Source organism: Saccostrea echinata, unplaced genomic scaffold (assembly GCF_033153115.1).
Source record: "Saccostrea echinata isolate AGI-Se365-2 ecotype Australia unplaced genomic scaffold, CSIRO_AGI_Sech_v1 ptg000009l, whole genome shotgun sequence".
Lineage (NCBI taxonomy): Eukaryota > Metazoa > Mollusca > Bivalvia > Ostreida > Ostreidae > Saccostrea > Saccostrea echinata.
In genome coordinates, this window is record NW_026889758.1 from 11,733,856 (window position 1) to 11,805,000 (window position 71,145).

At 33.4% G+C, this 71,145-nt stretch overlaps 3 protein-coding genes across 4 annotated transcripts in view; 1 reads left to right on the forward strand and 2 right to left on the reverse strand.

Moving 5' to 3' along the window:
* Positions 1–7,704: 7,704 nt before the first annotated feature.
* Positions 7,705–36,022, reverse strand: LOC133183310 (regulator of G-protein signaling 9-binding protein-like). Its single transcript, XM_061318270.1, has 8 exons — positions 35,574–36,022; positions 19,972–20,598; positions 19,624–19,790; positions 15,812–15,942; positions 13,945–14,062; positions 12,470–12,573; positions 8,399–8,457; positions 7,705–8,238 (listed from the first exon to the last, which is right to left on the reverse strand). The coding sequence occupies exons 2-8, from the start codon at positions 20,098–20,100 to the stop codon at positions 8,128–8,130; spliced, it is 819 nt and encodes a 272-aa protein (XP_061174254.1). The 5' UTR covers positions 20,101–20,598; positions 35,574–36,022; the 3' UTR covers positions 7,705–8,127.
* Positions 36,023–55,887: 19,865 nt separating this feature from the next.
* Positions 55,888–57,326, forward strand: LOC133183311 (BTB/POZ domain-containing protein KCTD7-like). The gene is made up of 2 exons (XM_061318271.1): positions 55,888–55,936; positions 56,297–57,326. The coding sequence occupies exons 1-2, from the start codon at positions 55,913–55,915 to the stop codon at positions 57,032–57,034; spliced, it is 762 nt and encodes a 253-aa protein (XP_061174255.1). The 5' UTR covers positions 55,888–55,912; the 3' UTR covers positions 57,035–57,326.
* A 1,579-nt stretch (positions 57,327–58,905) lies between these two features.
* The window catches only part of LOC133183312 (MFS-type transporter SLC18B1-like), a 13,191-nt gene continuing 951 nt past the window's right edge, over positions 58,906–71,145 (reverse strand). The window contains exons 2-15 of one of the 2 annotated variants that reach the window (XM_061318273.1): positions 70,586–70,911; positions 69,789–69,884; positions 67,489–67,562; positions 67,123–67,270; positions 66,843–66,911; positions 66,096–66,186; positions 64,215–64,351; positions 63,449–63,547; positions 63,254–63,348; positions 62,974–63,069; positions 62,721–62,795; positions 62,511–62,604; positions 59,509–59,600; positions 58,906–59,151 (exon numbers count right to left, since the gene is read on the reverse strand). In XM_061318273.1, the coding sequence (XP_061174257.1) occupies positions 59,073–59,151; positions 59,509–59,600; positions 62,511–62,604; positions 62,721–62,795; positions 62,974–63,069; positions 63,254–63,348; positions 63,449–63,547; positions 64,215–64,351; positions 66,096–66,186; positions 66,843–66,911; positions 67,123–67,270; positions 67,489–67,562; positions 69,789–69,884; positions 70,586–70,906 (1,566 nt within the window). In that variant the 5' untranslated portion in view covers positions 70,907–70,911 and the 3' untranslated portion in view covers positions 58,906–59,072. Of the gene's footprint in view, positions 59,152–59,508; positions 59,601–62,510; positions 62,605–62,720; positions 62,796–62,973; positions 63,070–63,253; positions 63,349–63,448; positions 63,548–64,214; positions 64,352–66,095; positions 66,187–66,842; positions 66,912–67,122; positions 67,271–67,488; positions 67,563–69,788; positions 69,885–70,585; positions 70,970–71,145 lie in introns of both variants that reach the window. The other variant, XM_061318272.1, reaches the window with a different exon arrangement.

The window sequence follows — 71,145 nt, forward strand, 5'->3', positions numbered from 1 at the left end:
TGAAAAATACAACACTGTTGCTATGGTTACCAAGAAGTGAAAATGTTCGATTTTGTTAATTTTATATCAATATTAAACCCTATGTGCCAGCTTTTTGCATCCAGTTAGAGATTGGGTGGTAGTCAAAATTGAAAGTCAGGTTAGTTATTCATAAATATCAATCATAAAAGTTTTGGGAATCTACATACAAGGGTACGTATCCAAGGAAACATAATATTTTTCACATTTTTAAGCATATTTTTTCGGCTAATTTCCATAGCAACGCTCTATTTAAAGAATTAAATTTGAAATTTTTGAAATGTGAAAATTAGGGTCACACCAACGCCTTTAGAAATTGATCATCAGTTATATAGAAATATGTTTTTTAAAAAGATAGGATAAGATTGAAATACTAAGAGAACAAATTCAAAATCCCTTCGTGGTATTAAAACCATGGCAACCATTGCCAACCCATAAGAAATATCATATTTCGTCCTTGGCATATGTTTCAAGGATCTTTTGTCTATTATTTGCTTGCTTTTCAACCTATAATTGTTTTTATTATTATGTGTATGACTTTTTAAAATTAAATGAACAAAATTATTACTTCTGAATACTTTGTTTCCATAGTAACGTATATAATAGCTGGTTTACCAAACTTGTTTATCAAATATTTAAGACACCAGACCTTCAACTTTCAGAAACAATCGTAACCACTTGTTTGCTTTGCCGCAAACGTTAATTGTGGGACTCTGAACATGTTGAAAAATGCCTTTTTTTTTTAAACTTTAGAACGTGTTGCTATGGAAACCATGACACGTAGCAACCAATTTTTGCCTGATTTGAGTTTAAGGTATCAAAGACTTTTATCATAGAGAGTTTGAAGAAATTCTGAGACTATGCGTGCCACAGCTCCTATATAAAAGTTCAAGTCATTACAGAGAATGGCTCTTAACATTTAATCGTCTTTTAACCTTTAAATGGTATATCAGTAATTGTTTAGACTTTGAAAATCTTTTTTTTTCACTTGTCATACGGATTTTTAAAATCGATATTTTTTGGCAAGCTTACATTTTTTTTCTTTTGCACTCCTGACATTGTACAACATTTTTTTTATTCAGCATCAGACATGAGCATAACATGGTCAAACAAAAGTTAATGCAGTTTAAAGTTAAAGCTCAATACATTGGATTTTATCAGAAAAGTCTTTATTTCAAACATAAACTATTATTATTTCACAGATCTTCAAAAAAAATTTAATTTTCAAAATTCTCGAAAAGGTGTTGCACTCCACAATTTTAACAACTTTTTGTGACTCAATGTGTCAATGAGATATTTGGTAGGTATTTAGCCAATATCAAAAGACAAATGTTGAGTTTTCCACACTTTATACAACCATTCATCACTTTTTAATATCATAGACGACTGCTTCTGCAATCAAAGTTCTGAAAGTATTGATGGGAGTTGATTTTAATGACGGTTTCAAAATGGAAGCCGGAAATTTTCCTATCTTGTGATTGATCATCAACAAAATTACTGTTAAAATAACTCTGATTCTACACACAAGTACTCAGAAATTGATATTATAAGGGTGTTGGAGTTCCTCATTTACAACATATATGTAGTCTTCGGAGACCAGGTCTTCCAACAAGCTATTGGAGTTTTGACGGGCACTAACTGTGCTACTTTATTAGCTGACCTGTTTTTATGTTCCTATGAAGCAGAATTAATTCAAAGACTTCTACATTAGGAGAAGAAAACACTTGTTTTGGCCTTCAACTCGACATTTAGATATATCGATGATGTATTATCAATTTACAATAATTATTTTCATTCATATGTCGATTCGATATATCCCAGTGAACTTGAAATAAAAGACACAACAGAGCCACGTGTTTCATAATTCATTGGATGTTTCACTGACTATAGACGATGAGGGCAAACTAAAAACTAAATTATGTAACTTTAACTTTTCCATCGTCAACTTTCCTTATTTCTGTAGTAATATCCCGCTATAACCTGCATATGGTGTTTACATCCCCCAACTTATTCGATACTCAAGAACATGATCCGAGTACGATCAATTTTAAACCGAGGCAAGCTACTGAACAGATAAGTTGATGTCACAGGGATTTCAACAACCTCGTTTAAAGTCTGCATTTCGTAAATTCTATGGTCGTTATAATGACCTTGTTAGCAAATGTAACCTATCATTGGGTCGTATGTTACCTGACTTGTTTCATACCAATTGTTAGGCCTTTGTTTTTGTACTGAATTTGAATACGGAATATTCCGTCTATTTGATCAATACATAGGGCTATGAGCAGCGTGGCCGGTCAACAGGGGATGCTTACTCGTCCTAGGCAGCTGATCCCACATCTGGAATTTCCAAGGGTCCGTGTTTTATGCCCTCTTCACAGATTTGTATTTTAATCGATTTTTTGAGATCGATCAGTGTCCGTTATCTTCATCTTTTTTATTGAGTCATAGAAATTTATTCATACCGCCTGTATTTTTAGTGCAGCTTGATAAATATTTGATCGGTCATTTTTTTTTAATAATTTATTCTAATGAAAAATGTTTAAGCAGCAAAAACTGGATATGACATGCTGAGAATATTCTGCTAAGAGTGAAAATGTAGGCATGAATCATTGTCTATTTCTTTTATCTTTTAAATCATTTTCCAAATACTTGATACAAATTCTCGCAACATTTTTTAATCAATGAATTAGTGTGTAAATGAATAACCACATTTGTTTAGAACATTTGTATTTCACTGCATGATTTAAACATTTCTGCATAATAAAAAAATATATACTATAGTTATTAGTCCCCTACCGGTGAAACCGGAGGGGACTATAGGTTTCCTCTGAGTCTGTCCGTCCGTCTGTCTGTCTGTCTGTCCCTCTGTCTGGTTGTCAGTCTGTCCCACTTGGTTTTCCGCACTTTTCCCCTAAACGCCTGCAGATATTGAGCTGATTTTTGGTAGGTGAGTGTATCTTGATGAGTTACAGATCAAGTTTGCATTTCGTTCCGCTTCATTGATTTTTGACGGAATTACGGCCTTTTCAATTTTTAGGGGTTTTCCGCAATTTTCTTCTAAATACTTGTAGATATTGAGCTGATTTTTGGTATGTGGCTTTACCTTGATTAGTTATAGATCAAGTTTGCATTTCGTCCCGCTTCATTCATTTTTGACAGAATTATAGCATTTTCAATTCTTAACAGGAACCAGATTACACTTGCCGGTAGGGGACTAGTATTGCTAATGCAATACTCTCAGAATGCTTGTTATGGTAGTAAAACAGAATGTTTAAACCGTCAAGTACCCGTGGGGTAAGATTGATACGAACTTTTTGTAAGACTTCTGCCTTTAAAAATAGAAAAACAATCGAATTTGAAATTAATATAACATACATTTGTTACCTGTTAGATAGCCAAATTAAACACGATTTCTTATACTATATTCCAAATACGAATATAAACATTTTTTTTTGCTCGTAAATATTTTAAAGAACCGTTAAGCATATACATGTATTAAGGTAGTAAACTAAACAGTGATTGAAATATACCACAGATTAAAATGTGAGAAAACGAGGAAAATGAAACCAGCGGTTTTAGATATTATCGTGTTTCAAAAAAAAATCAATGCAAAAAGGTAAAAGAATCAGTAGATGACGTCATAATATTTGACCTTTGACCTCTAAATATGACCTAGACCTTTATTGTACATAAAGAATGGAGAATTATTATACAGTGCACATGTCCAAATATATACATAATTAACTGTCTCTACAGTTAATTAATCAAAAGTTACTTGCATTTTATGATAGACGGTCAAATCGCATGTAAATGACACAATCACAATCTAATGTTTAGGCTACCGAATGACCACGATTTAGGATGTCTATTTTTTTAAACATAGGGCAAAAACATAACAGTTGAATTCGAGACAACGTACATGTAGAATATACTGGAGTTAACAAAGCAGAATTACAAGACTATCTTATGTTAGACTGTTCAAGAACATATATTTCATTGTTATCTGGGAACATACTAGAGGGCCTACATGTATCATATTTTGTGTTCTCAAAATGTGATAGAATCAATAAATAATAGGGATGTCAATTTTGTCAATAATTCATATTCGAATATTCAATGAAAGTATTCGAATATATTCGAATATTCGATAAAATAAATAAAATCTGTTTTATTTTAAATATGCGTGCATCATCCTACTCTCATGAAAGGTTTAGCGTAGGTATACTTATATTGGAAGTAAAATTGTATGAAGACTTTTGTAGGTGTACAATAAAATTCCTTTTGATATTTGTTAATGTTTGAAATAAATAATTGATTTAAATGTAGAAAGGTATAATTTTAACAAATGAAACGTGTATATATAGTAGCTCCAACTGAGGAAGCAGTCGTCTTACAAAAGGCAAGATAGTCGTAACGGTATAATGTTCAGATTTCAATACGTGTAATAAATTACAATTATCTGCCTAATAAGAGATATGATTTTAATCTTTGATACAATGTTTTTAAAATATAATCAAATATTTCCATAGACATTTTTCCTAGGTTATTAACTAATTTCCCGATAATGAATATAAAACTCAGGATTTTGTACAACCCGAGATAATCAAGTAATTTACACATTTATTCTGAAATTAAGCCCTTTACAATATTAATTACAGACTAATTCTATATCGGACATTCATTTAATGATCAATTAAATTTGTTTAGATAAGTATGTATACTCTTCACGTTTTAGACATTCGAAGAAGTTTTTTAATTTTGTTGTCCTCTGTTCTAGATCCGATCGTATTTAACTGATGAAAACTATGAAAGTACGTTTTGTATTGTACATAAAGCATAATTGTACAATTCATTAACACCTTATTCAAAACAAAATACACGTTATTTAGTAGATATAAGATAAGAAAGTAGTGATAGAAATCAGGCTATCAAAATTGATCGCTAGTGAATTAAACAGGGATAATTCCAAAATTTATTAATCACAATATGAAATCTGAAAAACACCGAATATTCGAATCTTAAATTCATATTCGAATATCAACTCATCGAATGAATATTCGAATGTTCGAATATTCGTTGCCATCCCTAATAAATAACTGCATGAAAAGAAAATAATAAAGATTGCAGACATAAAATGTTGTTTTATTATGTTTTAAAATCAACACAAGAGACAAATATCCCAGGTTTTCAGTCTTAACAATTCCAAAGAAATATAGCAACCATCATCTAGAACTAAAACTGATTCTACATCATTTTGTCAACAGTCTCACGTAAAAGAAGGAACTACGGAAAATGATACGGAAAGAGGTACTAAACTGGCATTTCCATTTACACTTTATTTGCCTCATAAAAACACATAGAAACACTATTATGAATTAATATAACATAGTACACATGGTTCATTGTTTGTTCCCTGTACAATGAGAAAAGGTGAGGATAACAAACCGTGATTAATCTCACAATCCCAGCTGTTCCCACTTCCCTTTCTAGCAAAGAACAAGGGCGAATAAGAAGCTAAAAAGTATCCGTGCCTGAACAAAACGAAAACTCAATCATGGAAAGAATTTCTGTGATATATCAGTTCTTACTTAAAATCTATGCAATATGCTACAGTCATACGAGTGTTGAAGTATTGATCATTAAAAACACTTGCACATAAAAAAGGTCAAAATTGATCATTTGCACATATTGTAACACATTTTTATATGAGTATGTCTTGACTCAATTTTTAGAAAAAGTATTTCTTCAAAGGAAATACGTCGGTAACAAAGACATGGAGCATGGAAGTACATTTTCGCATATGTATTTGAATTTATTAAGTCTGTCTTTTTCTTGATCCCAGGGACTGATTGAAATATTCTCATATTGAAATGATTTCAGGTAAGTAAACGCCGCCTTTAATATTTGTAGCGCTACACATTGCTTTAGTTAATGTTAATCTTTTTAAACATACTATGGTTTGCTCAGAATAAGATTTAAATATTAAAACATTGACTTTGGTTTGCTTAGTCAAGATTGAAATGTTTGTGGTACTTTATTTTGTTAAGGTGAGGTTGAAAATGCTTTTACAACAGTTACTGTGAATTTAGGTTAACGTTAGAATGTTTTTAGAACCGTGAAGTTAGATTCAGCTAGAAAGGTTTGTTAAATTACATTGCTCAGGATAGAATTAAAATGATTTGGACACTAGATTACTTTGGTTAAACTTGAAATGTTTGTAGCATTGTAGATTGCTGAAAAAGATTTTTTTTCAAGTTACTAAATACAATGTCTGTAGTATTGTAGGTACTTTAAAGTTAACGTTAAAATGTAACAAAGAAAATACTTTAAAATATTTTTGCATAGGTTAAGGTTAAACTATTTGTAGTGTCACAGGGTGAATTATAATTAATTAATTAATATTACTAATTATCATTCATATCATATTCATACATTTGTCTAAGGCATTATATTATTATAGTAATGAAGTCCGTTCTCACTATGGAATTTACTACGTTAATTCATTGCCTTATTCATTCATTTATACGGGTGAGTGGTCAGTGTGAGTGGTCAAACTGGTTTTATTCTGTCCCCTGCGCATTCGCGCCAATACTAATTCTCAAGACTCCAACCTAAGACTTTGGGGAGAGGAGACGCTCTCTCTCCCCAACACAACTTTATCTCACGATAATTGTGAACTTCAGTCTAGGAATTACGGTCACCCTTCCTTCTTTGTTATAAATTCCATAATCGTAGATTATATATTACATATAAACATCGAACCCAGCAGCCGTGTTGTGTTGTATTTTACCACATTTATAAGGCTGTGACACACTGTACAAAACTTTGGTTAAACATTATCAAATAGAATCATGTGAAATGTTCGTAGTACTGTAAAAGCATTGGTTAAACCTTATGGTATACTAGTACATTATCTGGCAGACTCCTATGAAATATTTGTAACGCTTCAGTTTCCTCGGGATAAGATTTCTTGGCTAAACGTTGAAATTTTTTTAGTAGACTCGTGAAATATTTGTAGAACTTTTGTTTACAAACGTTAGGGTAACTGTGAAGTTTGTTTTGTGATAATTTGAATAATCAGATAATTGCAAATTGATCGAATGTATATATGACTGTATGTGTAACTTAAATGTTTGTTAGAAGACTTACGAATGTTAACGTTGTTAATGTTAAAACCACGGGCCTCTAGATCGCTGTAATCTGAATGACAAACTGGGAGTATAAAAAGTACTTTTTTACGTTTATACGTACTGTAGATTACAAAGGTAAAAACGATGCACTATAGATCTCTTTTGTTAAGGTTGTAAATATGCATAACTGTATAGATAACTTTTAGATAATACGTATACGTACATGTAGTTTGATTGTGGATCTGTAAAATATTTTGTTTGATTGATATAGGATAAAATAATTGAAGGAATTGATAATGATATTTAGAAACATTTGTAGGACTGTTAGACATTTTGACTTATGATGCAGGGTTTAAATGAAAATGGAGATATCTTTCATTTGACATCCAGATGTTTTCTAATAAACAAGTCAGTATATTATTGAAGGAAAATAAAATGAAATTCAAATAGTATCGCTACATTAATTTACTTATGTAAATTATACACTACTTCTAAAAATATTGCAAACTTTCATCTAAAGAAAAAGGTAAAACCTCACGTTTCAATACCATGATATAAATTGAAACAGAAACACTCATTTGCTAGAAATACTCAGAAAGTTTTGATTTTTGGATGAATTTATGATCAGATTTGTAACGACAGATAATTCTTTATAGTTCTACTCTTCCTGTACAGAATGCCATTCTGCTCAGTACTGCAATAAACCCGACATTTTTAATCAATTTTTATATATTTTGTTTTTCTTGTTGCTATTGATTTTTTGTCCTCATTTATGTGTCATATTGTAATTTTTGAATTTACAGGGTGGTAGTAAATACAACAATTATAATATGACAACTCAATATGACATATGTTTAACAAATCATGCTCTTGTTGTGTTTATGTTATGCCCCCATAGGACTATGATTGGCAAATAAATAAACTTCTATTTTCTACATTGGTAGTAAAGGTCTGTTTGCATCATGTCGAATGCATGTCACTTCAATAAGCCAAGACAAACACCAATAATGGCGGCAGACAACAGGACCGCAACAAATGTCATGATGACGACACACAGCCAACGCTTCTTCTTGCTGTTTGGTTCTACCTGTGTAGAACACAATATAAACAACAATGTAAACAGTAGCAATTTATAAAAAAAAATCATATCGAAAGAGAGATTTATTCAGGAATGAGGTCCTTGTTAGTTTTCATATAAGATACGATATTAATTTCAATCTTAATTAGAATAGTTAATGTTTCATTACCATGGTGATGTCTATAGATGACGCTGTGGATCCATTTGACGAGGATTCGGACTTGCAATCTGTTCAGAATAGAGAAGAAAATCATTAGGATACCATGGAAACATGACAATTAAAGGACAGAGAATGATAAGTTTATTTGTATGTCTGGATGTATTGTTGCATTGTGGGAAACTAATCAGTAGGATGAATATTCGGTGATACTTTGTAGCAAGTTAATTTGTATTTCATTCACAAAGATTCAAGGTAACTGCTCTTTTCTTGCTGTCCTTTTTGTGATCAAACACTATGTTCTTCTTTGGGTTTAATATACCTTTTTATAAACATTCTAATAAGAAATGCAGTCAAAAATCACCATGAATTTTTATCCATGTAAGTCGAAAAAGTTCACACATAGCTCAAAAAAAAAAAAAAAAAAAAAAAAAAGAAAAAAGAAAAGAAAAAAACCTGGTTGAACTAATTATCACCGGGGAAAATAAGTCTTAAAACTTTCTGGCAACAATGAGACATAAAAATGCTAACGATGGAGTAGCACTTTATTATAAACTTAGATCGGTAGGGTGAATTCTGGAAATTCAAGAAATACATCCGAACAAACCGGAGCCTAGGACTTTACTGATTAACAGTGTTGCATCTAACATATAAATAATAAAATAAAGCACGATTCTGAGAATGAGTGACAGATGACTTAGATAGCATAACTCATGATACGTCGAGTAAATTCATTAAATTGACACATTTTGAGTTACATAGTAATTAGCATAATAAAAGTCTTTCATGGTGTTTAAAGTAATTACAGTTGCTTAAAAGTATTATTCTAAGTCAGCTAGAACATATCACTAAAATTGTTTGTATCAAAAATTACACCGTGATTATTCCCTCTCGCCTCGAAAAATGAAACGTCCTCCTCTCATGAATCACCGGGTATTGGCACGCGGAAGACGGGAAGCTTGGTACCAATTACGCTTGGTTGGTGTTGGTAGCGGGGGGAAAGGATGTTGTTTATCGATACGTCTAATTGAGTCGTATGGTCTTCGTTCGTTTGGTGTGTTCTGTAACACTGAAATTTGTTTGCGAAGAGTGGATGTTACGGTCTGAAGATTATCACATTTCCGTATTAGAACACTGACTTTTGTCTTAAGGGCTTTATTCTGAGTCTGTATCGCAACTGGTTGGTTGCTAAGGCCCGTTGATTTGAATAAATCACGCACGTCCTCAGAATCAAGGTCTGAAAAATGGTAACAATTACTAGCTGCAGTCTGTCATACTATTCCTTTATTCTTCTTGAATCCCCGTGCCGTTTGCTTACGGACTTGGTCAGCAGATAAAGTCTACTCTTCCGTTGTATCTCCGCAACAGCAACAGTCCTCGGACTATTTTTTTTTTTGCAACAGCCCGAGGAATGCACGTACCTGCAGCAGAATCGAATTTTACTGACCTGTTGTCAGACGATCCCACAGACGGGTTTCTCGTGTTTTTATTCAAGCAGGCCCGTCCTGACCCCTGGGCTTGATCCTTTTTGATCGACGAATTATCGATGGACGCCACTGGATATGTAATCCTTTGGGAGGAAAGGTAAGGTATTGTCGCGGAAGAGAAACAGGCTTTAGCATGATGGAAGTTTTCCGATCACGAAACTCTCCGAACGTGTAGCTGGACACGTGAAAAGGTGGTCGTGGAAGAAGGTTTTCTCGCACCTATAGCACCGTGGACTGGATCCAGATGTAGAGAAAATTCGGGCTGGTCCTAGTGTGAAAGGCAATGACACTGGAAAGATGTTGGGGAGGAGCGGTAAAATTCTTTTCTCCGGATTTGCATGGTGTTGTTGAGGATGAAGTTGATGACCGTCTAGGGGAAACTCGCGTAGCTGCTGGTACTCCGGATCAAACTGCTACACAATATATGCAGCAGTCCCGGGTGTTATACCCTTAGGATTTCTCCACCAAATTATCACCGGGGAAAATAAAAAACTTTCCGGCAACAATGAGACATAAAAATGCTAACGATGGAATAGTACTTTATTATAAGCCTAGGTCGGTAGGACGAATTCTGGAAATCCAAGAAATACATCCGAACAAACCGGAGCCTAGGACTTGACTGATTCTCAGTGTTGCATCATTGCATGTAACATATAAATAATAAAATAAAGCACGAATATGAGAATGAGTGACAGATGACTTGGAAAGAATAACTCATGATACGTTGAGTAAATTCATTAAATTGACACATTTTGAGTTATATAGCAATTAGCACAATTAAAGCCATTCATGGTGTTTAAAGTAATTACAGTTGCTTCAAAGTATGATTCTAAGTCAGCTTAACGAGGCCGAGTCTAATTATTTCTACCCTAGATATTTTGAAAAAAATTCTTGAATGAATTTTTACTATTATATTAATTGTTTTAAGATAAAATAATCGAATGTTTTCTATCCCGATTTCTTAGGGGGCCATCTCAAAAGTTGTCAAATTTTACTGTTGGACCCTATGGGAATTTGTTGGAAAAGCGCCAAATTATTACATATTTCTCATTTTTTTTGTATTTCTGCCCTAGAGATTTTCTTTTCAGTCAAATACATGAAAGTTATTGTAAAAAGTCACCAAAATTGTGAAATTTCAAAAAAAGTTGACCGTCTGGGTTGGTCTAGGAATTATTACAAAGTTTAATTTTTTCAATGCCCAATACCTCTAAATTTGCTATATTTCGGTGTACGTGTGTATATTTCGGCGCAGATGAATTATTTTCTCAAAAAAAATATATATCACTACAATTGTTTGTATCAAAAATTACACCGTGATATAATGATGAGTAGAGGTATTTCAGCACCCAGGTATGGTTAAAACACCAGTCGTAACTCTGTATTTTTTTTTGTTCTGATTATCTATATTTGTTTTGTACAGTGTTAAAGTACCTTGTATAAGTGACAGGTATATTAGTATTTTTTTTAGTAAGGAATGGGAGACTAAAGATGGTGCTAGTATTACAACACATTCTAAAATTTCAGTAGCACAATATTTCAATATTTGTTACCTAAAAAAAAAACAATGGGATAAATCATCATGTGAATTCTAGCACCCATTAATAAAGGTGTGTGTAAAATCTTCAAATTTCAAATATGATAGAATATAAAACATTAAATATCAAATATCGTGTTACAGAATAAAACAATAGCTGAAATTGATTTCTAACTACAGTATTGAATTATTTTCTCGCACATATCGAACATAGAACGTGATATTTTTTTTTTCAAAGAACATATGATTTGCCTGCGACAACGAAACCTATAATGATGATTGTACTGGTGGTAATTTCCATTTAGTTTCACTCGAATATGCTAAGTGTTATAAAGTGATAATACATTAATTTAAAGAGATGAAATCAACTATCCTGTTATTCTTTACGCATTATAAAGCTAATCATTAAAAAAATGAAAAACGGTTTACATTTTCAGCTGAAGTATATTTTCTTAAATAGACATAAAATAGAGATAAAATCTAAAGATCTTGTTGAATCTGAATTCTGAATACCTCTCTGCTGCAGTTAAAATATTCCGATAGTTGGATTTTTTTTTACCGGATGGTCACTAACTAAAGGTCTTTTGTTATTGTGATATTGTTATTTTCTAAAAGGTCACATATATTTGAAAAAAAATACCGACATCATTTGTAATGATTCAATAGATTTAATGTGGGTTGCCAGTTCATCAACATTGTCCAAAAGTAGGTAAAAGGTCAAAGTCTAACGTTTGAGTTATTTTTCAAAAGCCTCATGACAAGCTTTACATGTTCTAATTATCAAAATCCCTATACCTTCTACGGTTGAAAAGGTATAGAGTGTAATCGACTGACCAATAAGCTTTGAAAAATAATGCCACGTGTCGCTCTGCTTTGCAGGCAACCAGAAATTTCTCATAATTAATGCATCATGATTCAAGGTAAATAGCCTCCTTCTCAATGAGGAGTGTCGTTAAAGAATCCCCGTGATATGAAGCAGTGTTCATCTAAATAACTTGCCTCCCTCTCACTGAGGAGCTTCGTTAAAGAATCCCCGTCACATGAAGCAGTGTAATAACTCACCTTCTTCTTGTTGAGAAGTTTCGTTGTAGGCGTCAGCTGCCCAGGGCTGGACGGCTATTTTCTGATAAATGGTGAATAATAGATCCCGGACATCTGCTAAATCCCTAAAACAGATTAATAATCAACTGTCTTAAAATTGACAATTAAAAATTGTTCAGCGCTATGATGTTGAAATATTGCATTTACATTTCATGTCTAAAAGACAGTCTTATATTATTTTTTTTTTTATAATGTTAAGAAAATGAAATTTTATTTAATAAATTTAACATGATTACCTTTCAACAGCTACAAATTACATTATTTAACTTTGATGGTTTATTAAAGCATTCTTTTGAAATGTTGGATTACCATTTCCACAGAATTTTTTAAAATAAATGCTTGAATGTACGATTTATTTTTCCGCTATGGTTAATATAAAAACTTTGTAATCAAAAATCTCAGATAACTATGGCTATGTAATTATTGCTATGGAAACTTTAAACGTATCTACAGTTATATCATGTAATGATGTAAACTGTATACTACCGGGGTATTTTCCTTACTGGATAATTTTGCATGTGAATGTCTAGTTCGTGGCTCATCTATCACAATGGTAGGAAGATGTTTTCGTGAAGAACATATTTAGATCTTAAAAATTATCCTATTTAAATGCATTATTTCTGACCCTTTAATGCGGTAAGACGCTTTTGCTATGTTGTTTTTTTTCCTTCCTAGTGATCAAAGAAATGCGACACCCAATATAACACTGGGTGATTGGTGAGTCCATTTTTCTTGACTCTACCGGTGATTAGGAGATGTCAATATCACAGGAAAGACTTTTTGTTATCTAATCACAGAAGCTGTTTTTTATCTAATCTACAGAGCCGTGAAGCCTGATAAAGACTTTTCTATATTTATATGGCCTTGAATTACGGGACAAAAATAAAAATCTTGTTTAATTCTGACATTTAAAGACTTTGGTTTGATGGACTTATTTTTCTAATATATTAATTCGTTTTATACTTCCATGAACTTGATTTTTCTGTCTTGTTTCTTATCAATACTGTGATATGATGGACTTAATTTTCTAAGAAAAAAGGATAAAAATAACGAACAGTGATGAATCTCATAAATCCTAAAAACAACCCAAATAAAGGACAGGGCAAAAACAAGGACAGCTGGAACAGATGGATCAGGTGCCTTAAAGGAGTAAGCATCCCCTGTTGACCAGACATACCCACCGTATTAGTACTTTGATTTCAGGGATTTACTTTTCTGACTTCCTGTCTTTTAGTTCTCTGATTTGAGGGACTTACTTTTGTAACAGACTTCCTTTCTTTTAGTTCTCTGAAGGGACTTACTTTTGTAACTGACTTCCTTTTAGTTCTCTGATTTGAGAGACTTACTTTCGTAACTGACTTCCTTTTAGTTCTCTGATTTGAGAGACTTACTTTTGTAACTGACTTCCTATTAGTTCTCTGATTTGAGGGACTTACTTTTCTAACTGACTGATCTCCTCCGATTCTCTCTGTATGGAAACTTCTGAAATATTTATCTGGGATTTACATCCCAAAAATGGTTCGGATGTTCCCACATTGATCAGAAAGTGAACGCCTGAAAACAGAAAATTTAAAATCTCTATAAAAAATGAATCAAAACACGCAACAAATGCTTTCTACATAGCCAAAAAAAAATTCTACAGGAAATGTCATTGTCGTGTAACATGTATATGCTGACATTGCCTGTTGTTAATCTCTCAGAGAGATTAACAACAGGCAATGTCAGCATATACATGTTACACGACAGAGAGATTAACGACAGGCAATGTCAGCATATAACACAGCAGAGAGATTAACAACAGTCAATGTCAGCATATACCTCGGCAAAGAGATTAACATTAGGTAATGTCAGCATATAACAAGGCAGAGAGATTAACGACAGGCAATGTCAGCATATAACAAGGCAGAGAGATTAACAACAATATCAGCATTTAACACGACAGAGATTAAAGACAGGCAATGTCAGCATATATCACGGCGGAGCGTTAACGACAGGCAATATTAGCATATAACAAGGCAGAGAGATTAACAACAGACAACGGCAGCATATAACACGGCAGAGAGATTAACGACAGGCAATGTCAGCATAAAACAAGACAGAGAGACTCACAATCTCAAAGATTTATCAGATTTATAGGCTCTGTACAGTGTTGAGCTGACTTAAATCCAGATCCCTTTTTATCCTTTTTTAATTAGATGGAGTCCTTTTTCATTGGTAAACACTGATTGAAATGAACAGATTTTAGGACTGATTTTATTCCTGTCTATCTGGTACAATATTAACACAGAAGAATATGACTGTAGGGGAAACAATTCCTGTCTATCTGGTACAATATTAACACAGAACAATATGACTGTAGGGGAAACATTTCTTGTCTATCTGGTACAATATTAACACAGAAGAATATGATTGTAGGGGAAACAATTCCTGTCTATCTGGTACAATATTAACACAGAAGAATATGATTGTAGGGGAAACAATTCCTGTCTATCTGGTACAATATTAACACAGAACAATATGATTATAGGGGAAACAATTCCTGTCTATCTGGTACAATATTAACACAGAACAATATGATTGTAGGGGAAACAATTCCTGTCTATCTGGTACAATATTAACACAGAAGAATATGACTGTAGGGGAAACAATTCCTGTCTATCTGGTACAATATTAACACAGAAGAATATGATTGTAGGGGAAACAATTCCTGTCTATCTGGTACAATATTAACACAGAACAATATGATTGTAGGGGAAACATTTCCTGTCTATCTGGTACAATATTAACACAGAACAATATGATTGTAGGGGAAACAATTCCTGTCTATCTGGTACAATATTAACACAGAAGAATATGATTGTAGGGGAAACAATTCCTGTCTATCTGGTACAATATTAACACAGAAGAATATGACTGTAGGGGAAACAATTCCTGTCTATCTGGTACAATATTAACACAGAAGAATATGACTGTAGGGGAAACAATTCCTGTCTATCTGGTATATATTCAAAGAGTATGTTTTCTGTCTGTCTGGAACAATCATACACAGAACTACCTGAATGTAGAGAGAACATGTCCTGTATGTTTAGTACACAGAACTATCTGCTGTTAGAGGGAACGTGTTTTGTCTTGTTTAGTACACAGAACTATCTGTTAGAGGGAACGTGTTTTGTCTGTTTAGTACACAGAACTATCTGCTGTTAGAGAGAACATGTTCCGGCTGACTTCTACAATATACCCACATAGTTACCTAATTGTGGAGGAATATATTTTCTATCTGGTACGTTGTATACACAGACCTACCTGATTGTAGTGGGAACATTTTTTGGAGTCTCAGGGTTTGGAACAGCTCCACTTCTAAAAGCTCCAGGCTGGACGAGTACATGTTGTAGAGTCTCTCTAATTGCTTGGCATCATCTTCACAAACATTCTTTCTATTTGGAAAAAAAATTGAAACTTCAAACTTGATTAATATTGATCTTTCATCGATTACAATTTTAAAATGATAATATATACATCACTGTTAAATTTCTGTAATTGGCAATTTTACGTTCTTGTGAATAATTCAGATAAGCGAACACTTTCGATAAAAATGTGCTTCAAAGTAAATCCCACGGGCTTCGAAACACAATTAATCTTAAATCTATTATTTTTTCAATAACGTGCTCATAATCATAAAGATATCGGTTTGCATTTTTAAAATCAATGCAATCTAAGACGGAAACAATTGACTTTCGAAAACTAAGAATTGCATCTTTTTAGAATACTTTTTTACCATCATCAGTTATAATTTGGAATGAATTCTTATGCAATAGAAGTAAAAAAAAAAAAAAAATAAGTGGCTGCGTAATTTAAATCTAAATTAAAAAAAGAACACTGAAAAGAAAAAATACATGTATTTGTTTATGGAAGGCGGAGATGTAGTAAATCCAGACTTGTTTCGATCTTTTTTTTTAACCATTCATCATCTAAAAGTGTGTCTACTTTTATGAGGATGATTTAAATTAATTTTTTTTTTGTTGCCCTCTATAAAATGACCAAAGACAAGTTCAATCAATAACTTTACAAAATCTTACTATAGCTTTTAACATTAAGACACTGTTGTATATGGATCAAAGGATTGTAATTATTATTTAACACAAAAATATCTGATGCTGTACATCTTTATATTTAAAACTCTAAAACTCTGAAGTGAAGAAAGTTTTTAAAAAGTCGTTTTACTTATGTATTTGTTTATTTTTACTGTACAAGTGACAACATTCACATTTGTATTAGCTATTGACATTTCACTTTTGGATTGTGTACTTTTGTGTTCTCTTTTTTTTTTTTTTTAATATTCTTTCTGTTACTTTTATCTTTCCAAACTTTAATGTGTTATTACCAAGACAGAGGGCTTACACAGACAATATTGCCTCCTATTCAATCCATTTCCTTTTGGAAATACATATTGTTTATATCGGTTTTGCCGAATACCGATATCTGTCTTAAAGTTCAATAAAGTAAATTTTATAGAAACTATTATCACATTGACTTACTTCATATCAGAAATCCAGTGTGTTTAATTAAACCTGTTAAACGAGCCAACTGTATCAAGACTACGTTCAAATTTAATATTTCCAGACCTGACTTTTACAAGCAAAGATCTGACAAAGTTTGTTAATGCTTAAATATGGCGTACATCTTACAGAGACAAGTCATAATACACAGCTTATCGTCCAAACTAAAAAAGAAGTATATGTACATATAAATCATGCTTTACTGGTCTAACCCTTATAAAGTACTTGTAAGTGACTGTACGAGGGTTGTCCCAAAAAGTCGTAGACAATTTTTATAACCTTGTAAACATCCAACCAATACTAACCAAATTTTGCATAGCCACAATTTATTTATTGTTCCCTAAAATAGTGCATTCTTAGAAATATATCTTTAATGATAATAATATTATGACGTAATTTACGTTTGCTTTCCTTAAAATAGTGCATTCTTAGAAATATATCTTAAAATGATAATAATATTATGACGTAATTTACGTTTGCTTTCGTGCGCCGATGTACACTTACATGCTTTCTTCATTTTTACATTTTTTCTTGTTATTATCATGAAACTTGAAATTCATTATCATAAAATGTTGCTTTTTACAATGAAAAGAAAAGAAATTTAATCTAGCAAAGAAAAACTAAATTATTTTCCCTGTCTACGACATTTTGGGACAACCCTCATATTTTACAGATAGCAGTATCGTGTAATATACCAAGTCAAGTGCAACTTATGTCTTAAAAATAGTTCTAGGAAAAAACGACATTGCTATTTCTATGAAATAATGTGATGAGCACTGATTTGGAAAAGAAGAAAATGCACGATGATTTTGTCACACGCAATCAGCGGTAAGGTGACATGAGAATGGAATTAAGCATCAATACTCGGAAAGCAGAAACCTTCAATTGATTTTAAAAATGATTTTATTAACCTGCTTTGATTTATTTTCAGTTTGAAAATACTGATAAAATTGTGTTTTGTCGCTCGGTGCATTTAAGTCATTGATTGTACCTTTACTTTCTTTTAGAATAAAAATCAATGGTATACTTTAGGACAGTATCGATCAATAAAAATTATCTCTGATGCGTGAAATCTGAACTACTGTCACAGAGAAACAACCTTTTTTCAGTATTCGTAAACAATGACGTAACAATAATATGTCCTCTATTATCTAGATAAAAGTTCTTAGTTACTTCTTTAAGTTCCTTAAGGGGGGAAATGTGATATAAAATTATATTTTTAGACAAACGTTACATACAATTATAGCCGTAACAAATACAGATAAAAAACAGTATGTGTTTGTGGAACACTGATGCTCCCTATGACAGCTCTAGGCAAAGGTTCTCCCTATGACAGCTCAAGGCAAAGGTTAAAGTTTCTCAAATGTAGGTCAAACTCCAAGGTCAAGAGTTCAAAAATGTAAATACCCAAAGAAAGGTCTTGTCGCAAGCAATAGTCCTAGTACCAACCATTTAGAAAATATGGGCAAGGTTATTTTAATTTGTTCCAACAATAAGGTCATTCTCCAAGGTCAGTGTCATGAGGTCAAAAGTAATTGTACCAAAGGAAAAATATTGTCACAAGGAATGTGTATGTAAAATATGAGAGCTCTGGCAGCTACCGTTCTAAAGTTATAAGCAAGGTTAACGTATTTCAAACTAGGTCAAACTCCAAGGTCAAGGTCGAAAGGTAAAAAGTGTTGGTACCCAAAGAAAGGTCTGGACACTGGAAATACACTTGCGAAATAAAAAAAAGCCATAGCTCTAACCATTCCAAAGTTCAAGTTTGGTAAATTTTTTTGCAAAAGTAGGTAAATCTCCAAGGTTTAAGTCATGAGGTCAAAAATGTTGATATCCAAACAAAGGTCTTCACAAGGAATACACATGTGTCATATGAAAGTCCTTGCTCCCACTGTTCAAAAGGTATGGCTAAGGTTAAAGATTTTCAAAAGTAGATCAAACTTCAAGGTAAAGGTCAAAAGGTAAAACAATTTAGTATCCAAAGAAAGGTCTGGACAAAAGAAGTAAACTTGTGAAATATGAAAGCCGTAGCTCCAACCATTCAAAAGTTAAGGGCAAGGTTAAAGTTTGGTAAATTTTTGAAAAAGTAGGTCAAGATTAAGAGGTCAAAAATGTTGGTAGCCAAAAAAGGTCTGGATACATGAAATATACTTGTTAAATATGAAAGCCCTAGCTCCAACTATTTGGGTTAAAGTTTGTTAAATTTTGAAAAGGAGGTTTAACTCCAAGGTCAAGAGATTAAAAATGTTGGTAGCCAAAGAAGGGCCCTATCACAAGGAATACACATGGAAAACATGAAAGCTCTAGCAGCAACCATTCAAAAGTTATGGACATGGGTAAAGTTTTTGCGGACAAACAGATTAACAGACAGCCAGACGGACGGACAGCCCAAAAGCTATATGCCCCCGAATCTTCAAATTCGGGGCATAAAAAAAGCTTCAATCAGTTGCTTTAAAATGTGGTAAAGAAGAAAAGTATCAATAAATATAATTAAGGTTTGTCATTAAAATTTTTAATTATAGATGCCTAAGCCCCAAAAATGTGATGACCCCTTCTTACTTTCGCAATGCGGGAATCAATTTGTTCTTGTTCTGGCGTGCTATATCGAAGGCCCTCTGGCGGATATGTTTGAGTTCATCGCGTAGGTCCAATGTGTCCTGACTTCCGCCAAGGGCAACCGCCAGGGTACAGTACTGCGCAGTCTCGTGATTCAGATCGCTGACCAGCTACAAAATGTAGAAAAAGGGATTTAAGGAAAAAGTTGCTTTCTCATTTAAATAAAATAAGAAACACGTGGAAAATCACTGAATTGTTTAATATTATAAATAACATCCTAACCCCCACCCCCCCCCCACCCCCACTCCCCATTAGTTTTAGCCCAAGCAACTGTTATAAAACATGAGGAACCTTTGTGATTTCCAGTTTCAGGTTGTTGTCAATTTTCTCCGTCCTGCAGTCCTGCACCAAAGAAAATGACGTCAATTGCACTAGGTTAGCTCCCTTGTTGCTGATGCATCCTGCCACGGCCGAGGACATGGTCTGGTGAGCTCATTCTGACGGGTCACGTGGATATAAAATGGTGTTTGTTCAATATCACTATCATATGCTAAGATGCGGAATTTTGTGGCGGATTATTCCGAGTTTTATTGTAATTCACTATTTTTCGAGGAACAATGTTGAATGGACTGGTTGATATGAGCTATAAACATAAGTATAGCAAGACTGATTTGTTGCTTGTGCACGTATATATATAGTCAGTCGCAAACCACTCGAACCTGCGCACAATTGGGCTTCAACTCCTTTATAAATCAATGCCTCGTATCAGATGAAATCGTCTGCCTTATTAGCTTTGTCTTAATTTTCCTGTCTACTCCATTCCCTTAATTAAAGTTTTTTTTAGTAAATTTATTCCCCGGTGAGGGGCAAGTCATTAGATAATGGGACCGTCAGTTGATCTTACTGTTTACTCCACACTGAATTCTTCAATAATTCCGGGATGTTCAGTGGAATGACTTTTGCTGATTTCTCTGTTTTCTACAAATATTCCGAAAAATGTAGGAAGTTAAAAACAATCCCCCTGTAGATACAGTAAAATATTGAAAAAATTAAAAGAAACTCCTGTAGATACACAAGAGACTTGAGTTTATTTGTTTGACAAGGGTTAAATTTCTATGATTACCTATGATTTCTATGATTATCAGCGTTTTATAAAAGTACGAAACAGGTTTGTCCGCTAATCTAGAGGTCAGTGACCATTCTGTATCTGGATTGAGAGGCAGTTTTATGACGAATCATATTCTGTTATTTGCTCAATAAGCTTCTTATAACGATTGAATATAGTATTTAGAATACCTGTTATTTTTTAGCAATATGTCGAGCATTCATCTGCTAGTAATGAATTACTGAAAAACATTATACAGTTAAGAAAAAGTCTTATAGGGTAGAATAAAAAAAAAAACATGGTTTGAAAATGCAAAACCAATATTCATTCTATGGAGAAGTCAGAATTCTCTCTCTCTCTCTCTCTCTCTCTCTCTCTATATATATATATATATAAGAAGACAGAAACATAAGCTTAAGCGATTTCATGACATCTTCAGAGGCTTTACAATTGCAATACCTATATACAAATACACACACTCGCGCGCTCTTTCGATGTTTTTGTATATTCAGAATGCTTAGTTGTACTATCTTGTATCTCTTTAAAAAAACATCTTTTATTATTTTCTCCGAAGGGCTTATGTCGTCTGTATACGTATTTTTTCATTGTTGTCAGAATATAAAGCAATTGCCAGAAAGACCAAAACATTGGGAGAACACCCACAAACTTTTAATGCTTATGAGAGAGTTTCGAAAATTGAAAATTATTGACTTTTTTCACGATACTCTACTGATATCACGTCTGAAAGAAAGACTAAACATTAACGATAATTGGAACAGACATACAAGATTATATTTTAAAGAGCGATTCTCTGTTACCATTTATACTCTTGCCACGCATGGTCACCGATTTTTATGAAACTTTGTCCATTATAACATCAGAAACCTATTTCAAATAAAATTTGGTTGCTATGTGTCCTGGTTGCAATGGTGACAGCCGGAAAAATTCGAAAAATTGAGAATTTCAGCTACTTTGAATCTTTATTGAGTCTTAATAAAGACTAAGAAAATCAAACAAATCATTCTCATAAAAACAATTCACCTTGTCGCCATTCATGCTATAAGGAAACTATTAAGAATATATCTCTCAGTAAGTGGTAACCAATGCAGTTTTTAATACCGAGAAAATGCTGAAAAACACTCAATATTCACTTATGAAGGTATTACGTAATCAAACTCAATCAACAACACAAGAAAAACAATAAAAAGATTTGGCACTAAGTTATAAGGTATTGGCAATATTATTCTAAAGACAACGTTAATGGTTGTCATGGTAACACTGTAGCCATACAAAATTTGCTGCTAAGATTTGGTTAATGCTGCTATCTTGAGGAAAAGCATGGAAATTCAACACCGGCAATTATACATTGTTAGGACCTTGCAACACAGATAGCATTAGAAAAATTGCTACTTTGCAGTGCAACTATGGAAACAATGTACTAGTGGTTTAAAGTGATATTTTTTGCTGCTTCTTGAATTTTGTTTACCTTTTAATCAAGAAACATATTATTTGACTCACCTTGAATTGTACCTTTCTGATAGAACTAAAGTTGAATATCATAAATTGATAAAATAACACTGTTGCTATGATTACCAAGAAGGGAAAATATTCGCTTTTGTGAACTTTACAGAAATATTCAACCTTATACGGTAGCTTCTTGCATTCAGTTAGAGATTGAGTGGTAGTCAAAATTGAAAGTCGGGTTAGTTGTTCATGAATATCAATTATAAATGTTTTGGAAATCTACATTCAAGGGTATGTATCCAAGGAAACAAAATATTTTTCAGCTTTTTATACACATTTTATCTTATAATTTCCATAGCAACGCTTTATTTTACAAACTCAATTTGATTTTTTTTTAATGTGAAAATACGGACCACAATAATGCCTTTAAATTTTAGTGTTCCCAAAAATCCGGACAAAGATATAGGAATAACGCCAGCTCAGATGGGTAGAATAACCTTCCCGGTGACATAAAACAGGCCGGTCCTTGGACATTTTTAAAAGACATTCAAAGATACATTATTGCTCAACTTTGTAAGAAAAATTATTTTAAAGTCTATTCGGTTAAAGTTATTCATTTTACTTATATAAACATGACTAAAGTTGTTATTTTCAAAATTTCTGAAAAAAATTGTTTGTACAGTAAAACTCGGTTATAGCGAAGTTGTAGTGACCTGTGCATTTCGTTATATCCGTAATTCGTAAAATCCGTATAACGAATTCGTTAAAGTATATATAACGAATTCGCAATATGCATCTTTTCTTTTCCTTTAAGTATGACTACCAAATATGTTCTATGAGGTATTAAATACAAAATTTTACTTGGGGTACCAAATATTTCCGAGAAAATGGAATTCCAAATCTAAATACTTAAAATAAATAATTTCAGTTTAATTCTTTGAAGTTTAAGATATTGAAAATTTGTTATAAAAGATGTAATTTTCATTATTTTTAATCTCTATGGGACTGAAAAACAGTTCGCTATATCCGTAAATTCGTTATATCAGAGTTCGATATAACCGTAATATTTTCTTAGGATTTGTTAAGAATTTCGCCGGGGATTCCAAAAAACTTCGCTTTATCCGTGTTCGTACTAAACGAGTTTTACTGTATCCTGTTTTTAGTATTTTGTTAAAGAGATAGAAATGTTCTGGATAAAGCAGTGACTCCGTGTCACCTTGATAGAGTAACAGGGTTTACGTCGATCGAATCGCCATTTTTAATTCATTTTACTTCATAATTTGATATTTGATTGAAATACATCAATGGAACTCATCCACACAGAAGCCAACAATATCTTTTAACGACATGCACTCTAAGCGCCACTGAATCTGTGGTTGTCTGTGGTTGTGCTACGTACATATCTCTACATGCACTTTAAGCGCCACTGAATCTGTGGTTGTCTGTGGTTACGTACATATCTCTACATGCACTTTAAGCGCCACTGAATCTGTGGTTGTGTTACGTACATATCTCTAAGATTTTCAAGATCAAGAAAATTCGCCTGAAACACAGGAAAGTGTTCGATTGATTTACCAGTATCAATAAAGCCGTGAGATTAAGAGTAAAACACGCACATTTCTTATGCTTTACCAGTATCGGAATTTCTAATTGCCAAATTAAACACAATCTTCTATTGACTGCATTAATGAGGAAGACATTCGCTGAGATCAATAAACTGATATATTAGGTATCTTGAAGAAGATATTTTGACGTGTAATCATAATTATTGTTATTTATTTATTTTTACATTTTCTGAACTTTTATCAAATTTTTTCAAGTTCAATTGTTAATAGTTATGGCGATTTGTGCTCATTACGAAAGATATTCCTTATTTTAATGAATTTGTCAGCTAATTTGTCTTTTTATATTTTAATATAATTTATACCTCCATAGGCATTAGCAGAGGACTGACGATGGACACAGCGCCTCGAGTAGCTGCAGACAGAGCCAGGTGGAAACCCTTGCAGTCGCCTCCAGCACTTACGGCGCAGGGAGGATTGAGTGAGTGAAAAACATTATATATATATATATATATATATATATATATATATATATATATATATATATATATATATATATATATATATATATATATATATATATTAGGGATGTCAATTTTGTCAATAATTCATATTCGAATATTCAATGAAAGTATTCGAATATATTCGAATATTCGATAAAATAAATAAAATCTGTTTTATTTTAAATATGCGTGCATCATCCTACTCTCATGAAAGGTTTAGCGTAGGTATACTTATATTGGAAGTAAAATTGTATGAAGACTTTTGTAGGTGTACAATAAAATTCCTTTTGATATTTGTCAATGTTTGAAATAAATAATTGATTTAAATGTAGAAAGGTATAATTTTAACAAATGAAACGTGTATATATAGTAGCTCCAACTGAGGAAGCAGTCGTCTTACAAAAAGGCAAGATAGTCGTAACGGTATAATGTTCAGATTTCAATAAGTGTAATAAATTACAATTATCTGCCTAATAAGAGATATGATTTTAATCTTTGATACAATGTTTTTAAAATATAATCAAATATTTCCATAGACATTTTTCCTAGGTTATTAACTAATTTCCCGATAATGAATATAAAACTCAGGATTTTGTACAACCCGAGATAATCAAGTAATTTACACATTTATTCTGAAATTAAGCCCTTTACTATATTAATTACAGACTAATTCTATATCGGACATTCATTTAATGATCAATTAAATTTGTTTAGATAAGTATGTATACTCTTCACGTTTTAGACATTCGAAGAAGTTTTTTAATTTTGTTGTCCTCTGTTCTAGATCCGATCGTATTTAACTGATGAAAACTATGAAAGCACGTTTTGTATTATACATAAAGCATAATTGTACAATTCATTAACACCTTATTCAAAACAAAATACACGTTATTTAGTAGATATAAGATAAGAAAGTAGTGATAGAAATCAGGCTATCGAAATTGATCGCTAGTGAATTAAACAGGGATAATTCCAAAATTTATTAATCACAATATGAAATCTGAAAAACACCGAATATTCGAATCTTAAATTCATATTCGAATATCAACTCATCGAATGAATATTCGAATGTTCGAATATTCGTTGCCATCCCTAATATATATATATATATATATATATATATATATATATATATATATATATATATATATATATATATATATATATATATATATATATATATATATATTTGTAACTATATTTTGAAAAACGATTGAAAAATATTTTATATAATTTTAATGAGCTTAATCAAGCGGTTCAGTATTGCGTCACGCTATTTGTATTGGAAGATAGTACCAGAGAATTGACACTAGAGTTAATAAGGAAAATATTCCGAAGTAACACCGGCACACACTTTCACCCACTGGTAGAACGATATTTAAATACCTATGGACTCTCATTTTACCAATTCAACAGTATGAGATTGCTTCGAAGTCACGTGATGGTCAGCGCTTTGAGGTTCCTTTGCTTGCAAAGACGTTCATTTTCATCTCTCTGGAATTTCATTATCATCTACCATTATTACATCCTTACAACGTCGGGGACCTGTGTCAACTCGCTGCTGTGTGACCCCTGAGAAATTTCATTCGGTTTTATTCGAGCTTGCTTCCCTCATGGAGAATCACCTGTTACGCATCGTTGATCACCGAAAGGCTTAATGTGATTGGTTGAGAGATAAGAAAAACAATCAAGATTTGTAATTTTCCCGAAAGACGTCGCTGCAGTCACCCCTTAAGATATTGAATGTTTGTCAGGGGTCCCAGGACAACGAGGTGATTCAAGTTGTGACGATGCCGTTATTGTGACTTTATTGAAGTCTTGAATGTATTAAGACTTTATGAAATAGTTACAGTAAAACTTTCTTGTGAACTTTATTCCAAACACTGGCCTAATTTCTGTATGCCCCGGATGCCAAACTCCTCTCATTAAACCGACTGAATCGACGACGATATAATATCCCGCAAGCATGTGTATATATAATCGCCGACAAAATATTTCAATGATTATATAGTGAGTGGTGGAGGGATTTTCTAAAAGAGAAAGAATGAAGAGATCCACTTCAGATCTGTAGCTCGCTGGTCCGAAAAAAAATTGGGATGGACGACCAGAGCTACAGTGCCACCCATTGAAAAACGTGTATATGTATTGCACAAAAATTACGCTGTTTCTCGATTTATTTCTCCAAATATTTAGGCTGCCATCTCAAAATATCACTCCATACAAAATATCTTCCTCTCTTTTGTGATTGGCAGAAATTACATGAGGAGAAAATTTTCAATTTTTTTATTGGTTGAAATGCTGATCAATGCAAGGGGGATAATTTTCTGATGATCAAGATTTTCAATCGTAAAAAAAAATTGACAAAACGAACAGAGGAAAATGACAGTAATTAATTCTAAATAAGTTTTTTTTAAAAGCAATTACTAAAACCGTTACTATATTTTCATATTAAACAGAAATGATCATTATTGTATGCAAGTTTTACAACTTGTATTTATTTTTTCTCTCTGTTTTGCACTGTCTTTCTAATCTCGGCAGCAGAGACGGAGTTTACGGAGACGGCGGAGCATCTGGTTGAACTTTCACATGGTAGGGCTAAAGTCAGTAAAAAAAATTATGAAGAAATACAAAGCCAAGAAATGCTCAAGAATAATACGGCCTGCTAGGTGTAGGTCAGTTTACTGTTTAAGGTTATTGCTAAAGACGGCTAAGCTTTTTGAAAAAGCTCTTCTTTTTTATCGACTGTTAAACTACGTCTAGCTAATTTTTGTGAATTTGGTGCCACAGAAAGAAATCTTTAATAAAAGTCCGACTGGGTATGCCTGTCTCCATCGTACGATCGCGCACTGGCGCAGGCAAGGCAAAATCATAGACCTAAAGCAAAATGAAACCCCGCAAGAAGATCGATCCCGAGGTTAAATCGTGCTAAAATTACGTCATAGCTTTAGCGATTATAATCAATTTATTTTAATAATTGATAACTTATTACCTGACTTAAAATGAAATTGATCGCCTCCATTATGGGAAGAAACAGATTGCTTAATTCTTCGCTCGCTCTTTGTAAAGGTCGTAAGAATAACGGTAAATCCATTGAATTTTTAGTGTCATAGATCGTGATGGAACTATACGTAATAAACTACAAGAAAAACCAACATTATATTGGCTTCTTGTGTGACCCCCCCCCCAAACTTACCTTTCTGACATGTTTGAGGTTTTTTTTTGGGGGGGGGGGGAGGGGGGTTTGTTTGGTTGGGTTTTTTTATTTTGATTTTTAGTTGAAGACTTTAAAATAAACGGACTGCTTGTAACATAATAACATATCTCTGTTCCGTTATGCAGTCAGACCTGGGGTAATGGTAATGTGTAATGGTAATGCATTGTAATCATTATATTTTTATAAGTAACGGGGTGTAATGTGTAATGGAACTATCTTTCAATTACAAGTAATTGTAATGTAATGCATTACTTTTAAATAATGTCAATATTGACCATTACTTTTCAATTACATTTCATTTACATTTTGAATTTTAATCTCTTTTAATTATTGAATCTGAAACAAATCAAGGTCACTGAGAGGTATTTTTATTATATTTATAATGCTACAGTCTTAAAATCAAAATCATATCTTACCATTTTTTCAAAAATGTTTTTCCGATTGATAGACATATAAATAATTGTTTTAATAGAAAACTTCTTGACAAAATAGTTTTAAAATCAATTGAAGAGAGCCAGAAAAAAAAATATTTAAAGAAATCATAAGGTTTCAAAGATAGCCACAAAACAAGTGACATTAATACACATATACAATGACTACCAATTAAAATATAAACTATATTTTTCAACTTGATTTTTTTTAATTTTCACAAAGTTCATTCTGGTGAAATGGACTTGGTAAGCAAGATACAAGATGAGTATGATCTACTTGAAGACTCAAAGGGAAACTAAGGCCAAGTGTAAATACCGGTATTGATATTGTCCATCATTCAATTTTGATAGCTTGATAGTCACCTCAAACTTCAAACCCTATAATTATTTAGATACTGGTAATTTATCATCTTTGATTGTGTTAAATTCATATCATTTGTACTAATTCATTAAATAAATAACACATACTCGTTTTACAATGATAGCATTATCAGTTAATTAATTATCACTTACATAAAACATATGGTATGAAATGTTTATCATTTATTTAAAAAAAAAATTATATCTCTTATAAAATGTAAAGTGTAATGTATTTCATTACTTTAAGAAAGTAACTGTAATTTAATTAATTACTTTTCTGAATGAGAGTAATGGTAATTGTAATGGTAAAAATTCCAAAGCAAATGTAATTTAATGCATTACATTTCAAAGTAATTGTCCCCAGGTCTGTATGCAGGTGATGCAAATCCAATATAGTACGTCATCGAAATATGATATATACAATTATATATAATTAGCAAGGTGCGTGCTCAAAACGATTTCACCCTTGCCACTGCATACGTCAATATGTCAGCAGAAGGCAAAATCAAGAAAGACCAGTTTCTTAAAGTAAACCTTCCGCATAGCAAATCTTCTCCCAGAATGTTTGCTATAAAGACTCCTCCCCCTTTCGGAATAACTGCTGTACAAACTTCCGGGAACTTAAATATATTAACATCCCCCCCCCGGAAAGCTTACTGTATAACAGACATCCCCATGCACAAGAATTTACCCCCTCCCCCTCGGATATTTTGCTTCGTAGTAAAAGTTCGCCCTTGATCCAGATAATTATTTATAGCTCGTCCTATAATTATGCATATTATCGTGATTATTTTGAATGTTAATGACAATCAAAATCAACATAATGGATTAACAAGGTTCCAAGTCATTTTTTTAAACTTGTATAGCTTTGCTCTGCTGATGTACATAAATTACAGAATTGTGGCGAAAGGTTTATCTATGTGGACTAAACCAATACAATTATCGCTTGTTTTTGAAGCTTAAAGTTTTTCTCACAATTTTCGAGTAATGAATTAGTTGTGATCTTCAAAAGAATTTGGTACCGAGATTTGTTAATAATGTACTTAAAATGTTTGTTCACAAGAGAAATTGATTAAAGATTATTTTATAGGACTTGAACAAAGTGTCTCTGATCATCAGTAGTTCCACAGAGATGAAACTCGCAAAGCTTGTTTGCCACATTGGTGAATACATAGACGTACAGTCGCCCGCGTGGCGCAGTGGTAGAGCGTCTGCTCTAGAGTCGCGGAGTAAGGAGTTGATCCTTACGTCGCGGGTTCAAAATCCACTGTGGGACGTGGAGACCGGTCGTATAAACTAGGGTCCCGTGTCGCAGTAGGTGCTGGCACGAAAAAGATCCCTCACTGCTCAATGGCCCTAAGTGCCATGCATAGGTAAAAATTTGCAGCTCTCCACCGACAAGTGGTGGCGTCTCCATATGAGTGAAAAATTCTCGAGAGGGACGTTAAACAACAAAGAAACAAACAAACATAGACGTACATCGACGTATCAGAGAGGTCATTTGTCAGAAATCGGCGTACGCCGAATTGCGTCGGTCATATGATCGGCGTAAAAAGGCTAAATGGCAAATAAAGTAAACCAGCAAAGACAAAAATTATACTCAGTATAGCTGCAGATCTGTAGCTCGCTGGTCTGAAAAAATTGGGATGGACGACCATCCCAATTTTTTGCCGATCAACGAGCTAGAGATCTGCAGCTCTACTCAATAATGATCAAGATCTATTATTTTTTACATTATATCTTAACAGAAAAAAAGGTTGAATAATTCGAAATTCAATGTAAAAGAAAAATCATGGAACTCATGAAGAATTTTATTTTTAGAAAATAACAACAGATTTTGAATATATGAATGGAGGCAGCCGAGGATTGCCGATTATAGGAAATATTCCGAAGAAAATGCATAAAATTCAAACCGTTTACGGTTACGGGGAAGGTGAAATACTATAAAGTAAAAACCGTTCCCCATGGGAGAAGACTTACTAAATACATGTGGTAGATTTTCCGGGGGATACTTTAATTGACACCAGTCCTTTACTTTGCCGTGAAGTTTTCTTATCCTAAAGTTTTGGAGTCGACAGATAGATATTGTTTTCATCTTATGAAGAACGAAGTTATCATTACATCAAATGGATGCACAACTAGAAACTTTTCTATTGCAAGCAAATTTATGTCACTCCAAACTGACCTTCCTCTTTTTCAATGATTGCCATTTTGAATTTTGCACACACAACTAAACATTATTGTTAAGTTTCATTAAGATTGTCCAAGTCATCTACAAGAACTCCTGAGGACAAAATTAAGTAGCTTCGTTCGGGGTGACATAACTAGAAACTTTGTTATCGCAATTACAAGCAACAGCGTATCTCACCCCGAACCTGACCTCCCTCGAGCTCTGTTTTCATGGTAACGGTGGCCAATGGTTTCGAATGTTGCGTGCACAACAACACTTGGTGATAGTTTCATCATTAAGATGGTCCAAGCCATCTGCGAGAACTGCGGACGAGATTAAGAAAAACAATAACAATATGTCCCCCAACTTCTTTCGGGGTGACATAATTAAAAAAAAACATTATTTAGAAAACGACTCTTATGTTCAGCTCCATTAAATTGTACAAATGTCAAATGTAAAACATACATAATTGTATATCATGGATTGAGTTGGATTTTTTTTAAATTTAAAAAGCATTTAATAAAATTGAAACTTATTTAGTGCTTTAAGTGCTTCCTAAATCACACTTTAGTCGGAATTCCGTTGCTGAAATTATTTTTTTTATCAATACCGAAATTATTTATACAATGTATCATCACCGAAAACTTAATCACATCTGAAACAATGTGAAGCATTTTCAGAAGTCTTACTTTAGTTACCCACTTCTCACTGCTACAAGCTGAAAGGGGATTTGAGCTGAGCTGTTTCTAAAGATACATATTTACAGTCGATTTAAATTGGATTAAGACGGCTATATCTTTATCCCGAAAATTTGCATATCAGTTACTTCAGAATACTTAAAGCCCACAGTGGGAATATAACGCTGGCGTGACACGGCTCCAGATACATAGTTACTGTATTTATGGATGCATTAACGAAAATTTCGCCTGAAACCGCTTATTAGAGATTTGCTGTTTATATAATAATCGTATATGCCCCCTGAGGACTCTTGATTGGTGAATGAACATAAACATATAGTGCTCGTATCCTGATATACATGTATGTGGTTATATTTTTCTGTTTGATAATGTGCCCCCACCCCCATTTCCAAAAATATGTATTAGATGATTTGTGTAGAATTGGACATTGAGCTTCAAATAAAGTTATTTGGCCCGTCCCCTACTGTGTTCCTAGGGAATGGATGTCCACAATGAAGGGGGGTGCCTGTAGGCCTCAATCGGTATCTCACTTTGAATTTTCGGTAATATTAATGATATCTTGTATTCTTTCGAAATGAAAGAAAATAATTTTCGATAATAACTACCGACCAAATTTCAACGTTTTCGGTAATGCGATGCAGCCTCCTAAACTAGTATTTAAACAACTATAGCCTTCTTAACGAGATTAGTTCTAAAGAATCACGTGATTTTAACCATGTATTTGAATAAAAACCTTACATCCCCGAACAAGTAGTTCATTATACAAATATTTATACATCCAGTGACATTTTCTCCTTTATTATAAACCCGCACTTTCTAAAGAAAGTTCGGGTATATTGTTATTATCCTGGTCCGTCCGTCTGTCTCACTTTCTTATTCCTGTAGTTAAAACCAGTAACCAATTCATATTTTGGAACATGATAGGTGTTGTCCTGTAGATGTGCAATTTAGGGTTTCAGAGTTTTCATGAGTTGAAATTGACGTGTTTTCTTTTTTATTTTTTTTTATTATTATTATTACTTTTTTTTTTTTTTTTTTACAAAAACCTGTTTCATCTTACATTTTACGTAATAGCCATAATGTGTCCTGTAGAAGTGCAATAAGGTTTCAGTATTTTCATTCTCACCCAAGATCAAATGGGGTATAAAAAAAAGACTTCTTTATTTTCACAGAAACCTGGTTGCAAGAACTCATCATACATTTTACCCAGTAGCCAAATCGGAATTTTTCCATCAATACGTACGGATCGATAATACAATCTTTTGCATACTTTCACCCACTTTATATGAAAAGTATTTATACAAATATAATTAAAAACAATTAAAAAAAAATCTTTGTTTATTCTCACGGGAATAAAATTTCTGCATTGTTGCAACCTTACATTTCCGTATAAACAAAGATAGCATTTTATATTGATTAAATTTTAGCAAACTTAAATTCATTTTTGTCTAATTCGTACCTTAAAGAAAAGAAATCATGTTACTCCACCGAAATGTGAAAACTGATGAAATCGCAAAAGCAGAATTCACTGAGTGGCCAGGGTAAATGAATGAAGTAGGGTAAGTAACTTTTTAACACGTGTTTTGTAAAACGTTGAAGAAGCTGGGAGGCCCGTAGTTGACCAAGCATCGGTTTCAATAGTGAGAAGCAAAAAAAAAAAAAAAAAAAAAAAGAACCTCCTTAAGGACACACGATACCTTCCTCAATGATATATAATTTTTTCTAAGATTTTGTCACTGAAGCATTGCTACTTTAACATGTTTACTCACAAAAAATTGAGGTACCTTACCAGGCATTTGTGCAAGATACCAGAGGGTATAGCTTTTTTTTTTTATATAATCCTTTTGGGAAAAAAATTTAATTTACCAATATCAAATTTTTTGTTGTTTGGATTTTTTAAAGACGTTTAGAAACTGGTTTAGAAATCAGAAGGTAATTAAAATGTTGAATATTTTTCATACATTACGAAGATATACAAAACAGATATTTGAGGAACGTATCGACTGACCTTAACTGTCCAAATCACCAGTGCTCGACCTTACAGCAACCAGCAACAAAAAGTGGGGAGGGGAGGGGGGGACAACCAGCATCTAAATGAAAATTTATTAAAGCAAAATACTATACTCAAAAAATGTGCCCCCCCCCCCCCCCCGCGTTCTACGGGCCTTGTTAGATATGGAAATCATGCACAGGTCCAAATTTTCTCTTAGTTCTTAAAGCTGTACTTTTTGCATAATAACAAAACAAGCATGATATATTACTTTCTTACTGTGTAGCACTTTACGATTAATATGCTTTACAAAATAAAATTTTTTAAAAAATACTGCAAGTGAGCCTCGTTTTAAATAAAAGATAATCCGGCCGCGCTAATTTTTTAATTAAATCACGTGTACCATTACAAATAAGTCATAACTTATAAGCATATTTTAAAAGCATTATAATTTCTTGTCATATGATAAAAAGCTTTTTTTTTCTTTCAAAAAAACCCTTGCCGTCCAAATCCTCCCTCCATAATTGCTGGATACGTTGCTTAATGTGACCTTGTCATTATAAACTCAAATTTTAACATTACAATGTGCTTTTAATGTTATGTGTAGTCATTTAAAATTATTTGAACTTTATGTGGACGTTTATATAAGAAATGTATTAAAGTTTGAATACCGTAAAAGCAGAACTTTTAGCGAGGATTCAATTTTGGCATTATTAGCAATGGTTCTGAGATCGCTAAAATTGAATATCGCTAACAATTTATTCCGTATCGGTTGTTATAGCTATCTCTCTTGACATTTTAAAATCGCTAAAATTGCTTCTCGCTTAAAGTACTAGTATATACTACTTGGGGGGGGGGGGGATCCCTAAATTTGTGTCTTACTAAAATTTCCACTCCGGGTATTTATGATTGTATGACCTGCTACTCTTTATCCAGGCATTTTCATGATTCATGAATGCAGACTATGCGAATCACTATAATCTCAATACACCCCCTCCCCAAATAACATATCTATTTCTTAGTTTCTTCTAATTCAAGTGTTCTCTCTCTCTCTCTCTCTCTCTCTCTCTCTCTGGTAATGTACTGAACTATCGACTTGTATTTGAGATGTGTTTCTTTAGTGAAGACAAATTTTGTGCTGTATTACGTTTTTCTGCTATCTTCGGTTGACTTGCGGTTTATTGAAATTCAAAATCAGAAGTCAAATGGGGGCCACATCAGTTTGAACTCTGAATAGGTTGTTGGATTTATTTAAAGTTCGTGTTCTTTTATCCACAGAGTATCATTTATAGATCAATACTTAAGGAAGCTCAAAGACTTCCTCTTTTGGCCCGAGTCTCTTTGGCAATGATCCTACATATATATCGAAAAGGAATATGTAGCGAATATTTCAAACAACAGAAGTTGGTAGCTTCCGAAAATGAAGAAAACGCCACATGTAAATTAACTGATTACAAAAAAAACTACTAAACATTGTGCTTAAAGGACCGGGGATATATTTACATGATCATGATTGTCATAAACGAAACCCTTAGTATGATGACAAAATTTGAGTCTCAGAGTTTCAATGCCTACAATATATCCAAACGAGCAGAAGCTCAAAACTCCTCATATAACGATAATACACACAGTACATAACATTACTTGATAATATAATGAAAAAAGTAATGTAAATAATGGAAGATGCATATGAAGATTTCTTATAATATTAAAATTCACAGCATAGTACCACATGCAATGAAGAGAACATGAACAGTGTAAAATGCATGTCTAAACCTAATATAAGACAGCCCCAGAGATCCTTAATAAAATAATACAGATGTAGAGAAAAGCTTGTTTAGAGAAGTATAGTGTTTTAAAACATAATAATGTTATAACTACATGTAAAATAAATTTTATCGTCGTTTGGGATTTTGTTTTGTTCCTAATCATCATTAAGGACTTTGGAAACAATAATTCTAAATTTGTATTGAATATATCATTCCATCTACCATGAAACGTAATGAGTAGTACACTGAGGGCTCAGATATTCTATTATAATTAATATTAGCCATATGGCGACCTACAACAGATGAAAGGTAGTCGGCTTGAAAAATGAAATTTTGTCAATAAAAGTTCAGTTTAAAGAGCATCAAAATAATGGTAATATGATTTGTCTTTGAAAATAATTTGAAAATGATTTTGGTAAAATATGCCAATTTTTTAATTTAATTTTTTTTTCGGGGAAGTTGGTGGGGAAGGGGGGGGGGGGGGGCAGAACGTTCTGATAGCAGTAGCTTGAGAAAACGAAAAGGTTGTTTGAATATTCTTAAGCACGGAAATATGTGCAAGAATATCAATAAAATTTCCAAGATTCTATATCAAAATGAAAAAAAAATTAAGCCATAAAACTCAAAATATTTCCGCGAAATGATTTTACAAAATAAGTCCCTCTACAGATAAAAAAAAATACTCACCTTTACCTGTGGATTAGGAGAAGTCTCCGCAGTTTCCTTTCATGTCTTTCACCTATTGTTTAACAGCGTTCAGTTTCTTTCCATAAATATTACAACCAAGTTTACAGGAAGCAGCCTATCGATAAAGCGTCGCTTGACGATAGAGATGGATGGAGGCAAATATTTACAAGGTCGATTTTGAAGTTTGATAAATGTGCAGGCAAGCGCATGGACTACTGCGTGGCGCTCAACGCTAATGGAAATTATTGTCCGGTACAGTACTTATATGAAAGTCATAAACCAAAGAGTCATACAACACATTTATGGCTATATTTAAAGGCACTGTGTCTATAGAGTTCACAAACGTAAAATATCGACAATAACCGTATTCACTAAAAGGATGGAGATGACGAGAATTATATGCCACATTCATGATTTTCACATCTTTCCGCGGTTCAATTAACTGTTCGTATTGTGTCACCTTGCAAATATCATTTTCAGCCCACCTGAATGGATGTCCTAATGAGAGTATCTGTAAGGAATATACTCTGCAGTAAGTCGAGATCAATTATGTCGTCAACTGCTGAACAGAATCAGAATGTCGCAGACCTGCCTAACAGAACAAAATGTCGCAGATCTACCCAGGAGTTAATGGAAGGTGGATGCTACATGTTTGAGCAGTCAATCAATTGAATATTTTTATGGCGGTGTTTCTAAGACTACCAAGTATTGGCTGTCGGTCTTCATACTTCAGTACAGTATAGATTATAAATATGAATCTTGTTTCTCACTTGAGAGGACTTCAGCCAGAATCGCCTTATGAGATGACGTCATTGTTGTTCTGAGAGTTTCTTCCCTGGTAGGGTCAGATTTTTTTTTTTCTTCACCTGTATGACAATCACAATGACTTAATTCTCATGAATATGAAGAACTCTCATATATTCTCATAAATATACAAAATATACACTGTAGAGAAGAGGTAGAAAATTGTAATGTATAATATTAGATATTATACATATATATTATACATACATATTATCTTTACTTATAAATTAATAAATTTTGCCAATAAACTCTGAAACACCTGCACCATACTTCATACCTAATCCTCTTTTATTCCACTACGTATGAGATGATGTCCATAAACTATACTCAGATTTCATTCGCATACTAATTATCGTAAATTTAATTAAAAGTCTACTTTCATTTTCGATAAACAGCCGTGAAATAGCAAAAAAGAGGGTACGGTGGTGGTTATGGTTGGCGGATCTAAGTTACTGGCAATTTTTAATGAAACTGAGGACAAGCAATCGTTTAATTATTTGATAAAACGTCATTAATGATTTTTCGATGAAAACCTGATTTAAGTGATACAGAAGAAATAAATTATGATTACTGGAAAAAAAAAGAAAATGTGCAAATCGTTTTCTTAGTTTTACACATCTATATCTTGAACGTCAGATGGCATCGAACCCGACGTCAAAGAAAAACTGAGGCGATTAATAACACTGCATGAATATAAAAGTGTTTTTTGATGTAAATGGGCATGGAAATAATGGTAAAGCATTTGATTAAACTATAAGTTGTGAATATATTTATATATCGAAAGACTGTTATAGTAAGTTGTGCTAATAAATTTACCAGTAAAATGGGCATGCATATTCGCCCGTGAGAGCATCGTGGCAACGAACTCGAAGTACAAATTGTATCTTGGAAAAGAGAAAATGTCAATTAATGAACATGATGAAAAATTTTTATGGATGAATAAGCTTTTGAAAATTTATGCTTTAATCAATTTTTCTGCATACAGTTTGTATATTAAATATTAGGTCTATACATAATTTAAGGTGTGAAAATCTAATTTTTAACCCCATCCCTCCACCCCCAAAAAATGTGCTGACAAATTCACAAAAATGTGCATATTCACTTCTTTTATCCTTGATGGAAATGGAAACAGAGCACACTCGAAGTACAATACATATAACATAATACATCAAAATGAAGTTGCTAACATGTAAAGAGAAAATGTCAATTAATTAGTAAAATTGAGATTTTAAAGTTTAAAAAAAAATAGACGAGGAGGGGTTGTATCTACTTCTGCTCCTAAACCAACTGCAGGATTTTGAACAAAGTATTTCTTAATTGCTGCTATAAGCCTGTTATATGCCTGTACTTAATTGTCAGTATAAACTATGATACATTACTGGATTTTTTTCGTTAACATTGGTAAAAATTCAATTCCCCGCGCGGGATTTCATGTAGTACATATTAAATAATATAAAAAGAAGAATACAATGTAAATAATATAAAGTACACAATCATGATAATTCAAATCAATAATGTCTAATTATGATTCTTTTGAAATTAATAAATATTTGCATATTTTCCCCAATATTTAATAGTTTATTGTTAAAAGTTTAAAAGAATTGTTTAATTTTATTTGGCCTGTTTTTGATATATATCTTAATATGGATAAACCATGTTAAAAATGATGAATTATAGCTCCTATATGAGAGTTTTGCTTATTTAGCAGATTTATTTAGCTGCTTTCCGTCATCAGTCTATTTTCTTATTTAGATTTATGTCAAAAGATAAAATAAATAAGATTTTGAAGAACGCACTCATTTTGATTAAATGTTATAGAATAAGGATTTATTTTCCAGTGGGGGGACGTACATTTATAAAAAATCTAGATCTGTTGAGATAAATCCAGCTCCGTTTAAAGAATTTCTCTAGCTTGTTGCCATAGTAATAGAAACAATTCCTTATCAAGTATACTAGTATACATATCAAATTTTTTGGACTTTTCTTTTTATTTTCAAAACAGTTTCATTAACAAAAGCTCTCTACAGTTAAAGGTACAGTCAAACCTCGTTATCTTAAACATGATTGGACCGAGAAATTTTTTCGAAATATCCGAGGATTTGAGATATCAAAGTTAAAATACTTCAGGACTTCCAAGGCATTTGGCTCATAATTTACTTTGTATTTATTGTCATGGAGAATAATACTTGTTTACAAGTGCATATTTTCCTTCCAAGTCAAAATTATGCGAAATTTAAATCCTCAGAATTCACAAAGGGGGTTACATTAATCGAAATGCAATTTGGCGACGTCGATAGCATAGCTACTTATTAAGCGAAACAATACGTGAGGATGAAAGAAATACAGTTGGATGTGAATAGAATTAAGCAGGTTTTAAGAGACACAAAGCGTGGTCGTCCGGCAAGTTTGATGTGATCTTTCGATAACAATTGTTTATAGTCGCCCGCGTGGCGCAGCGGTTAGAGCGTTTGCTCTGGAGTCGCGGAGTAAGGAGTTGATCCTTACGTCGCGGGTTCGATTCCCACTGTGGGACGTGGAGAACCGTCCTTCGGATGAGTCCGTATAAACCGATGTCCTGTGTCGCAGTAGGTGCTGGCACGAAAAAAAGATTCCTCACTGCTCAATGGCCCTGAGTGCCGAGTATAGGTCAACATTTGCAGCTCTCCACCGGCAAGTGGTGGCGTCTCCATATGAGTGAAAAATCCTCGAGAGGGATGTTAAACAATAAACAAACAAACAAACAGTTGTTTATCACAATTATTGTTCAACAACGTGCTCCAGTAATACATGCATCTTGACAATCATGTCGAAATTAGTGATAATCTTTTGTCCATCAGGAAGTGACATTTTGGTTTTGGCACGGTTGTCTGTCTGCCTGTCTGTCTAAATATCGTGTTTCAGACAGATAACTCATGGACAATTGATTGGAATGAATTCAAATTTTATTATTTTGTTAAATAAAATACTCTGAAGTTGATATCAAAAAGACGCTAAAATTCCTCATTGACAACATCTATGAAGTCTTTGGAGACCAGGTCTTCTAACAATCTGTTGGAATTTTGATGGACACTTATTGCGCTCCTTCATTAGCCGACCTATATTCTTATAAAGCAGATTCTACATAATGAAACTCTAGCTGTGGCTTTCAATTCAGCATTTCGATATTTCGACGAAAATTTTATCAATTAACAAGGGTTATTTTCATTGGATATATCCCAATGAACTCGAAATAAGAGTATGCCACATCTGCTTCATACATGGATATTTTACTGAAAAACCGGATGACCAACTTTTCCATCGTCAACTTTCCCTGTCTATGTAGTAATATGCCATAATCAGATACATATGGTTCCAATTGATGAGACACTCAAGAGCATGTTCTGAATACGATCAATTTTTAACCAAAAGCAGGCTACTAACACATAAGTTGATACTACTTAATTTTCAGCTATCTCGTTTAAAGTCAGCATATTGCATATTTCATGGCCGTTTGATTCCGTTGTGCACAAATACAACCTATCACTGAATCATATACTGACATGTTTCCCACATTGTTAGGCCATTGGTTTTATATCACTCTGCTTTTATACCACAATGTACACTCCGTGTACCTGATCAATACAGAGGGCTCAAAGCGAATGTGACCGGTCGAAAGGGGATGCTTACTCCTCCTCGGCACCTGATCCCACTATGGTGTTTCCAGGTGTCCGTGTTTTTGCCCTCTTCATGATTCAGATTCTTTACCTGGATTTATGAGATTGATTACTCGTTATCTTCACCGTTTACATCAGTGTCTCTAGGCAATGAGATACCTGAAGTGAAACTAGATGTGTCAGTTTTCAATATGTGAAAGTCCAAGGATGTGAAAATAACAATGGATGGACTGAAACAAGAACAAATATGATATTGATGCTTTTGTTTTCTTGAATCAGTTGTCAATACTAAGGCATGATTTAGTTGTGTGAAAATGGCAAAGAAACTGCAAAAGACTGTGTACAAATAAAAAAAAAACACAATCAATAACTCTTTATTATATTGCCACCGTTATATTCATTATTTTCTACGTTTCGATTCACCTTAGAGTCATCGATTCTGAGGCCCTCGTGACCATTTAGAGACATCAAACCCGACATGCTTCCAAACACAAATTTTGTAAGGCTTTTAATGCGTTACAACGCTGTTCATTCACAAATTTTAGAGTACGTTTAGTCTGCAGCATTTTTCATCAAAAAATGTTCAAAGTCTAGAGCAATTAATTTCGTGAAAATGAGTCAATCGACATGAAACTCGAACTTTATTTGTTTGTCATCAGTATAAGCACAGCAAAATAAGTATGAAGAAATGACGGAATGACTGAATGGGATAACACTAAATGCCCCGACCATTTCATGGCAGGGGAAGGAGCATAATGATGATTAACCATGTTTCCCACAGCTTTTGAACTTTTTAAAATTGCTATGAATTCAACATTCGAATATAAATGGTGTTTCTTATTACTCATTATTAGGTTCTGGGTTATGTAAACCTGACACATTTCAATAGAATATTCAAAGAACAAGGTTTACTAAGGACCTTTTTTATGGAACGCCAAATTAACATATATTCAAATATTTGAACCTATCTTCAAATAATTGTACCTATCTTCAAATAATTGAACCTATCTCCAAATGAATTGAAGATAGGTACATCGAATTAAAGATAGGTACAACTGAATTAAGATAGTTACAACTGAAATAAAGATAGGTGTAAATAATTATACCTATCTCTAAATGATTAAACCTAGGTTCAAATAAATTACACCTATCTTGAATGGAATTATACCTATCTTTAATTCAATTAAAGATAAGTTCAATTGAATTATACCTATCTTTAATTCATTTGAAGATAGGTGCAATTGATTTAAAGATGTGTACAATTGATTTGATGATAGGTACAATTGAAACATATCCACAAAGGATTTAAAGATAGGTACAATTCAATTATACCTATGTTCAATTCGTTTTGTGTTATTGAAAATAATGAAAACTCCCTCTAACAGCGACTTGAACATGGAGGGAACCGAACAAAGCATTTTTATGGGGATTAGTTGCTATTGTTAGTGTTTTTATAATTAAAGATGGGTTCAATTCAATTGCATCTATCTTTAAATTAATTATACCTATCTTTAATTCATGGCATTTGTACCTATCTTCAAATCAGTTGTGCCTATCTTTAAATCGTTTGTACCTATCTTCAAATGAATTAAAGATAGGTATAATTGAATTAAACCTATCTTTTATTCATTTAGAGATAGGTACAACTGCTTTGAAGATAGGTTCAATTGATTTTAAGATAGGTACAATTGATTTGAAGATAGGTATAATTAATTGAAGATAGGTTTAAATATTTGAATATATGTTAATTTGGCGTTCCATACTTCTTGGCCCTATGAATTTTAGAAAAATCAAAGATGCTTAGTTTTAGTTGAAAATACTCTAAATTTCACTTGGATCCTTGGTGACTGCATATCTATTTAAAAATGACGTATTTTTCCCTTTAGTCCATGTATTATGACGTTATTGCGTCATTATCCTCAAATCTTGAAAATTTCTTTCAATAGTGGCCAAAAATTTAAGCTGTTTTTCAAAATTCTGCATAGACCCCAACTCCTGATCTGTTCAATTATATAATGAAAGAACTGTTTCAGAATGTTATAATCCATGTTTTATTTTCTAGATCGCAGGATAGTCTCATATTTCAATTCTTCGCTGAAGGTACTCAAATACACCCATTTTCTTCAAAATTCAAGAACACTGCAAAGCCTGTTTTTCAATACCTGGACTCTCAAAGGAAACTTTTATGTAGAAAATGAAAGTACTAACATCAATATAAAGTAGAGACTTGGTGCTTGCATTTCCTACAAAAATGTTCCTCTGAGAGTCCAGGTATTGAAAAACAGGCTTTGTGAAATTGCAATGTTCTTGAATTTTGAGAAAATGGGTTTAGTTGATGTTTGAAATGGGAAACTGGGACTTGGTCAGTTAATTGGGATATGGACAGAGCCATTTTATGGATAAGCTGAACCTAGCTCTTTGATATGTTGTTGCCCTTAACATTGATGTAAGTCTTTTCATTCTGTCTGCAGATTTTTTTCGTTTACCCGATCATAACAAGGACACACGGCTGTTGTGACAGGTCGAAAGGGGATGCATACTCCTCCACCTGACCCCACCTCTGATGTTTTCGGAGGTCCGTGTTTGCTCTCCTCCTAATTTGAATTGTTTAAATAGACTTTTAAGAATGATCACTGTTCCTTAGCTTCACCTGTCATTTTCATTCAAGGTCATATGATGATGGCAACCGGTATTGTTGAGTAAAATTCCCCCACTAATTTTTGCCCCGGAAAGCTGACTCTAGAGTAGGATTCATCCCATTGAAAACTGACTTGAATGGTCATTCTTTACGTTTTATGTGAACCCTTTACCGTTAGTTTGGTCATTCTTTACGTTTTGTCTGAACCCTTTACCGTTAGATTGGTCATTCTTTACGTTTTGTGTGAACCCTGTACCGTTAGTTTGGTCATTCTTTACGTTTTGTGTGAACCCTGTACCGTTAGTTTGGTCATTCTTTACGTTTTGTGTGAACCCTGTACCGTTAGATTGGTCATTCTTTACGTTTTGTGTGAACCCTGTACCGTTAGTTTGGTTATTCTTGACGTTTTGTGTGAACCCTTTACCGTTAGTTTGGTCATTCTTTATGTTTTATGTGAACCCTTTACCGTTAGTTTGGTCATTCTTTATGTTTTATGTGAACCCTTTACCGTTAGTTTGGTCATTCTTTACGTTTTGTGTGAACCCTGTACCGTTAGATTGGTCATTCTTTAAGTTTTATGTGAACCCTTTACCGTTAGTTTGGTCATTCTTTATGTTTTATGTGAACCCTTTACCGTTAGTTTGGTCACTCTTTACGTTTTATGTGAACCCTGTACCGTTAGTTTGGTCATTCTTTACGTTTTATGTGAACCCTTTACCGTTAGTTTGGTCATTCTTTACGTTTTATGTGAACCCTTTACCGTTAGTTTGGTCACTCTTTATGTTTTATGTGAACCCTTTACCGTTAGTTTGGTCATTCTTTACGTTTTGTATGAATCCTTTACCGTTAGATTGATCATTCTTTACGTTTTGTGTGAACCCTGTACCGTTAGTTTGGTTATTCTTTATGTTTTATGTGAATCCTTTACCGTTAGTTTGGTCATTCTTTACGTTTTATGTGAACCCTTTACCGTTAGTTTGGTCATTCTTTATGTTTTATGTGAACCCTTTACCGTTAGTTTGATCATTCTTTACGTTTTATGTGAACCCTTTACAGTTAGTTTAGATACGCTTTACGTTTTATGCCCTTTACCGTTAGTTGGAATAATTTTTACTTTTTTATGTGTACCATTGTCCGTTAGTGTGTGTACTCTTTATGTTTTATTTGTACCTTTCACCGCTTGTTTGGATGCTCTTTACGTTTTGTGTGAACCTTTACCGTTTGTTTGGATACTCTTTACGATTTATATGGACCCTTTTATCGTTTATTTTCTATAACTTTGATTGCGTGACATTTGATAAGCCATTTAGCATTTTTATATTTGGTGTTTCCTTTCCTTCTGTATTTAATGAGAATTGCTACGAATGATCGATAAGACTTCTAAGGACACTTTCTTATCAGAAATACCCTGTGTCATGAAATTATAGCCATAATATATTATTTCCAATAAGTTGTGTTGGTTGTTGTGAAAGGTAGGAGAAGTCAGTATGAATAAAATAAGATCACGAACCATCAGATCTTCGTTACCTATGGTCATTATCACGAGAAATCTCAGGTTTATGTTAAAGAACTCACAGAAGTAGGAAACAGCTTCATTTATTTATGAAGGACATTTTATATCATTACTCTTTAAAACATAAAATGAATTTAACTGATTTACAGCATTTAGTTAAGAAATCAAAATAGGATGCAATCGTGATAAAGTATCTTTTGATAACCTGTTTAGAAACTCTTCTTACGAATATTTAAAAAAGGTAGACTCCTCAAGTAGACAGAATAACCTTATATGTTGGTGTACATATCCTACAGACCTCATTTCCGGTTCCTGATACCGTTGCGTCGTGTGTATTTGTATCAGACGGGCTAAGACCGTGCCGTGCCTTCTACTGATCATTTTATTGTGTTAAATTATATTCAGCTAAGACGAATAGCACAACAAATCTCGATAAAACTTTATACGAGCAACAAACCCAGTTCTGAAAAGTAGTATTTTTCAATTTAAAGAATCCGACTTTAAGTCTGAATTAAGTGGACCATTATTATACTTTTATTAAGTGATCTTAGGAATGTGACGGAGGGGCAGGGGTTGGTGCTAGGGATAGGGAATTTTTTTTACTTATACTTTAGATACTAATTCATTACATTTTTAGGGTAAACTCCATGTGGGATTTTACTTTCCGTTCCTCACACCCCAGTACATTATTTAGTGTTTGAAAAGGAAGTGATTCCTAGTTATATGTCAATTGTGAAAAAAAAACAACACTTTTTCTAGAGAAAATTATGGAGTTAGACGTCATTTCAAACCATTTTACAGAGTACTTTAAATATTTACTATAGTTAGAGACTAATTTTTCATGGCAAGATGTCATTTGTATTTAATTTAAAAGGGGTGCACTTAACGGACCCCCTTCCCTTACACTCACAACCCATCATCACCCCAAATTAAGAAAACCAGTGCTAATTAATTCATATTAATTACTAAGTTTGTGTGTTTTTTGTAGTCATTTAACTTGTATACTCCGGCCCTCTAGAAATCATGATCCGCAACTGGTTCCTGGTCAAGTACAAGTTTGGAATGAGTCATTGTTTATCACTACGAATAAACCAATCATATTTTACCGTTATGGTCTAAAAAAGAAGATATTGTCTGATTAACTTTTAGGAAAAAACAGTCTGTGTCTAGAAAGTGAGCTCTGATACGATTATCGGATTTATATTAGAGTTAGTAATACGTCCCCAGTGTATAAATTTAACCGTTTGAATGCTTCCAATAGCACCAATTAGCCCCTTCACATCTGTTAGATTAATAAGCTTATCGATCGCCTTTATTAAATTTACCGGACAGCAACAATCTTGGATCTAATTGGCTTATCAAAAATTACGCAATAAAGCAATCTCTGTTTAGATTCTCCTGGTACCGTCTGCTCTGTGTTTTGTGTTTTTTTAGGATAAGTCTGTAATGAATATGGTAACGGAGACTTTTATAGAAATCTTATATTCAGATAAAACTTAAAGCACCTAGATCTGCGATTATTCTGCCTAAGATTTTTTTTGAAAATCATTTTCTTGATTGCTGAAGAAAGAGATTGCTTCTCCACATACGGTAGCATTGTTCAGTATTTGTTTTCTTTAGTTTTATTCGGTCGATTTGATCATATATATTTTATCCTGTCTTCGGAATGGTGTTGCATATTACATTGTTGTGCATTTTGTAGCATTTTCTATTTAATACACCATGACTACCATTTCAGACATCAAGGTATGATATAATGCTTTTTAATTCTAAGCTTTTTTTTGGAATCAGCACAGATTTTGCTACTGGCGACATAAATGCGGATACATTGTATTTGAATTCTAGTCATAACGTAATGTAAATGACTCTAGCGAAACGAAATTAATGAGAAACTGAGATACAAAATCTTTGTCATCATATTCATACAGCGAATCGGTATAAAAGCAAAAATTAGTTAACAAATATATCCCTGTCAATCTAGTTATTTACTTTTAACTTACAGTCAACAAATATATACCCTATCCATGACACGCAAAATTCATGAAAAATGAAAAAAAAAATACTCAGTTTAACGTACAGTTGATAAACTAGGTTCATCATTTGTAAACTGTAGTTTACGAACAGTAAACTATATTAACGATTCGATCACTAAAGTTTTAATCTATAAAACTATATTTAACGGTTGTAAACTATAGTTTTATATATTCATAAACTATATTTAACAGACATAAACAATAATTAACGATAGCAAACTATAATTTTTTTGAAAAATTTTTTGAAAAATTTTTTGAAACATAAACTATTATTCGCATTTGTCAATCGAACTCGTAAGCTATTATAATAGTTAAGAGTTGTTATATATACTGTTATTGGATCTAAATACCTGTTATATGTTAATTATAGTTTTCAATTAAAAATTTCGCAATACAAATCGCGAAAGGCAATATAAGATATGTGTCATTGCCGTAAGATATATAGAGGATATTCAATGTTTTGTAGATGAATATGGTATGTATTTCACGATCGAGTGGGACAGGATTTTTTGATATTTTCACGAGTGGGAGGCACGAGTGAAAATGTCAAAAAATCCTGTCTCACGAGTGAAATAAATTCCATATTCATCTACAAAATATTGAATTTTCTGATTATTACATTTTCCTTCATTTTTCCTTTGCTTCTGTCTTTTTGTAACACAGTGTCATAGGCTGTGACGTCACAGTTGAGCGGTTGAGACGTCTTAGCTAAGCGATTGCGAGATTGAAAAACGTTGTAAACATGGATTTTTAACGACATACTTGGAAAAACTTTGTCAGTATAACTATTAGTCTCTGTCAGGATGGCTCATTAACTCTATCTTATAACAGGCCGGGGATTTTCTTGAAAAACACTCCTCGTGAAGGGAAGGAAATTCGATCCTCTGATATTCTCACACTGTGAGAATACCATTTTGATATCCTTTTACACTGTGTCAGAATATCACTTTTATTCGATAAATAAATTACAGTATTTCACTGTTGAAAATGTAATAAAGTCTCATAACTGCAATGGTGTGTGCAAACAAGCTAGCGCTTCATGAAAAATATGCCTACGTGCATGTCTGTGTGAATAATACACCAATAACTCACACTAAACTTAAAAACATTCCTTATATTTACATATTTATGGTGGCATATTTCTGCCCCCTACATGCAAGATAAATTATGTTAACATGCAACATAATTATGTTGACATGCGACTTATTTATGTCAACATGCAAATAATTATGTTGACATGCAAATTATCAATCTCTATTAGAATCTAATTTAATAATATTGGTAAACTTACTTACTAACGTCATTATATGACATCGTTCAAGCAATATACAACAGGATTATGTTGACATGCAACTTACTTACGTTAACATGCTAGATAATTATGTAGACATGCGATTTATTTATGTCAACATGCAAGATATTTAAGTAGACATGCACTTTATTTATGTCAACATGCAAGATAATTATGTAGACATGCAACTTATTATGTCAACATGCGAGATAATTATGTTAACATGCGATTTAATTATGTTAACATGCAACTTGTTATCTTGCATGTTGACATAAATACCTTGCATATTTTAAAAATATACCTCGCATGTTGACATAAATAAGTCGCATGTTGACATAAATAAGTCGCATGTGTACATAATTATGTTGCCTGTTAACATAAATAAGTCGCATGTTGACATAAATATCTTGCATGTTAACATAATTATCTTGCATGTTAACATAAGTAAGTCGCATGTCAACATAATTCTATTGAAGCTTGTATGGTGTCATATAGTTGCGTTAGTAAGCAATTTTACCAACATTAAAATTAGATTCTCAAAAAAGATGGGTAACTTGTATGTCAACATAATTATTTTACATGTTAACATAATTATCTTGCATGTTGACTTACTTTTCTTGCATGTTAACATAATTTATCTTGCCTGTAGGGGGCAGAAATATGCCACCATACATATTACATGGTTAAAAGCATAAAAAATATACTCAATATTTTTTTTATTAACGACTCTGTAACCTCATTGAGACGTCTCTTTATCGCGCGAGTTTCCATACACGGAAATGACTTTCAAATCAATTTCACAGTTGGCTTACTAGAAAAATACAACAACTGTAAATATTTAACGAATGAATTTAATAGCTACCCAGGTTATACTGGTATAACCTGGGTTGGGGCAGTTTATACGCTTGATAAACCGCGAAGCGGTTTATAAAAAAGCATAAACTGTTCCAACCCAGGTTATACAGTATAACTTGGGTAGCTATTAAATTCATTCCTTATAATTTAATTTTCCATCATTAAGTGTAAAAAATAAGACAATTTCTCCTTCAAAAATGCCTTCAAATTGTACGTATTTTAAATGTAACGTCAAGCGGATTGATACTTTTTGACGTAAGTCATTGTGACGTAGGCAACCCAGGTTATACGATATATTCTAATTTTTTTATCCAATCAAATGAAGCGTTACAGCCAAAATTAAGTTATATACAAATATTCCTCATAACTTAGGGATAGAAGGCATTTTCTTTTGGATTAACAAGCATCCAGAAGTAATCCAGCCGAGATTTTCTAAAGAATTTATTCTTGAAGGATTAGAAAATAGCTTTGCAAATTAAATCATTTCTTTTTTGATAACAAGTCTTTTCTACGAACAAAAGGGATAGCAATGGGAACAAAAGTCGCTCCTACATACGTAACCGTAGTTCTAGGCTTTCTGGAGGAAAAAATTCAGAATGCAAAACATTTTTGGAGAAGAATTTGGTCTATACATTGAAAGAAACTGGAAACGTTATTTAGATGACTGTTTTATTTTTTGGACGAAATCTCTACAAGATCTACAACATTTTAACAGAATTTTAAATCGGCTTCATGAAAGTTTGCAATTTACAATGGAAATAAACGAAAACAATTTGCCATTTTTAGACATTTGTATTATAAAAGAGGGAAGAAAACTAGAAGAGCACAGATTCCCATCGATGTTTAATTTTCAACTCATGCCTTCCCTTCCATACCAAACGAAATATCCTATTTAATATGGTCAAGAGAATTTGCACTATCGTTATAGATGAGGATTGCAGAAATACAAGTCTATCTGAACTTAGAATATTTCAAACTTAATTGAAGCTGCTATACAAAAGGCAAAGGAAACACCCATAAATAAATTACGAACTATTAGAAAGCACGTGGAAGACAGCAACAAAAAGATGCCTTTTGTTCTTACTCACAACCCAAAAAATCATAGCATATTTAAAACTGCCAAACAATTTTCTCTATTCCTCAACAATCAGAAACATTAAGGGATCTTATTAAACCCAATGATATACTTCATAGCAGACGTCAACTACCTAATTTGAAAAAAAAAATATTACTATAGCCAAATTTACACCAAACCCCGAAAAAACAAACGTTTCAAAGTGCGAGGATCCACGATGCGGAACCTGTCAAGTCATACAAACCAGTTTTAAAAAAGGAATATTTACAATTCCAAGTATTTTTCATTAACATTCTTTGCAAAGTAGAAAAAAGTTCATGTTCTCATGAACTACCATGAGTGAGCAAGAATATCTCTATTGTAACGTCGTAATACCATACTTGACGTCAAAACTATAGTGCAAATTGTTTTTTTTTTTAAAAATGATCGTTGGATGGCATAATTTGGTGGCACTTTGTCAGAAAAACAATGTAAATGTAAAAAATGAATTTATTTTTTGAGAATTCCTGAGGAACATGAACTACAACGCTTCACGCCAGCATATTTCATGATCATGAAGCGCGTTAGCTTAAATATAGTTCAACGTAAAATCCTCTATGACGTGTAAATCTAAAAACCTTATATATTGTATGACGTGCCCTACATGTGAAGAAAATTATATAGGACAAACAGGAACCATATTAGCTGACAATGTTCGCGTGCATAAGCAAGAGATTAAGGACCCAACCAGAAGAAACACGCCATGTAGTGAACACTTCTAATCCTGCGGGAAAGGGAATTTTTATATATTCCCTTTTTACGAAGTAAAAGAGGAAATGAACAATTACGGAAAGCCAAAGAGCATTATTTCATAAAGTGAAATATGGAGATAAAAAACAGTATTCATAAGACTGTTTAAACCCAAACTAAACTGTTAAAATAAATGTATTTCAAATTATTTTATTATGTATATTTTACATTGAATGTCTCCATTACTGTGCATAAATAATAGGCGCTAAATCTTTATCAGATGAACTGTCAAAATCTCTATCCCAGCGCCTCATAAAACTGTGACTATTATTATACGGGACGTATATCATGAATGTTAGCTCTATTCTGTTTTAAATGGAAGACTTGTTACAGATAAAATCTCATATTTGAAATATGCAAATAAATTAATTTTTAACTTTAAAAAAATACGGAAAAGCTGAACTTTGAAAAAGAAAACGTAGCAAAAAATGAAAATCTAGTCTAATTTGTTTAGCGTTTTCGCTGTCAGTTTAGTTATTACAGTCAACATATATAGCTTTTCAGTGTCGCTACTACAAGTAATTAAAAAATACATTTCGTATATCTCATTTTCTGCATTGAATTTTGTAAGCCCTTGGTGTGAATCAATTGAAATAAACATTGATCGTATTTAAATACGGATTGAACAGTTTATGCAGGTTCGATGAATCAAGGCATTGTCTCTGGGTTGCTGCAGTGCGGGTGTCTGGGTTGATTTCGATGTCGGAGAGTGCAGTGTACTTTGTGGTGAACAGCGCGATTCATTTACTCCCTGTAAAGTACATGTATTTTGTGGACTTGAATTATTTTATCATTTTGACATGTAATGCTGAATGTTTTTATGATCTGGACACCTAATACTCAAATATTCGGGTCATCCTGCTTCTTTGAATAGTTACTGGTTTTACTTAATTGGGGGGTCAACAAATTAACCATCAGATATAACTTTAATTTTTTTTTAGATATGATAGCTTAAGCTGTCAACTATTATTTGGCAAATAAAAATTTCATACATTTTAGTTTTAAAATTTGATCATTTTTGTATATCTTTATATGGAGCTCTTCTTCTATAGGAGATCAATATAGTCTGAAATTGGCCACAACCACCCAGCCCTCTTGAAGAAAAATTACACAAAGTCCTTCTTCCCAAAATTTTTAAACGGATTTTATGCTTTATCAATTCCTCAATTTCAGACTGGTAATGAATTTATTATATGAAATACTAACAGTAGAGGTCCATGGGCCACATGCTCATCTGAACATTTTATGATCAATTGATATATGTATATATGTAATAGATATTTGCCGAATGCAGTTCTATATGCAAAATTACCAGATTGCTTGAAGCCCGTTGGGGATGAAAACAGTCTGATAATTTTATACATGTAGAATTGTATGAGGCATATACATGTACATGTATCAAAAATAAAATATTAATAAGGAATGCTTTTTAGCCCTACTGGTCAGAGGCCAGAAGAGCTTATGCGATAGTAAGGTGTCCTTCGTCCTTCTGTCTGTATGTTTGTAAACAATTTCTCAAAATGCTACTTCCCTTATAGTTTTGGTCCAATTTTAATATAACTTGTAACACAAGTAGACTTCACTAAGACACGTAATTCTGTACATCGGTTTGGATTTCAATGAACGGTATTGCCATGGTAACTAAAAATAGAAATTTTCTGTGGAATTCTCCGCTACTCATTCCATAGTTTTTGTCCAACTGCAAATAAACCTTATTTATTGCTGTTGCCTTAGTTTCAAGACTAAGTGCTACCTTTCTCCATCTTTGTTAATTAAATAAAAACAAGTAGAGCTACAGTCTCGTCAAAGATTTTCTGGTTTAGTTTTGTGAGTGTTTTGTACAAGAAGAAAGTTAATTGTACGTAGCTAATGAATATTCCTTTTATTATAGGAATACAAAAAAATCCATCAATAAAGGAACTTTTTTCAAAAAAGCTTACAGATATTTAGCTGATTTTTTTGCCATGTGAGTGTACTTGATGAGTTACATGTCAATTTTGAAATCGTTCCGTTTCGAAGATTTTTGACGGAGCTTTTTAAAGGATGTATTCACTATTTGAAAAGAATTGACCTATAGGAGGGAACAATTTCTCGGAAAAAGTCACTTTTAAAAATCAATGTTCATTAGTTGTTAACTACCGTATATATGTCTAAATTTTTCAAATTTGTATTTTGAACCTAAAATTTAATATATACAACTTAAAAATTAACCTCCAAAGTTGGCCAAAACAGCGTTTTGTCCTATAAAGCATAGATTTATGCATTAATTTTGGCCTTGAAGTCCTTCAGGGCAGGCCTGCCCCTAAATAAAATTATGAGATTTGGATAGGTTGTGATAAAAGGAATAATTTAAGATAGGATTTTTTTTATGGGCACTAGGGTCGAAATTCACAAAAATCTACTAAAAATAAGGAAACCCGTTTTCAAAAACCTTGTTCGCATTTATACATACTATTCTCAAAGCCAGAATAGGTGGATTGGTAAAACAGCTGAGTATATACTCCGAAGATACTTTTTTAGAGTCGTGTTTCGAATCCATCTGGTGACACATTTTTAAAACACTTTTAAATTCTTGTCGTTTCACAGACTATTTTAATTTTTTATAGGGTCTTGTGTATTTTCTTTCAGTTATCTATCTTTTATGCATGTTCATTCTTGATATAAAAGACACTAAAGCAAATACATGTAGTAAATTTCACTGTATAACTAAAACACATTCAAGCGAAACTATACCCCTTGGTTTTCCACATATTTTCCTAAACGTTTGCAGATATTGCTCTGATTTTTGGTATGTGAGTCTACCATAATGAGTTATAGAACGAGTTCGCATTTTGCTTCGCTTCAATGATTTTTACACCCCCTGACAAGCGTAGGCGGGGGAATGATTACTATCGATTGAGTAATAATGAAACTGTGATTACTGATTTGACTTCAGGTGGTGTAGTAATGAATGCATATGTGAATATATAATTATACTCTGACCTTTCACCCTGACCTCATAGCCACCCACCCATGCCGACACGCGTCCCACATCAGTCGAGTTTGTCCAGTCATACCTTCACCACGTTTGTTACAGGCGCAGATCCAGGAATTTTTTCCAATGGGCGGGGGGGGGGGGGGTCGTGGTGGTGATGGTGGGGTCCACGTTTTCTAGGGGGGTCCAAAGTCATTTCTTATTAGCTTCAGTGTATACTTTTTATAACTCTGCAAATTCCGGGGGGAGGGGTCCGGACCCCCCCCCCACCTCTAGATCCGCGCATGTGTTACCTGTTATATGTTGTATGTACCCGTGTTCACTCATCGTGTAGATCTGGGTGTTCCGTCGTCACCTTATACTAAGGTAGGCGACACTTAAATTAGTAAAATCCCCTATTGTACTACATTGGCGTCGCCGGTTATTCGTCGCGGGGGATATTGTGTATTTTACCGTATTTGCAAAAAATCACGTGTGCCAGTAGTGAATTACGAAAGCCTATTAGGATCAATCTATGGAGAAAAAAAATTATAAGGCGATATAACGCCTTTCGAAAAGGCGTAATAACGCGAAAAAAAGCGTAATAACGCCTTTTGAAAAGTCTTAATAACGCGAAAAAAAGGCGTACTAGCGCGAAAAAAGGCGTTATTATGCCTTTCCAAAAGGCGTTATAACGCCTTTCCAAAAGGCGTTATAACGCCTTTCCAAAAGGCATTATTACGCCTTTCTAAAAGGCATTATTACGCCTTTCCGAAATGCATTATTACGCCTTTCCAAAAGGCGTTATTACGCCATTCTAAAAGACGTTATTACGCCTTTCCAAAAGGCGTTATTACGCCTTTCCAGAAGGCGTTATTACGCCTTTCAAAAAGGTGTTATTACGCCTTTCCAAAAAAATACGCCTTTTATTTTCAATACATGACTAACTTAGCCCACTCCGGGGGCTGAAATCTTACCCCGGGACATGAATTTCACAATTAAATTTAGGGCTATTTTCTTCAAAAATAATTTAAACATATTGTAATTAGATTTCCAGGAAAGAATATTTTTAAATGTGACTAAGTTAGTCATGTATTGAAAATAAAATGCGTATTTTTTTTTCTTCTCTGATGCCAGATCGACACCTCTATCAAGGGTCATGGATTTCACAAATTAGTTGAAGGCTAATTGATCATTTTACCCATGCATATGGTTTGCCTTCTTTCTTTCAAGAGGAGAAAAAAATATTTTTACAATTGACATGATTTTTTAATACATGGCAAGCAAAACCCCATGCTGCATCTGCCTGCATCCTGGATTTCCACAAGTGGAGTGTTGACTTCTCTTAATACGCATGCAAACAGTTGTCTGCGAGATGTGCAGGAATATAGAAAATACTTTTAAATATTGCATAAATAAAGATGGTTTTGAATCAAGTTTTCAAGTATTTATTAATATAAAATAACGCATTTCCATTTTTGGATATAATGCCTTTTCAAACAAGCCGGTAGTACGTGTGCAAGTGGGGGGGGGGGGGGCTCCCCCACCCCACTTTTTGGGAGAATAGTCTTGCGATAGTTTAAATATAAAATTCATTTATTGGCTGCTTGGTCCCTGAACATTTTGTTGCAGTATGATATAACTCTGGCGAATCATTGCATTTAAAAAAATTTTACCGAAAAGTTATAAAAAGATCGAGTTTAGGCAGTTTAGGGGGGGGGGTATTGTTTTTGATTGCTTGTCATTTTTTTGGAGGGTGCCCCCTCCCCCCTTTCAACAGCACGGGCCTGTCAAAGGTATAATAATGGTTCTTCAAAAGGCATAATAACACCTTTTGGAAAGACGTAATAACGTCTTTTGAAAAGGCGTAATAACGCCTTTTAAAAAGGCGTAATAACGCCTTTTAGAAAGGCGTAATAATGCCTTTTAAAATGATTTATCCTAATAGGCTTTCGTAGTGAATAAAAACACGGGTTGAAATATTTTCTAATATTTCGCATTTAGTCGATTTTTTGGAAACTGTTGTTTTAACACGCGTTATATTTAAAATATTGTTACGTCATACTCATTATGATGTCACAATTAAAAATAGCAGCTGAAGAAATTGTGACATCATCACTTATGTGTATGATTTTTTTTTTTTACACTTGATCATTTGATCTAGTTGAGCTATGCAGATAGCGGGAGCACGGCACTGGAAGTTTTAATGTAAATATTGAGTATTTGCATGCATAAAAAAAGACGTGCGGATAATCCCCATTTACATTAACTTCCAGTACCCGTGACTGCATGGAAATGATACAAATAAAAATTAATTCTAAGATATATTTTATACATTTATTTAACCGTGAATTTTAAGCTTTTAATACTTTAATATTTCAACCCAAACAATTTTCAAAATGTTTAATTGAAGCTTACATTTTAATTGAATCACTAGAGTGGCGTACCGTACGAAATATCGCGCTTTTCAGACAACGGCCAGCACCAATCGAAACTTCTCGGACATTTCCGACAAGCGGAAAAACCTGGTTGTTTTTCCGACCTCTGACGGAAAGACCCGAGATGATGCGATTGCGACCACAAGTAGCAGAGTCAGCCGAGGATTGCCGATTGATGAATCTTTAACTTCGGTCTTTTCCGTCAACTTCCGATGTTACGGGAAATGCCGAGTTACGCGTCATTATATTTGTTTACAAACATAAAGCCTAACGGTAAATGTATCCTCTTCCACAAGGATGGAAGGATCAGTGGAAAAAAAGGTACTTATTTCTCTTTATCAAATTTATTGATAGGTACAGTCAAAATAAATTCTGGATTTTTTCATTTAATATCTAAATTCAAGGAAGTTGCTCATAGTACAGTAGTATGCATAACATACGTAGGCATTCAAACATATTGCAGTCACAGCTAGGGTCAACCGTTACAATGTAAAATACCCTCTAGGCTGTACAAACATCTCTAATAAGGACAAAATAGTAATTAAGTTTGATGAAGGCCTTAGTGGTAACTGCATGGTAAAGACCTGTACCATGGAAGTGGATCTAGATTCATTTTTCTCCTATTTTAAATAAATTAGTTTTTGAATAAAATTGAAGATATAATTATCATTTCCAATCCAGTTTCCCCCCGTTATTGAGCTCAATGTGGGAGGAAAGCACTACACAACCACTTTACTGACCTTAGTGAAATGTAAGGACACAATGCTAGCTGCTATGTTCAGTGGAAATTATGATGTTAAAAAAGATCAACATGGGCGGTACTTTATTGATGCTGATGGGGAGAATTTCCACTACATCCTGAACTACCTCCGATATGGAGAGCTTCCTCCAAAGGAAATTGCCCCAAAGATCTACAGAGAGGCTGCATACTTTGGGCTACAAAGAATGGTAGAGGAGCTGGAGAAACATCCATCCTTTCTTGCCAGAATCCACAGGGAAAGCTTCAGGGCCCAGTTTCCAGGTTACACAAAACTTGTAAATTCCATCATCAACAAAATTTATCAGGAGTCTTCCAAAAATACAGAAACTATTTCATCAATAATGGTTACACTTTTTGCCAAAGACAAAAAGCCAAAGCTTGAAACATTCGATAAGAACCACTGGTGTACGATGAAAGCCAGGAACAAGAAACAAACCAAGGTGGACTTCATCCTGGGTCCTTGGACAAGCAGAACGACAGAGAAAGAGGTTATGGACTGTATTGCTTATGACCTCAAGGAGCGGGGGTTTAACCTGACCAAGGAAGCTATAGGTCAGTGTTCATATAAATGTGACAGTCCACCAGATTACCCAGGGGAAGCAACTGTAGAAAACTGTCCCAAAGCCATCTACAAAATAACATTCCACTGGTGGAAATGAAGTTGCATGTTTTTGTTTGTTTGAACTACCTCAATAATGTCCTGTATGTCTAAGAATGTCAGTTTATTTTAATAAACTTAAGGACTTTTAATGATTCCAATATGTACATGTATGTAAATGTATAGCTTCCTTTAAGAAGTCATAGTTGTTAATGTTTTTTTTATGTACATATTGTAATTGTTGTTTGCACTGAATTTCTTTACCCTCAGTTGTACATAGATGTTTTATTGAAAGATATATCTTTTCATGAAGATAAACTTTTATATAGTTTTAGTATTTTTAGTATATTAAGTTTTATGTAATCACATATTTTCACTGCACTGCCAATTGTAAAAATTACTATTTTATTTTTCTGTTGATTTATACAAGTTTTTTTTAAAAACAGTACATACATGTATGTATTTACACTATTTTTTTTTAACTTTTGTGTGATGAACTGAATTAAAAAAATGAATAGATGTTGAAAATTAGTGCTGAAGATCCAGTGTGTTTTGATTGAACTTAACTTGTAATGAAAAAATACCTGTCAATGTATACAAGTGAAAATACTCCAGAGCAACAGTCTATTCAAGTTATGTATGATAAAATTCAATGTAAATTAAACCTGAATATAATACTGTAATTCATCTCTCTACTGGACAAAACCTGCTTCAATATGATGAAGTTTGTTACCTTTTATTTTGGTTTTCCTCTTTCTGATTGTTTTTAAGAATAAAAGAATTTGTTCTCTTTGTATAGTATATATGAATTGTGTGTGTTTGTCAGCCAAACAACTGTTTGATTTTGACAATATTGAAAGCAGAGCTATGATTCTGTTGCATTTCAAACTTTGTGAAAGAAATTTATTCATGCATTGCCAGGTTAAAGTCCCTTTGCTTTATAAGTGTCCTATTTAACTATAATTAAATTGTCTGATTACTTATGCCCCCCCCCCCCCCCTTGAATGTATTTTACACTGATTTTTACACTGATGACCTTTGGGTCAAATTACTACTTTATTTGCAGAAAAGTCTGTCTAGTTGAAAGACAGAAAAGAGTTCTATGTTAGACAAGCTTATTTGCTAAACACAATTTTTTTTTTAACTTAAGGAACATTTGTAGGTCATATGATACCTAGTGTTTTGATGTTGCTTTCAAAAGCTTAATATCATAAGTTTAACACGTAGCCTAGCTAGGTAAAAAGATTAAAAAAAAATATAATTGCCATGTTCATTTACTATACAAGTAGAATTTTTAGTAAGGATTTCATTTTGGCATTATTAACAAGTATTGAGATTGCTTAAAATTTAAGGCAATTGTTATATTTCTTGGTTCCATTGTTAAAATTATATACATGTATTCTGATCGATTTACCTTTGTATAACCCTGACCTTAATACATTTCTAGTTTAAGCATTTGTTCATTGCTACTTATAGTATATCCTTTACAATTTATCAAAAAAAAAAAAAAACAAAAAAAAAAACTTGCAGGCACACTGATGTGGTTAAAATTTTTACTCCTTAAAAAGAGGTAATAAATGACCTAGGAGCACATGACAGTGTGCATAAGTGACAGCTGCTATGGAGGAATTACCATATCTAAATAGGTTGATTATCATCCTTATTATAAACAGCAAGAACAACAACAAAAATTCATTCCTGTTAATACTTACATTTTAAACCTTAGTTACTATAACCTTACCACTAGATCTGCCTACTTTACAAAAACTAAATTTATCACTTTATTTTTTCATTGCCAGCAACCACAAGGACTTCTGTTCTTTTTCTAATTGAAATATTTATCTATTTGAAATAATAGCTGTGCCTTGTGATGTTATAAAAACCAAATAAGGACACAAAGGTATAGTTCAGAGGTCACAAGAAAGAATTCAGTTATGATGGTGTTACCCCAGATTTACAGGTATATTTATTGTTGACAAAACATTGGCAAATGTCAGTAAGGTTAAATTATAGTGTACATATATGATCTATATACAACAAGTTAAAGCTATGTACAATATATTTCTGGACATGAAGCTCCTGAGTGAGTCAAATTTGCATCAAAGTGAGCACATTTCAGTCTCTTCTTTGTCAACAAACCCACTGGACATCTCAGTGTCTGCTGAATCCCTGCCGCGTCTAGAGAGAGGAATGTCATTTTAGTACAATCATATTCAAATGATGTATATTTCATTTGTTACATACTTCCTCGCTTTTGTTTTTCCAAACATTGTTCTCAATGTGACAAATTAAGTAGATAAAATGTATTTCCATCCAGTAGTAAAAAGGTAGTAAAAATTTAACCCCCCTCTACCCCCTTCCCCCAACACACACACAAACTTACATGTAAATAATATCAATTTGAAGTATGCATATGGCTTAAAAAAAAAAAATAAAAATGAAAATAAATTTAATTATGGTACAAGTGTTTTACCAATAATGTTTAGAAATTTCTTGTAATAATGTATTGCAAATGTTTAAAAATATGACCCTTACCTAAAAGAAAATTTTCTTTGTGCTGGAAGTAATGTTTTCACTTTTCCAAATTTGTTTCTGTTGATTGTTACAAAGACTAAAAGAACCAGACCCTACAGCATTGTAAAGAATCCAAAGATCAAAGTGTACATAAATATTTATACATTTCAAACTTTTATTTGAAGAAGTTTAAATCCTTGATTACAGTGATGCATAGAGAATATTAGCATATGGGAATTGACAGGCATACTACAAGTATTATAAAAGGTGCATTAAGCTAAATTCCCAAGTCAAAGTGAACTGCTTATTTAAGCAGTTTATAAACAGTTGTTAGGCAGTCTGGAGGTCTTTGGGCAGTTTTTAAGCAGTTTCTAACAGTCTTAGTCTTAGCATTCCTTAAAACTGCTAACAGACTGGTTATGAAACTGCTAAGAATTTGTGTTAGCAGTTCAGTATTGAACAAACTTAAGCAGTCAAACAAGCAGTTTCTCAAAACTGCTAAAAGTGCAACTAATTCATTTCAATTTCTCACATGAGGAAATAAAATACGTCCACACTTCATTTCACTATGCACCTTTATATATGAACACAACACCTTAATTAATATGCATTGTTGCGCACCGAGCAGGTTGACGCCAGGTTTATTATATTGAATATATTCAAATATACAAACAAAGCAGTTTTGATATAACATTAGGCCCATATACTAAAAGGCAAAAACACAAAAAGCGAATTTTAATAATAATGCAATAAAATTTAAAGCCTCCTCCGCTGCCCAGGAAAAACCATAGATAAAAAACAAATATTTTGAAGAAACTATGGAAACCTGTGTGTCCGCGGCAAATTGCAGAGTAAGCGAAAAAGTTGAGTGGTGGACCCTCATTCATGTTTTAAACATCCAAAAAATTTTTTTCTAAATTTATGAAATTATAAATTTTACTATTGTATTTATAAAAAATAAAAAACACGACTTGCACGGGATAGCGTGCGCTAGAAAGTGAACTCTTACTAACCACCCGTAAATACATTCGAACACGTTTTCTCAATACCGACATTTCATTGGCTGAAACCTACATAACAATTTCACCTTAGTAACACCACACTTTCGTATTCGTTTACATGTCATCAGGACAATTATTTTTTCACTATACTTCGTAACGCAAAAAAATGTAATTTGTCACTCTTTTGGTCCGAGCTTTCACTAGCCTTCATTACAAATGCCCATGTGTTACTGTTAATGCATCGCAAATAATTCAGGGGGCCAGGCAGGAATTTCTTGTACAGAAAATAAAATTAGAAAAAAAACAAAGATATATTTAAAATCTTACTAGAAATGATACAGTAGTTTATAATAAATTGAGGCTACATATTAAAAAATGGCATGCACACATGAGCTTCTAATCTTTATCCCATCAACTTGCAAATGCAGTCCTCTTAATTTTTACATTAACAACCTGCTGTGTCCCCCATGGTTGCTCGAAACTTATCCAATGAGGTGAGCCAGTCAAGATTTGTGTGCTCAACTTTCTAGACCAGTTCAAAATTATTTGTGAGGATATGAAATTATATAGATTTTACAGTAAAGAAGTGAAATAATTGCTTTGGGAAATACATATCTGTCATCAGCATATTGGATTGGATGTGAACATTAATTAGTTACAAATGTATCTGAAGTCCATGAGATGGGAAATATTAAAGATCAATTTAATATGACCATGCAGCAACAATCATGAATGAAAAAGGGTGCCAGGAAAATTTTAAAGATTTGCTGGCACTAAAGTATGCTGAGAAAAGTGTAAGTGGGCTTGTGATACAATACATGTAAATTATATCCCCTCTCTCATTTCAGATTACGAATTATAAAACATATAATCTGTTTGTATTTTAATTATTAGTACGTAATTTAGATATAAACATGGTAAATACAGTATGTTATCAGTAATTACAGTATACATATGTACATGAATTCATTTACATCATTAGATAAATAAATAAAATAAATGTTAATTATAATTCTGAATATAGGATCAAACATTCCTCAATATATTGCAAACTCTCTTCAACAAGACTTACAGATTCTTTTCACGAACTATAAAGCCAGTTATATTAGGTCAAATTCTTTCAAGATGAGTGCTTATATTAATATATATGATCTTTTTATTGACTGGCACTTCATAAGCATGCAACTGAACCATGAAAACTATTATAATTAAATATGTATTCAAAATTTTTGCAGATAAAAGTTAATTGCTGATTGGGGATCTGCAGATTAGCCCCCTATATTGACCAAGCTCTAAAGTTGGCACTCGTTTATAAGAAATGCAAGAAAATGAACTTCATGAAAGGACTTATTTACAATTTAGACATGTATAATAATTGTATGTCATAATTGAGTGGAAAATGAAATCCTTAAAAAATGATGTTTATTCATCTGCACAATGTTTAATACATGTACTAAGCTAAATTCCCATCTGTAATGTTATTTTTATGAATAAATCACCCTGGAAGCATAAATTTTATGCATTTTCATATTCATATATGGGTGGAGTTATCTCCTTATAAGTAGACAAGAAAACTGCTTATAGCAGCTTCTTACCAGTTTTTAAGCAGTTCATATATTTTCATACTTATATGTAGGTGGAGTCATTTCCATATAAGTATAGCAAAGGAAACTGCCTATAGTAGTTGCTTAGCAGTTTTTAAGCAGTTCACCTTAACCTTCCTATTGACTGCTAAGATACTGCCAAGAAACTGCTTAGCAACTGCTAAGATACTGCTAATGAACTGCTTAGCAACTGCTTAAATGGTGGACTGCTAATAAAAACTGTCTAATGATTAGCATGCAAAAACCTTCAGCCAACAACAGAGGAGAAGGCTAGTAAACTGTCTAAAAACTGCTAAAGCATTGAACTGTGAAGGTTAAAAAACTGCCAAAGAACTGCCTTCCACTTTGACTTGGGTTGGTATAAAAGATGAGTATTTAATTGAAAAAAATTAAGGTAAGGTAGTTGCAATGACCATACCGACAGAATGAGGAGACCAGCACACACTGTAGATCCCCAACCAAAGCCAGCAGCATCAACTAAGGCACTGCCAGAGATAGGACCAACAAAAGCACTGAACAAAAGGAGAAAGTAGCATGACATTTAGAACAAGGTAGGTTTTCAGCACTGCGATTTATTATTCTAAGTTGTCAAGACTTTCCTTATAACAGTAAATGTAGGATAACATACCCAAAGGAGTAACAGGAGTTAAAGAGTCCTGACACAACACCAAATGTTTCCAAGTTATCCTCCATTCCAAGACGTCTGAAAAAGCCAAAATCATCACATCTAAATAATTTATATTAATTAATGTCATCTGATTGAAATATGAAAAGAAAATGTGCAGATCATTTTTTTGTAATAAAGAACACCACAATCACTATTATGAGATTAAAACTGTATGATTTTGATTTGGGTGTTTGTCTGTAAACTGTTGACATACTCTGCTCCGACAAGGATTGCTGTAAAGCTGGGAATCATGAGGCAACTGAGGAAAATCCCGACTCCGACTAGTGACAGTGATACCAACCATAGAGAGCTGTTAAAATACAAAATAGTATAAATAGGAGGAAATTTGAGTAACAACATAAGGTGAAGCATGAGCACAAATTATCTCCCTTCTATTGCTTAAAGATTCTAAATATGGAATGGCTTGAACTGTGGTTTTGGTCTTTCAGGGAACCATGACAGCCCTAAAAAGGTCGAATAAAATCTTCACTTACAAAGGGAGGAATGGAAAAATTGGTGAGGGTCCAAGGGTGAAGAAAAAAATGGAGGCTAACAGGGCACCTCCCACAACCAGAGAAACCACATAGTTCTATCAAAAAACAACAAAGTTAGATTCAGTAGGTGTTATTTTTAAAGTGTTAACAAAATTGTCTTCATAAAAACATTTTTTAGAGTCAGAATTACTTTACCTTGGAGTCTGATATCCATCCCCAGATGGGGGAGGTGATGCCATACAGAGCAGGAGGGATCAGGAACATCAGACTCACTGGCACAGTGCCAATACCCAGCTGTGACAGTATAAAGAATAGTCATAATCCAAACATCAGAAATCATCAATACAATAATAGAAGATCAGATGCATCCTTTTTTCTGATTGGTTACAATTTTTTTTATTCTTGTGTTTTCTGAAAGGGTAAGATCCCCCCCCCCCCCCATAAGAATTATTATATATATGTCTGAGAACATGACACCTTGCATGAGAAATAGTTGTAGTCCTTACTTTTTTAAAAGATGTACCTTATTTTACAGTCTACAGTACCTTCTATTCAATGGTTCACTGTGCTTTGCTCTGTGTGGGTGGTTAGCTAAGTACTGTAGTACTTTATAAAAGTGTACATAATATTGTCTGTGGTTAGTGGTTTTCCTACTGTAAGTGGCAAGTGGTACCTTACTTGTATGTATAAGTGGTACATCATCTGTGGTTAGTGGTTTCTTTGTATAAAGTGTTGAGCGGTACCTTACTTTGCATGTGAGGTTAGTTGAAAATTTTGAGTTAGTAGTTAGTGGTACCTTACTTTGCAAAGGTGGAACATAGCATATGTGGTTACTTAATGGTTTTTTACTTTGTATAAGTGGAGAGTGGTACCTTACTTTGCAAGAGTGGAACATGGTATCAATGGTTACTTAATGGTTTCTTACTGTGGTACTTTGTATAAGTGGTAAGTGGTACCTTACTTTGTGTAGGTGGTTAGCCAATGTAGCCTCCATGTAACTAATGGTGTATGATCCACTGACAATACAACCAGCCACACACCACACAAAGGAACTCTTGAGTAATTGAAGGACAGACACAGAGAGAGTCCTGTGGGCACCTTTATGCAGATATTTAAATCAAATGTAATTGTAATATCATAATGTAAACAAGAGGCCCATGGGCCACATCGCTCACCTGAGCACATTGGCTAGGCAAAAGCACAAATCAGTTCAGTATTGAAAAGATTACCCGGGGGGGGGGGGGGGGGGGCTTGAATTTTAAACTACCTGATGATGCTTCCATGTCAATATAACAAATGGCTTTGTTGTACTTGAGAAGTTTTTTAAAAAATTTCCCATATATTCCTTTGTAAAAATTTATCCCCCATTGTGGCTCCTCCCTATCCCAGGGGTCATGATTTGAACAAACTTGAATCTACACTACATGAGGATGCTTCCATATCAATATGACTACACGTAGCTTTTCTGTCCTTGAGAAGAAGATGTTTTTCTTATATGTTTTCATATGTAAAATTTTCGATCCCCCATTGTGGCCCAACCCTATCCCCAGGGTCATCATTTTAACAAACTTGAATCTACACTACCTGAGGATGCTTCCATATCAAAATGACTAATCATGGCTTTGCAGTTCTTCAGAAGAAGATATTTTCCTATATATTTCTATTTAAGACTTTGATCCTCCATTGTGGCCCCGCCCTACCCCCAGGGGTCATGATTTGAACAAATTTGAATCTACACTACTTGAGGATGCTTCCATATAAATATGACTCGTCATGGCTTTGCTGTTCTTGAGAAGAAGATTTTTAAAGATTTTTCCAATATATTTCTATGTAAAACTTTGATCCTCCAATGTGGCCCCGCCCTACCCCTGGGGGTCATGATTTGAACAAACTTGAACCTACACTACCTGAGGATGCTTCCATATAAATACGACTCATCATGGCTTGCTGTTCTTGAGAAGAAGATTTTTAAAGATTTTTCCAATATATTTCTATGTAAAACTTTGATCCTCCATTGTGGCTCCGCCCTACCCCCGGGGTCATGATTTGAACAAATTTGAATCTACACTACCTGAGGATGCTTCCACATGAGTTTCATCTTTCCTGGCCCTGTGGTTCTTGAGAAGAAGATTTTTAAAAGATGCTATTAATTTTTCGCTAATTCTTTATTATCTCCCATTGAAAGAGGGCGTGGCCCTTTATTTGAACAGACTTGAATCCCCTTCACCCAAGAATACTTTGTGGCAAGTTTGGTTGAAATTGGCCCAGTGGTTCTTGCGAAGAAGTCGAAAATGTTAAAAGTTTACAGACAGACAGACAGACAGATAGACGGACAGACAGACAAACGGATGCTGGACAAAAAGTGATCAGAAAAGCTCACTTGAGCCTTTGGCTCAGGTGAGCTAAAAAAGGAAAGAACAAGATGTGTTTGTCAAACACTATGCCCCCGATGGTAACATAATTCTGGAGTGGGATGTAGACTACAGTGCAATAGTTATGGCCAATGTTAAAGTTTTTCAAATGTAGGTCAAATATCACAGTTGAGGTCACATGATCAAAAATTTCTGTACCAATGGAAAGGTCTTGTCATAATGAACACTCATGTCAAATATTAAAGCCTTACCCTTGACAGCGCAATAGTTATGGGCTAGGTTAAAGTTGACAACAGACAAACAGATAGACAGGACAAAAACAATATACCCCCGGGATCTTTCGATCCGGGGGCATAAAAATAAAGCTTATTAAATAAAATATAATGTCCTTTTTAAATGGTTTTTGTTGTAAACTTATTATGTCATGAAATATAATAGGTTTTTGCTTTAAAAAATGAAGGTTAACCTACTGTCCAGTGTTGGTAGGAAAAAGAAGCTGATAGATCCAGCTGCAATTAGGGCTCCACCCAACACATAAAATGGAAGACCATAACCTGATAACTGAGGAAAATAGATAAGAGGTAAATCTTATCATATTCTATTTCACAAATGCAGTCTGTTTTACTTCCATTTATCAAAGTGCTGTTTTTTTCTATATTTAGTATTGCAATAATGGTCATCTATCTTACTGCTACTCTTTTGTGTGGAAGTCAAGGAAGTTCAAAATCTTGGGATATTTCTATGCCATATAATACAGTTTACACTAGTGACAGTCAATTAAATGATTTGAACAATTATTATGCCAAAAGTACAATGTATTGTCAAGGGTTGCAGTCCAGATTGGAGGACTAAGGTTGTCCAATTTGGAATGTTTAGAGTATATTTCACTAACTTCCAAAAGTATTGGTTATCAAAAAGAAATGGTTGAATTTGATTATAGAAGAGTCATCTAAATAGCAGAAAGTTTCAATAAAAATGTAACACAAGAGAACTAGCTCCTCTTAAGTTTGTTAGTTTGGTTCACCAAATGTTTGGCAGGATATTTTACTAGCACTTTTTTCTTATGTGTCTTTAAAAGTCTAATATACAGTGATAGATCTCGCAGTGTATTCAACTGCACATTGTCCTAAGCTAATGGACATTTCCTACCTCCACTGCAAAAGACTTCCACTAAGTTAAGAAGAGCACAATTATCATATCATAGTGAGCTACGTTACCGAGTACAGACCACCACCAATGGCTGGGCCTACCATCATCCCAATCCCTGTAAACAGCTCCAGGTAACCCTGAAAGGTCACAACGTAATCTGGTTTATATTTCTCAAAGAAAAATTATGACATTAAGTTGCTTATTCAATGTTAACTTTACTGATAAGTAAAAGTATTGTATGTAGAATTGTGAATCAGATGGCAGAGTCAAAATATTCAAAATATTAAGTGCTGACTAAGTTCACTTTTACAATTTCAGAAATAATATGGAATATATGGAAATACATACAACCACAGTGGCAATGTGTTTTGGGAATGCATCAGCAAGAATAGCGTAGCTGGCTGTTATAAAGGCTGCCGAGGCAAGGGCTTCCAGGGACCGGCACAGAAAAGAGAGGAGGATAAATTGGTAACCTCCCGGACTGTAGATCAGGACACTGAAAGAGAGAGAGAGAGAAAGCTCAGATTGGTGGGTTTGTACATAATACTTAACATGGCTGCTCCAAAAGACATATATTATGAATTTTACCCAAATTACTGAAGGATTTGTATATAAACCCAGAGATACTGAAGGTTGCAGAGGAAAAAAAGCATGCTAAATAACTTTTAAAGATGTTGTGTACTGCTTTTAGAGACACATGAAAATTGTTCTTACCCAAATAAAATGGTGCAGACTCCACTGACAGACACACCAGCAACAAAAAGAAACTTTGTTCCAATTTTTGTCATCTGAAAATGGAGTACGTAAGAACACAATGTACAGTGTACACCTGTATCCTTTTATGTAAAGCTTCAAATTAAATTAATACTGCTCTTGGCTTATTGATCATTTTCCTCTGTTTACTGACAACAATGCCAGGGTGGGGAGCAATTACCATATATTATAGAGGATCACAACATCAAAAAGAAATGTGACTGACTGAAAAAGAAATGGAGTGGGGATGCAAGATAAAGGAGGAGGCGTTAGTATTGCTGCACACTATTATTTTATTCCCATCGTTGCCCTCCCACACTAGTTATATGCTGTTTCCCACATTTCTTTATTATTTTGCCTTCACATTGCCAAGCTTTATTGAGGGTAGTCTCCCTTTGTTTTAGTCCCTCATCTGTGAGATTTCTTCATCAGAGATTTTATTTGTCTAGAGTTTGTATTTGTCGTGAATGTAGTGGACATTTTATGACTATATGTGTCCCTAGTTGTTTAATAATAAAACTGGTAAGATACAATCTGTTAAATATTAAATACATTCCAGCTGAATTTCTCCTAGGCTAATGGAATGATATGAGCCATGTAAAAAATGACATGCCTTAATTTTTATATCATACATATACTTCACAAGTATATTCAGAATATTGCTTTAAAACACTTTCAGGAAATTTTTATTTGATTTAATTCATGTATATAATCTTTGATTTACTTATCTAAGAAGCTCCTGGGGGACTCTGCCCTGCCATTTGGACCTAGTCTGCCTGAGGTCTTAGGACTACCCCAAGCCCACACCCTAGATCCCAGACCTCCTGTCTAATTTGCATGAATATTACACTTTGACTGGCAATATTATGTCACTCAGAGAAAAATATAGTTACTTTGTTATATTTTTTATTGACCATGATTAGAGCTGTTAAGTACTCAGTATATCAGTTTCTTTACTCAGAGAGTGCTCTTTTATTTATCGTTAGAATTCCTATCAAAACCCTGTCCTTTGGTTTGTAAATGTAACATGTTATGCCAAACAAAAAAAAATTTAACCCCCTCTTTCAAAAATCATAGGTCACCTGTTCTTCCTTTCACATTTCAATCATTTTGAAAAGTTTGCTAAATTTCGAATCAGCATGGAAAAAATGAAGAATATATCAAGACTAGTCTGGAGATTCAAATATATCAATATGTGCATGTTGCAGTGTATATGCATCATAAAAGGTTGGCATATTATAAGGGGGATCTCAAAGGGAAAGAACTGGTAATTTCAAGGTAGAAAAGCGCTTTTACCTAAGATATTGCTATTATATACTTATACAAGTACTTATTCTAAATTTTTGCAACATTTAGGTCCAAGTCCTGATTAATTATAAATGGAAGCCTTTGTTCTTCCCAGATGTAAGATTGTGAGGTACATAGAATATACTGAAGTTATTTACTGAAAGAGTCCAAAAGAGAAGTAAAAATTATATGGTAAAGATTGGTAGGAACATGTTTTTTACTTGAAATGGCAATCCCAGGCACAAAACTGTACATGCATATTGGCTATGAATAGGTCCATGTCCTATTAGTTAAAAGTTGGATCAAAATATTTTTTTTTAAACTGAGAAGGATTTGTACTTTTTTTTTTGTTTTTCAGGTCCTCTTGATTGTCAAAAATTATTTCATTGTCATGACATTATAAACTCAAAGATCACTAGAAGATAAACCTATCACATGAAGCATTAAGTGTTATTTGCATGCTTATCAGTATAACACACTAATTCAGCCTCATTCACATGACAAGAATCTTTAATTTCCTCACTTTTAACAAAAACAGAAAAAAGGAAAAAAATTACATAAGATCATTCAGATAAGAGTTAGTGTAAGGATGCTTGCACTCTCTGTGGTAAATTTAAGCACCTACACAAGTACCTAAATGATACTTGAGAATGGAATGCTTTAAATTTACTTAAATTGCTTTTAATAGAGCACCATGAAAATAGCTAAATAAATCCAGGAGTGTATGTCATCTTGTATGCATGCAGTCAGTGCATTACCAACAGTATAAAGCCATTAAAGGATACATCACAATTAACTTATTTGCAAAGAAATTACAACTAAATACTCTTTGATAAATAAAGTAAACAAACAGGGGTATGGTATTACATGTAATAAATGCATAATTTGAGGAAAATTTAATACTGAGTTCATGAGTAAATAATGCAACCAAAAGTCTGTGAAAGCGTAGAGATTGCAAAGGAATAATTACTCACATAATTTCCAAAAACTGGTGATATAAGGAAGGATACGAGTTCAAATATACCGAATATAAATCCTATTACAGTTTGACTGGTCCCCTTCTTGCTGGCCTGTAAGAGTAAATACCGATTAGACTGGAATTTGTACACATACATGTAATGGTTTGGGCCGTGGATATCGGCCTGGGTAGCTCAGTCAGTAGAGCACCTCAGACTAGTGATGCAGGGGTCCCAGGTTCCATTCCTGGTCGAGCCATACATTTTCTCCTTTCCTGTTACAGATTTGGTGCTATTGACCACCCCTGGACTTGCAGATGAAAGTCTTGCCAGGGGCAATAGGAACTTGGGTTGTGTCTTCGAGGGTGAAGACAATTTAAGGAGGGAGGAATGTAATGGTGTGGGCCATGGATATTGGCCTGGGTAGCTCAGTTGGTAGAGCACCTGACTAGTGATGCGGGAGTCCCGGGTTAGATTCCCAGTCCAGCCATACATTTTCTCCGTTCCTGTTACATACAGTTACTTTTTTTATGGCTATTAATGTGTTCAAATCATAAAGAATAAGATGCATGTAACAATAAAGTAGATTTACAATCATGCAGAGTATATAACATTTAGAAAAATGTAACTCAATCATTAAAAGAAATATTGATTTGAATAGGTAAATTTGTGCTATAATTCTCTTAATTCAGTTACAGTGATGATCCTTCATCTCTTCCATTTGATTTGTGGTTAAATGATCAATGTATTTTTTTTATTTATTTAACATTCTGCTTTAGCTATTTTTAATGAATTCTAATAACTTTTTAAGTTACCTCCTCTGGAAAGAATGGTCCAAGTATAGAAAAGTTGGCAGCAGCACAGAAGTTACACACAGCCATCATCAGGAGCAAAACCTTTTTATCTCGAGATATCTCACACAGAGAGAATGGCCTGTGATTGCTGGACCTCCCTTCATCTTGGTACTCGGAGTACTCTGAGCTCAGAATCTGTCTGTCACATTCCTCATTACCCTCCCATCTGGGCGTGGCAGCTATAGAAGGATTACCAATGGGAGGGTTGTTATCAGACGTGTCTACTTGTTGATAAGTCCCGTATTGCAGATTTACTCCTCCATCTTTGTCAGCTGGTGTCATACTAGCTTCTTACATGAATTAACATTAAATCAGTATTTACCTAATGTCATCAATTCATTTTACCTGGAAATTATAAAATTATAGCACTAAGTATTTATCGCAGTACACAGTACTAATACACAGAAATTATCTAAATTAATGATATTAATTCCTCAATGTTTGTATACAATCCTTGAATACTGCAGAGAAAACACAAGTTAGTGCTTCACTTTTGACTGTGACATGCCACCCAAAATGTA

Excerpts from the sequence above, each read along its gene's own strand:
- LOC133183310 (XM_061318270.1), bottom strand. The coding sequence starts at position 20,100 with ATGTCCTCGGCCGTGGCAGGATGCATCAGCAACAAGGGAGCTAACCTA. Across the intron at positions 14,063-15,811 it reads AATGTTCCCACTACAATCAG|GCGTTCACTTTCTGATCAAT; the intron begins GTAGGTCTGTGT and ends TTCTGTTTTCAG. Across the intron at positions 8,458-12,469 it reads AACTTCTCAACAAGAAGAAG|ATTGCAAGTCCGAATCCTCG; the intron begins GTGAGTTATTAC and ends TATTCTGAACAG.
- LOC133183311 (XM_061318271.1), top strand. The coding sequence starts at position 55,913 with ATGGAAGGATCAGTGGAAAAAAAG. Across the intron at positions 55,937-56,296 it reads AAGGATCAGTGGAAAAAAAG|TTTCCCCCCGTTATTGAGCT; the intron begins GTACTTATTTCT and ends TTTCCAATCCAG.